Source organism: Sesamum indicum, linkage group LG3 (assembly GCF_000512975.1).
Source record: "Sesamum indicum cultivar Zhongzhi No. 13 linkage group LG3, S_indicum_v1.0, whole genome shotgun sequence".
Taxonomy (NCBI): Eukaryota; Viridiplantae; Streptophyta; class Magnoliopsida; order Lamiales; family Pedaliaceae; genus Sesamum; species Sesamum indicum.
Window position 1 is genome coordinate 5,610,231 of NC_026147.1, and position 72,089 is coordinate 5,682,319.

A 72,089-nucleotide genomic window follows, 5' to 3' on the forward strand; every position below is an offset into this window, starting at 1 on the left:
AAGGTGATCCTCTATCTCCATACCTCTTTGTCCTTGTTATGGAAGTAATGCACTTGGTTTTTCTCCAAATTATTGAGCAAGATGGACGCTTCCAATTTTATTGGAAATGTGAAACCTCCAATATCTTCCAATTGGGTTTCGTCGATGATGTTATCTTTTCAGTCGAGCAGCGGCGGACTCTATACGTGTATTCAAGGACGGATTGGATCGCTTTGGTGATTGGTCGGGGCTTGAGTTCCATACTGTCCCGAGCGGCTCAAGGAATGAAAGAGGAGCTGCTGATGATGCTTGAGTTCCAGGAGGGACAACTGTAGATGAGGTATTTAGGACTCCCCTTAATATCATCTAGACTTTTGATATCTGATTGCCTACCCTTGCTGAATAAAATTGAGTCTCGTATTGCTGGATGGGAGGGGTTGGCCTTATCATAGGCAGGATGAGTGCAAATTATTAAATCTGTGCTTTCGTCCCTTAGTATTTATTGGTCTTCGGCTTTCATTCTTTTTTGTTAAAATCCTTATTTGACTAAGCTTGAAAACATTAGCTTGATTGAACTGCTTTCGACGTACTTGCAGGATATAGTGAAACGCCTCTCCTGCAATGGAAGTAAACATGTTAGTAACAGAACCTTCTTCAAAAAGGTGAAATTGAAAAATGCTTACGGAAGTTCCTATGGAAAGGCACAGGGAATAGTGGGTATGCTAAAGTTGCTTGGAGGGAGGTGTGTAAATCGAAAGATGAGGGGGCTCAAGGATTGAAAGATATTGGGACAATGAATCGGGCCCTCATGTGTAAAAAATTGTGCGATGTTATTCGTTGTGACAGGACATCCATTTGGGTGGAATGGTTACACTAAAGACGACTTCAGGACTCCTCTATTTGGACTATATCTGAAAATAGAGGCACATGGTGTTGGAAGAAACTTATACGGTTAAGGGCATGGCTGCGATCGGAGGTTGTTTACCGCATCGGTAATGGGTGAGATTTTTATTTATGGAGGGACCCTTGGCACTATCTAGGCTCTCTTATTCAGAGAGTTCCCCATGGACCTATTGTTACGGGATTGCAGGAATCCAATAGGTTGTGGGCTATCATTCACGAGGGTCAGTGGCAATGGCCTTCTATCACTGACTTCAAATGTCTAAAGATCTTGCAGGTACTACCTGTCATTCACGGAGGTAATGACCGAATTTTGTGGCGATTCTCGGGCAATATTGTCACCACACAAGCCCTCTATCGCTTATTTGATCCCCCAGGTCCAAAAGTAGGCTGGTATTCACTACTTTCTGGACCTCTAAAAATTTCTCGGCACATGTTCATTCTCTGGCTCGCTATTCAGGAAAAGCTTGGTACAACGGACAAGCAATGGTTATCACATTTAGGAGGATGCGTCCTATGTACTGAGGACAACTTGGAGACATACACACATTTGTTCTTTCATTGTCAGTATAGTAGACGTTGTTTGACTATTATTAAATGAACTATTCGATTTCTCTGGCCTAACAGATAGTGGCGGATGGATATTGAATGGGATTCTAGGAAGTGGAGGGGCAAACACATTATTAACATGACATACCGTGCGCTACTTAGGGCATGCGTTTATCACATTTGGAGGGAACACAACATGAGACGGTTCGAGCACACTTCGAGATCGCCGGCTACGTTAGCTACCTTAATCATAGAGGATGTTAGACTACGGATTCTTAGCAAAAATCTTCCTAGCTCTGTTAGCTCTAGTGCACTTTATAGATTATGGCGTATCCCTTGGCCTATCGAGGGATAACATATCATACGAGCACTGTTGTATTATACCTCATTTTTCCATTTATAAAATTTACCTCTCCCAGAAAAAAAAAAAAAACTTGATTGTACTTGTTTGGCCTTGAAAATTAATTATGTACATGTGAAAACATTATTGGTGTCCCCAGCCTGGAATTAATGGTTTCTTTCACAATATTGACAGATAAAATTTTGTTACATGGTGTTTTGTGCAGCTTGTGACAATATTTCTTATTGCACGCTCATCAGATCCCTTCATTTGTTTTAGCATTCTGGGAATCCAAATTAATTATTTCACAAAGTGCTCATAACATGGGATACAATACATATTGATTGTGGTCACGAGGTCTAGTCCCTTGGGTGCATGGTTCAGATGTTTAGAAATAGCCTGTAACCATTGAGAAGAGGTGAGATTGCTGGGTATCCCTAGGGGGAAATTTCGACGGCCAAATTAGTATATTCTTATTTTAAAGGGATACAATATATTTTGTCAAATTTTCAAATATCCACCATGTGCAATCAAATAATTTATTAAAAAATCTTCTACGTATCTAAATTAAAAAGTTTCTTGTCCAAACTCTACTCGATCAAACCTGAACTAATGTATACAGTTTAGGAAAAGTGATCAATTACAAATAAATTAGTTCGAATAAACTAGGCCCGAACAAGAATTTATACATAGTTACGTGGTAATATTTCATTTGTTTCATTATGTCTAAGTTATATATATGGTTAGTTCAACTTGCTACCTACTCTTGTTACCTAGCTTGGAAAACATTGGCATTTTGTTGGCTTAAATAAGTTTTTACTAATTGACAGAACCAACATTGCTGGCAATTAGTATGCCAGCTTATATTATGTCAATTAACAAGCAACAACTTGCCATTGTCTATTAATTGTTTTTTCGATGACGTCCATTAATTATAATTTACTAATATTTTTATTTTTATTTGAATTATTATTTGGCCGTACGTGCTTCATGTGATCAGAGTTCATATAATATATATAGATATAGATATATATATATAGTCAAGGGACACTATAAAAAAATAATTTTATTGGAACTACTTTTGAAACGGTTTTTTTTTTAAAATTTGTAACATCTTTTCTTTTTATAACGGCTAGGCTTACCGCAGCTAAACGAGGCGTTACAAAATATATGTAACAGCTTGCACAAAAGTTGTTACAAATTATAACGGCTTTTTATGACAATCACAGTCTGGTGTAGCCGTTACAAAACTAGTAACATGAAAAAAAATTAAGTTGGAACAGCTTTTCTGACTGCTAGGTTGGATTTGGTATAAATATTATTGTAACGGTCTTTGTAACATATTTAGGTTTGGAACGTTTTTTGTAATACTCTATGTAACTGTTTGTATTATATTTGTATAAGTTTTTGTCACTGCATTTGTAACTTTTTTTTTTCATTTATTTTGTTATGGTTCTTGAAACGGCCTGGGTTTTAATTTTTAACTGTTTTTTGAACATTCTTTGTGACGGTCAGACAATTATACATTTTATCGGTGTATTACAAAATTTATTATATTTTTAATATATTTTAATATTTATTCTATTTAATTTTATTTAAAATTTGTTTTATATATTTTAAAATTTTATTTTATTTAATATATTTTAAATTTTATTTTATTTAATATACTTTAAAATTTATTTTATTTAATATATTTTAAAACTTATTTTTATAAAATTAAGTAAATATTTTTTTATAAAATACACATAATATAAAAATAATAATAATTCAATTATAAAAATTAAAATATTATTAAAAAATTATATTTTTACAAAATACCAAAAAAAATCCTAGTCTAAACTATTATCCCCAGCGGCCGCGTGTTCGTCGTCATCGTCATCGCCGTCGGGTGTCGGGGGATCAGCTGGAAGCTCGAGCGCTAGATAATCGGGCCAGGTGGGATCAATGCTTCTGATGTAGCGCTCGAGTGCCAACACTCGATCATCTATGTCGGGGCGTTGCGGCGGCTGTGGTGGCGAGGGCGAGGGAGCAGTCAATTGGGTCGCCTGGGATGGTCCAGCAATCGAGTGGTGGGCCTCAGAGCTGAGATCGGATACTCAGTCCCTCTTTCGACCACCCGCTGCTGACATCCAGACCTGTTGCTTGTCAGGGTCCACGGAGTGTTGAAAGGACAATGGCGGAGGCTCTTCATTGCTGTTCTGTTGTCAATGACGTTCTTTCATCATCCTCAAGAACGTCTCCCGTGAACATATTAAATAATTAGATTAAAAAATATAATAAAATTAAAAGAATAAATTACGAAAAAAATTTTAATTACTACTCCGACCTCCAGCCCTCGGGCCACTCCACTGGCCGTCCTCCTTCTTTTTGTAGACCTTCTCGAGCACCTCCATCTGAGTGACAGGGTGTCCGAGTTGTATCTCCCATTCAAAACTTAATTTAAACAATGATTAAAAATAAAAATAAATAAATAAAATTAAAAATATGATTTGAAATACTTACCACCTTCCGCTTATGCGCCCCAACAAATGACGACCCCTCGCGGTAGACGGTCGTAGCTGCTTTCCCTTGGTAATTATGGGACAACATTTTAGGTATATCTAGCCCGGCTATTATTACAATCAATAAACATATATCAACTTATTGGTTCCTATCCTTGATATTAATGGTTTGGGATAATTTTCCTTCTCATATCTTAATTATGTTTTTATTTCAATTTTAATATAATAAATTTTCAAATCATCAGATTTGATACTTAATATTTATAGTCTTTTTATCATTATTACTATCGTCCGTTATTTGACCGTCACATCTAACAGTCAATCCTATTTCGAAAGAGAAAATAAACAGAGTTTTGCAATGAAAAAACATGTTTGGTTGTTTTATCCCAAAAAGAAAAAAAATAATAATCTACCCTTCAAAGGCTTCAAGATTTGTAAATACCGATGAGTTTTTGTACATAATTGGAGAGCTTGTTGTTGTAAATTACCAATAAACATCTTGCTATTGTCTATTATTTTGGTGACATCCATTGACTTTTATGTATATACCTTTTTAATATAATAGCATATTAAGAAATATAAGGATGTAAGATTAAATTTTATGTCTAACAGGCACTTCATACAAATAATATTAGCTTACAGTAGACCAATATTTTAAAATTCAGTCTGGGCCGATCGTCAGGGACCATATGAATCATCACTCGATTCATAAAACGGTTTGGTTCAACTAATAAAAACGAATTAGTCTCAAAATCGTTCTATTTTTCAAAAACTGTTTGAATCGTGGGTTGAACCGCCGACACAATTGGCTCAATCCGAAATCAAGTGAACCGTTGCTTCACTAACTTTTCTAAAATTTTAAAAAATGATAAACTTTAAAATTGAACTCTGGACACATTTTATATGAACAATGACAAAAACACCAACAAATCAACTCCCATATCATAATAATTATTTGAATTATACATTAACAAATGAACAAACTGATTAAGCCCATAATCTAATTAAATTTTTATCTCCTATGATTAACTAAATCGCAATTTAAATCATAATCGATAAACTAAGATTAAATATTATCTTAAGAAGGGGATGTTGTAAAATTGTGCACAGCGGAACCATGAGTCTTTAATTGTGAATTATTGAATGAGAGATGAAGGCAGAAGAAATGAGAACTGCAGAACTTCTCTATATTTCAGAAGATGGTTTTCAAGTTACAACTGAGGAGAAGACTACTTCTCCTTTTATAGACAGAGGATAATAGCTACTAGCAAACTCGCGTTTCTCACTAATAGAAACGCTGTCACAAGATAATAAAGAAACTACACGACTAAAGAAGAAAAAATACAACTTAAAGAAACGCATTGCTAAGTAAAAACGCTAACTAAAAAAAACCGCGACCAGGCCTTCTTTCTTCTTCCTCCTTTTCTGTTCTTCTCTGTCAGCTGCTGCAACTGATCAAACTAAAGAGCTGTAAATGATGGATTTCAACACTCCCTCCTCAAGTTCAAGCTGTCAAGACATTGACAAGGTTTAACTTGGACACGAAATACATGAATGTTGGTCCTGTTAGAATCTTGGTAAAAAGATCTGCAGGCTGTTCTTTTGAAGCAATATGCTTTGGTGCAATGAAACCTTCCTTGTACTTATTTCGTACAAGATGACAGTCAATTTCAATATGTTTGGTCCTTTCATGGAAGACTGGATTAGCTGTAATGTACAGAGCTGCTTGGTTGTCACAATAGAAAGGAATAGGAGTTTGTATACTGATCTTGAAATCTTTAAGCAGACTGTGAATCCAAATAAGTTCACAGGTAGTTGAACTCATGCTCCTGTACTCTGCTTCTGCTGTAGATCGTGAAACAATAGTTTGTTTCTTGGTTTTCCAGGATATCAGGCTTCCTCCTAAAAATATGCAATAACCTGTGAGTGATTTTCTTGTCTCCTTGCAGGTAGCCCAGTCTGCATCACAATATGCTTCCACAGTGAAGTTGTTGTTTGAATTGAAATGTAAGCCTCGGCATATTGTCCTTTTCAGGTATCTTACTAAATGTAATGCTGCTTCCCAGTGGTCTTGACAAGGGAATTGCATAAATTGACTCAACTGTTGAGTGACATGGCAGATATCTGGCCTTGTAAAGCCAAGATACAGCAGCCTACCCAACAGCTTTCTGTAAGCTTCAGGATTGCTGAGTTGTTGTCCTGAAGCTGCTTTAAGCTGCAGACCAGCTGGTAGGGGGGTGTTGGCAGCTTTGCATTGTGTGAGACCAGCAGCAGCTACAATGTCCCTCACATACTTGCTTTGGGTAATAATCATTCCTTCATTGGACCTGCCAATTTCTAAACCAAGAAAGAATCTGGCTTTTTCTAGATTCTTTATAGTGAACAGTCTATGCAATTTTATTTTAAAATCAATTATATTATGCTCACAAGGCCCTGCAATTAACACATCATCCACATAAACAAGAAGACAAAAAAATCCAGTATTAGTGTGGATAGTAAACAAGCAATGATCAGCCTTAGATTGTGTAAAATCAATCTTTTCCAATTGTTTTGTAAATTCTATGTTCCATTGCCTAGAGGCTTGTTTAAGGCCATATGGGGATCTTTTTAGTTTACAAACATGTCCAATAGGGACATTATATCCTTCTAGAGGTTTCATATAAATCTCTTCATCAATAAAACCATGCAGGAAAGCATTGTTAATGTCTAGCTGATGTAAAAACCAATGTTGTTTGCAAACAATAGCAAGGAAGGTTCTAATTATCACTGCCTTTGCAACAGGAGAAAACTATCGTTGTAATCAATTCCTTCAATTTGGTTATAACCTTTAGCAACAAGCCTTGCTTTACATCTATCTACACTGCCATCAGGTTTTAATTTAAGTTTGTATATCCATTTGCTACCTATAGCCTTGTTACCTGCTGGAAGTTTGGTGATGTCCCAGGTGTCATTGTCCTCTAGTGCTTTTATTTCTGATTTCATAGCCTCTGACCATTCTTTAACCTTCACAGCTTCAGTGTATTTTTTAGGTTCAGTAGGCAAATTAAAAACTGCACTCATACAAGTCTTCATGTTATCATGGAATTTCACAGTGTAGATGTCTTTGCTCTCTTCATCACAAACACATACATAGTCTTGTAATTTAGCAGGTCTAATGATTTGTCTTCTAGATCTTCTCAAATGCATGTCATTAGATGTGTGTTCATGTTCTTGTTGATTTGCAGCAGGTGTATGTTCATCTATAATTTCAGGATTGGATTCTGTATGAATGTCTTGCTCATCTTGGTCATATATTATTCTAGTGATAGATTGGTTATAAGTCTGAATATCAGAATTAATGGGATCAGTGTATTCATTAGCTAAAGGAAAAATGTTTTCTTTAAAGACAACATCTCTAGAAGTGAAAATGATTTTATTATCAATATCATAAACTCTGTAGCCCTTCTGATTATTAGCATAGCCTAAGAAAATGCACTTAATAGCTCTACTGTCAAATTTAGATTTGTGAGGTAAACTGTTAGTAGCAAAACACAAGCAACCAAAAGTTCTAAAAGGGGAGTAATCAACAGCCTTTTTCATTAATATCTCATAAGGTGCCTTCCATTTTAGGACAGGTGTGGGAATCCTATTTATAATATAAGTAGAGGTTAATATAGCTTCAGACCAGAACATTCTAGGTAGATTAGCTTGAAATAAAAGAGATCTAGCAACTTCTAAAAGGTGTTTATGTTTTCTTTCAACAATGCCATTTTTTTTAGGTGTATATGTACATGTGGTTTGATGTATTATTCCTTCCTCTTTAAAAAATTTCTGGCATTGTTCATTTAAAAACTCTAGACCATTATCAGTTCTTCTCTTTTTAATTTTCTTGTCAAATTGAGTCCATACCAATTTGTGAAACTCCTTTATCAAATTAAAAGTTTGTGATTTTTGTTGCATCAAGTAAGTCCATGTGCATCTACTATGGTCATCAACTATAGTTAACATGTACATACAATTGGAAAGGGAGTACTCATTATAAGGACACCACAAATCAGCATGAATGAGATCAAAACAAGAGGTGGAATATGAATTACTGACAGAAAAAGTTAATCTATGGTGTTTAGCCTGAGGACATACTTCACAGGTAGAATTTTTGTTTGTAATTTTTTCAATTAAACCTGTGTTAATCAATACATCATGAGATAGGTGACCTAATCTCTTATGCCATAAATATGGTTCTATCTTAGCAACTATGAATCCTGTATATCTGAAATCAGCAAGTACATCTTCTATGAATCTTTTGTCAAAGGACTCAGTCTTGATGATATAGAGATTTTCTACTAAGCATGCTATCCCAATGACCTCTCTAGTCCTGTGGTCCTACATAACACAGTGACATTTAGAAAAGTTGAACCTCACAGATGTATAACTGCATAGTTTACTGACAGATAGGAGATTGAACTTCAGATTAGGAACATGCAGAGTGTTTTCTAGCAGCAGTTTATCAGTGAGCCTCACATTACCAGAGTGCATGATTAAGTGCTTGCTACCATCTGCTAGATGTATGTAAGTGTTCTCAGTATATGGTTTAGCAAGATCAAAAAGGGCATGATTATTACACATATCCACTATCAATAATCCAAGAATCACATTTTCTGATATTTAACAGATTATGTTCAAGATTTTTACCTGAATATTCATACCTGTCTGCATGTATATTTCCATATCCTTGTGATTTCAACTCCTCAAAAAATTTATGAAATTCTGACCTTATCAGATTGGACATGGTTCTTTCATCAACACTGTTGTTGGCTCTGTCATTTTTAGTGTTCATGGCCACTGCAGATCTGTTGGAAGTGACCTGGTTGTTCTTCTTCTGATCTTGGAGAGGTTTGTACCAATTTGGATACCCAATGATTTCAAAGCATCCTTCTCTTTGATGTCCAGTTTTTCCACAATGCTTGCAGACCAGGGATTTTTTGTCCACCAAATTCTTTCTTTTCTGAAAGTTTCTTGAGTTGTCTTGTTTCTTAAAGACCTGCATAGCTATGTTAGGGGTTGTCCGTGGTTGTCCATGGTTGTCCAAAATTCACCTCCCTCTGCTTCTCTACATTGAGCACCATTGAGTAGGCTTTGTTGATGTCCGGTCTTGGGTCCATTAGCAGAATCTGACTTCTTACATTATCATAAGCTTCATTCAATCCCATGAGGAATTAAATGAGCTGATCATTTTCTTTAATTCTTGCAGATTCTTTTGATGCTCCACAGGTGCAGTTGCCACAGGTACAGCTAGGTGTGGGAGTGATACAAGAAAGTTCATCCCATAATCTCATGATCTTGGAGAAGTATGCAAACAAGGGCATTGTCCCTTGAATGACAGCACTTAATTCCTTCTTGAGTTGATACTCCATTGGCCCATTACTTTGGCCATATCTGTTTTTCAGTTCTTTCCATAGTGCTCTTGATGTATTTGTGTACATGAAACAATCTGCTATCTCTCTCTTGATGGAATTCAATATCCATGAAGCCACCATAGAATCGGTTCTTATCCACTGCTCAAATTCTTTTGCATTCTTTTCTGGTTTTTTATTTTCTCCATTAATGAAGGAGAGTTTCATCTTTGCAGTGAGTGCCAACTTTATGGAACGGCTCCATGAGAGAAAGTTTGTTCCATCGAATAGTATGGTTACCAGGCTAATCCCTGGATTACCTCCCGGTTGCAGTTTCAAAACATCCAATTCTTTAGCCATTCTTGAAACAGACACAATTCTTGATTATCAAGAACTTACAGCAGTGAACTCCTTTGACAAAAGATATCAGAGACCATCAAATGATGGCTCTGATACCTTGTAAAATTGTGCACAGCGGAACCATGAGTCTTTAATTGTGAATTATTGAATGAGAGATGAAGGCAGAAGAAATGAGAACTGCAGAACTTCTCTATATTTCAGAAGATGGTTTTCAAGTTACAACTGAGGAGAAGACTACTTCTCCTTTTATAGACAGAGGATAATAGCTACTAGCAAAATAGCGATTCTCACTAATAGAAACGCTGACACAAGATAATAAAGAAACTACACGACTAAAGAAGAAAAAATACAACTTAAAGAAACGCATTGCTAAGTAAAAACGCTAACTAAAAAAAACCGCGACCAGGCCTTCTTTCTTCTTCCTCCTTTTCTGTTCTTCTCTGTCAGCTGCTGCAACTGATCAAACTAAAGAGCTGTAAATGATGGATTTCAACATATGTCAACTATTTATTGACAATAAAACTTAGTTATAACTTAATTATAATAGTAAATAATTCATTATTTTTTACTATGACGGCGTTAAGACATATGACTTTTAACCCACTTAATTTTTTTATTCGATCAACAATTCGAGTTTAAAATCACTGTAGTTGACACTCTCCATAGACTTTAATTCATTGTAAAGTTACAAAGAAATAAAAACTGGACGGGGACCCCTCTTTGCTTCTATAGATGTACCTCTAATGCAGTCTTGAGAGAGTTGTGATTTTGTGCAGAGATATGAAGGCAGTAAAGTACTTGCATCATTACCTTCTAACTGAATAGATTGCGACATACACGAACTTGTAGGACATTATTCTCCATATCCCGCTGCTCCTCTAGAATCTGCTCTACTGACGTGACAGCAGACGAGCTGCAGTCGTCGATGTCTATCATTTTTAGTGTTGCTATATCTCCAATACCAGAAGGGATCGCCTGTAGATTGTGGCACGACCTGATGATCAGGTGCTCAAGGCAGGGGAAGTGTGTGTTTTCAGCAATCCACCACACCAGCTCCATTCTGTCCATTAGCAGGAATTTGAGTCGAGAAAATTCCCCTTCAACTGGCTCCCACACGCCGCCCGTGAAGGCGTGCTCTTTAAGTTTGAGAACTTCAAGATGAGGCAACGAGCCAATAATCGACATATCTTCCCAAGATAACTTGCTAGCATTGAGAGTTAGCTCTTTGAGGCTCTGGGGGAAGCTGAGATTCGGCAACAAAACTTCATTAAGCGGCCAGTTGAACACGAGTTTCAGGTTTTCAAGTTTGGATAGGCGGACAAGATTTTTGAGGTCGTAAGAGGACCAGTCTTCTATTCCAGCACCATAATAATACACACCCAATTTCTTAAGGTTAGGGAATTTCCTCAGGACCTCCTCTGTACATCTGAAATTTGCGACCGTGCAAAGTGTTTCCAGGTCTTTTAGGACAACAGGATTTTCCTTATCAATAGGATTAGGCAAGAAAATTTCTGTCATCTGTACATGTCTTAATTGTGCCATCTGGAAGACTTCCGATGGTGTGTCTACTTCACAGTAGGACTGGAAATAAGGAAAATACTCTCTGTTTAACAAGTTCTGCTGATCCTTGATAATCAATATCTGGAGTTTCCAAAGTAGGGATATTTTAGAAGGGAGTACAGGAAAACTTTGGAAAGTGAAAGCAAGGTACCTTAAGTTCACTAGGAACAGAAACGCAAAAGGAAATTCCGAGAATTCTGTTTCAAGAAAATCCAATACCCTCAGAAACCTGAAACTTTGGTAGAATGGCACTGTAGAGAGAACACGTCCGGTGCACAAAACAGAACGAGTGAGTGTCATTGATTCCATACATTCAGTAATGTCATTACCTTCAGGAATATCTAGATGCATGATCAAACGACGTGGAATATTATCCATGTCCGGGGGAGAAAATTGAGCAGACCTGTTGATGATGTGAAGAAAATTCTCATTTTGAGCTTCTTTTAAGCACAAGTCCCTTAAAAGATCATGCATGGTGCATGTTCTTGTTTTCCCATTTGATCCTCTTTGGCGGACAATAACAAGGTTTCTGTCAATGAGATCGTTTAAGTATCCCTCAGCAGCCACTTCCAAGCTTTTTGATCTAGATGGTCTCAGAAATCCCTCAGCTATCCATAATCTGATGAGCTTGGTGACGGGAATTTCATAATCTTCAGGGAAAGCTCCCAAATAGAGGAAGCAAGGTTTGAGATGATGAGGCAAATGATTATAGCTCAAAGATAATATCTCGGAACACTGCTCATCGTTCTCTATGGTAATTGAGTTTACATTATCAGCAACGTACCCCCAAAATTCTCGTGTCATTGCTGAATTTGCAAGAAGCCCACCAACCACCCTAGCCGCAAGAGGGAGCCCTTTGCAGTTGTGTGCTATCATCTTGCCAATATCCTCCAATTCTTGAAATTCCGGAGGACAGCCTTCTTGTCCAAATACCTCTTGACAAAGTAGATGCCAACTCTTATCCTTGTCCAGCAAACGAATCCGGAGGGCAGGGCTAAAGGAGTCAGTTGCATAAACGGCCACACCCTGCAGCCTAGTCGTCAACATGATCCGACTCCCAATCATCCGGAACGGAAACATCCTTTTCATATCATCCCAAACTTGTGTACTCCACATATCATCCAATACGATTATATACCTCCTACCCTTCAAAAATTTCCACAAAGTCTGCGTCAAATCTTGAACACTCTTTTCCTTTGGTCTGTTAATGACAACTCCAAAATTTGCTAAAAGTCCTCGGATTACATCGTCCACGAGATATGTTTGGGATATTGTTACCCAAGCACAAAGATCAAAGTGATCTTTGACAAGTGAATCATCATAAAGGTTTCTAGCGAGAGTCGTCTTACCCACGCCCCCCATGCCAGTAATGGGAATGACTTGGAGCTTAGATTCCCATCCGGTAAGTCTATGCTTCAGTTCCATCACATCTTCGTCGAAGCCCACCATCACATTCTTGCCAACACGAGCATCTCTTGAAGAGCCAAGAACAGGCAAATGCTGCCTCGGCAGCAAATCCTTCAAGCCGCACCTATCATTCAACAGCTCTTCCACGAGGGAATCAATCTCCACCAGTACTTCATCTAACTCCTGATACTCCCAGTTTTCTAGATCAGTGGGAGAATCCAACCAGGCGATGAACCTGTCAGAATCTTTACAGACTTGTTCCGAAACGTAGAATTCAACAAGATCTTCGATCACAGATGCTGAATCTCTGATGCGGATTTCCAAGGAATCCATCTCTTCTTGGCTGCTCTTCTGGGGAGAATCTTCGAACAACGTTTGCAAGAACCGAACTTTTCTGTAAATAGAGATGATATGGTGTTTGGCACGGAAAAAGTCAAAGCGATCAGAGTGCAAAATCAGCTCAAGCGTATTCATGAGTGAAACAAGAGCAGAATGAGCCATTGCTAGCTTCTGTCTCTTTTCACACACACTGAAAAGAATTCGGAGGCTGCCGTTCTGCAGTGGCTAGATCATCAGGGATTATCAGAATTTCAGACGGAGAAGACATATACTTAGATAGATTTTACAATCTGGCAGTATATCTATTTCTAAAAAATTTATAAAAATATTATTAGTATAACAATAATGGAAATATAGTTTTAGAATGGAAAAAAGTATTATTTTAGTTCTTTAAGTATGCCTAATTTTAATTTTAATCCGATAATTATGTTCATTTTTGTTTAGATCCAGTAACTTACGAAATTGCTTACTTTTAGTCTTTTGGCATATTTTAGGATAATTTTACCCCTATGCAACTTTTGAAAGGCAGTTTTAATCCATATGCACTCATAGGGGTTAGGATAATAGTATTAAGATAAAAATTATTCAATGAATTTACGACCCTATAATTTTAATTTTATTCTTTTTAAAATTATTGTAATAGTATGAATGTGTATCTATGTATATATATTTCTCCAATATAAAGTCTTAGAAGCTTTTTATGTGTAGTTGTGTTTCTGAATTTGTTAGACACAAGTTGTCCCACTGTATATCAAATCCATGTAAATAAATTTGAATTTTGAAAATTATTTTACTATTTACATGATCATACTCTAAATTTAAAACTTTAGAATAATAACACCAAGATGTTATGTGTACGGAAAAAATATAATCTTATCAAAAGTATTTTGTTCTATAAAATCCGTTAAAACAAATTTCTAAATTTTGGGATAAATTATAAAATAATAATACCCATTGTTGTTAATAGTGTTGAAAAAATTTGGAACTGGTGAAATATATCCTTCTCAGATTTGCAAGAAATTAGAGATGTATATATCTGATTGTCACAAATGTAGTCCAATGAATGGATAATACTTTAATTAAATTTGCAATGGATTTGCAACGAACTTGGGGTGGATTTTGCTTACCAAAAAATAATAAATATTTGCAACGGCTATGTGATGGATATCTGTCCCAGACACCCAAAAGAATAGGACAAATTTAAAACAAATTTGCATCGAGCCCCCTCAAAAAGTCTAAGTGTTGATTAAATAGTTTTTTTTTTTCTTTTGGATGGACGTCCACCACAAAACCCATTCCATAATTCACTGCAAAAGAAGTTATACAATGTCGTTTATTTATTATTTAAAAATAACAACTTAGATATTTTCATTTCATATTGCCAGGAATTTAGCATCAAGTTTGCAACAACCTATTATTTTGGTCATGGAACCATAACAATTCAACCAAAACATCTCAAATTTGAGATGGATTACATCCCTCGCTAATTAACCGTCCCAAATGTAGGTTGAGATACTTTCTTGGAAGGTTTTTTGAGATAAAAAGTGATAAACCTCATTTTGCAACGGTTTTTATAAACAGTCTTATTGTCCAGGACTTGTTAAAGATCCGCTATAAAGCCTTTGCAAAACCGTCCGAAGCTGAAATGAATATTTTCCGTCTGAACAATTAATTTTCTTTGTAGTGATTGTAGAATCCAATTCTAAGAAAGAAGGGAAAAAGAATGTGAACATTCTATCTTTTCCATATTTTGAGAAAAGATATTAATGACTTATTTTTGGGCGATCTGTTGTAAATGTTTAACACTACATTTCAATCAAACCAATCACATAGTAACAACACATCCACTCCTTTAATTTGTTTTATATATGCTCAGAGAAAAACAAAATTAAGCAAAATTTTTATTAACAGCGCTACCATATAAAATAGTAATGATACTCATAAAAACATCGCAGCCGAACACATAAAAGCTGGTTTAAATTATTCAACATTTTTATTTTTCTTGCTCTCATTGCATTTGTGGCATATTATCTCATATTCGACTAAAATATAAGCCTATCAGATAAGGTCTCGTGCTAACGACAACAATAATCATAAACAAATTTAGCGCAAAATAAGCCGACTCTCTCTATATATAAAATTTGATTTATACTCGTCTTTTATCAAATATGAATCTCACCCAATAAATAGATAACTTGATTGTACTTGTTTGGTCTTGAAAATTAATTATGTACATGTGACAGCATTATTGGTGTCCCCAGCTTGGATATTAATGGTTTCTTTCACAATATTGACAGATAAAATTTTGTTACATTGTGTTTTATACAGCATGTGACAGTATTTCTTATTGCACGCTCATCAGATCCCTTCATTTGTTTTAATTATTTCACACAGTGCTTATAACATGGGATACAATACATATTGATCGTGGTCACGAGGTCTAGTTCCTTGAGAGCATGGTTCAGATGTTTGGAAATAACGTGTAAACATTGAGAAGAGGTGAGATAGCTAGGTATCCCGATAGGAATATTTCGACGATCAAATTAGTATATTCTTATTTTAAAGGGATATAATATATTTTGTCAAATTTAATACCCACCATGTGCAATCAAATAATTAATTGAAAAATAATTTCTTTAAAAGAGAAAAATTAAAAAAAATTACGTATCGACAAATTTTCAACGTATCTAAATTAAATATTATCTTGCCCAAACTCGATTTGGCCAAACCTGAACCAATGTATACAGCTTAAAAAAAGTGATCAATCACATATGGATTAGAACGTCAACGAATGATGAATGAATTCTTGTGTAATGTCAAATTTATCTTCAAATTAAAAAAAAATGTTCTCTTTTGTATACACCAAAATTTATATACGTGCATAGAGAATTTTCAGTTTTATATTTGAAAAATCAAATTGATATGTTCTGCAACATTTAGATTACAAGAATAATTTACATTAATAAATGCCACTTATATGTGCAGGATTAAGATACTTTACTACTATATTACAAGAATTCACTATAAGAATAAATTATTCTTTGGAACGATGCACAAAATATTGCAACGAGTTGTCGGCTTCTGGGACGGAATTATTTGTAGAACCCAATTCTACAAATACGTAAAAGAGAAAAAAATACTTGAATATTGTATTTGTTCCATACTGAAAATAATGATACTCATACTGCTATAAACACATAAAAGCCAGTTTAGAACTATTCAACATTCTTATTTTTCTAAAAGGTTAGCATTCCAATACTTAAGTTAGTCTCAAATTTAAAAATAGATAAGTATAAAAACAAATTATAACGAGAAATCGTGAAAGAAATGAAAATTTCGTATGGAAGAGCATGAATTAGAATAATAGAGTAGCAGCAAGAGAGGTTCTCGAGTGTGGAAGGGTCGTCTGTTGAGGGTACCCCCCTATTTATAGAGGAGGAATCCCTTTGTAACAAGAGTTTCGATGAGGGGGACCGTATGACCAGTGAAGAAGGCGGGATTCAGGAGGGGATTAGGTTCCACTTTATCCATTCCTTACACAGCAACTCATCGGATGAAGCGGGACACCTTCTTTGTACAAACTCCTATTTGGTTGGGAGTCCTCTTAGATTGAAGAATCCAACCCCTTGAAGGTACCTTCCTCCCTTCAGACTGGCCTTGAAAAGATGCATTAGGCCTTTGTACGGGGCCTCCTTCTTGGGCCAAGCTTGCAGGCTTCATCCTTGGACGATTCTGGGGTAGGGGGTTCCTCCTTGAGCCGAGCCTGGTAATTTTCAACGAGTCATCCTCATCATGGATTGATGGGCCTAGCTTGGGTTTTAGATCTCTTCATGGACCAAATGAGAGGGGGATGCTTTCAACCTCCTTACTTTGCCAATCTGTTTTTTGGGGAGCACCCACCAAGGCCGCCCGCCTATCTACTTTCTAGGGGGTACTTGCCAAGGCAGCCCGTCTCCTTTCTAGGGGACACCTGCCAAGGCCGCCTATCAAGTGCTTTTGGGCTTCTCATGATTTGGGCCTCTTAGGATGTTATGGGGCTCTCGTTTCTAATGATCGTTTAGGTCTATTTGAGTCAACCTATTTTTATGCACATCAATATTATTTGTATTTTTAGCTTAAAAATACTTTATATATCTAGGAATATTTTTATTTATACCCCATTTACTTTTTATTATTAAATTGGATAAATTATCTAATATATTCTTTTTATAATTAAGATATTTACTTTATATGATAAAGGCTCGATTTTTATCCTCAAATCAAGTATAGATTATTATTCCTCTTATATTAATACAATTTTTTTTTTTTTTATCTTATCACTCAAATAAAAAACATTTCTGGTGATAATGAGAAGGTGAATAGAGAAAAAACAACATTGGACTTTTCGATTCTTTCCATGTAGTGGTCCACATTCTCACTTTGTACCCCTCGGAGTTTTGTCAGTTTGTGTTAGACTGGTACAAGTGTTCAACCATTCACATCTTTATCACATGGCATGACAAGAAAACACGAGCAAAATAGACTTTACTTTTGTCTACATTTTAACCATTATGAACTAAAAGCTATAATAAGTAATTATTATTAATTATAATTGAATAAAACTTATACAAAAATTTAATTTATCTATCATGATAAAACTTTTTATATAACTTTATAGCCATGACAAATAATTTTTATTAACTATAGTTAAATAAAATCAACGCAAGAACTTAACTTATCCATCAGGATAAAATTATTTGTTATGGCTATGAGTCGCAGTGCAAATATTTTTTCTGGGCTTTGCCATGACAAATGTGTTAGTATTTTTGTGGCCCAGCCCGGAACCCCAACCCACCACACCTAAATGCCTGACCCGACCCATTGACCCCATCCATTCCTGACCCAACTTCTACTTAACCCTATTTCACTCTAACCATATTTCTCGCTTCTATTTTCAGTCGTTTCTCCCCTCTGCCTCTTCCTCTCCTTCTTCTCTCTCTTTCTTTGGTGTTTCAACTCCTACTTTCGATGCTTTTGCCCCTCACCGCTGCCCATCGTTCTCACTCCATCTTCAATATAATGGTCCCACATGGTTTCTGGTTGAAGAGAACTGAACCAATTCTGAAATCTATCTCTCTTCGCTCTTCTGTTCGCTCTTTGTGAACTGTGATTTTATGAAAAACCTAAGTGGTTGGATGTGAACCTTTGAGGATCGGTTTTTCTTTTGTGGTTGAGATTTTTGTGGTCTTAGTGATCCAGTAACAAACCTGTGTGGTTTGTTTGTGGTTGGTTATTTTGGGTCCTCTGTGAACGTGTCCCTTAGTGGGTTTGAACAACCGATGTGGTTGGGTTGCTGGCCTTTTGTGGCTGTGGGCTTTCCTCTCGGATCTGGCTCCTGAACCTTTTTTATTCCTTAATACTGTTTATTTTATATTGATATTATTAGATTTGTAATCCATTATTTATTGTTGTAAATCTGCTTGTAATATTGGTTTTTGTAACCCACTAATTTTTCTGTAATAGTTGATTAGGGTTTGTGATTCTGGGCTGATACTAGGTAGGATAAAAACCCAACAGATTGTTCTAATCATCCTAACAAAGCTACGGCCAACAACTGTAGTGTGACCGTGTTCATAACTATTTACTATGACTATTTATTCTTAAGGGATAATTTACATTACTTTTTCATAAGGTTTGGTTAATTACAAGTAGACCCCCTATGGTTTGAAAATTACATAAAATTTACTTATGTCTAATAAATAAGTCATTTCATTAGTCAAAATTCTCTAAATCTATTGATATTAACAAAAAATAAGAAATTGAATGAGAATTGATATTTACCCTCAATTGATTTATTACTGATTTATTGCATGTTAAATAAATTCTTGTGACTAAATCATCCTTACAACGAAAAAGTATATCTCCTCACATACATTAATTTATGATGATGTATAAGAGTAATTTGATCATAAAAAGATTTATTTGATCTGTAATAAATTAGTATTAAGTCAATCAGGGGTAAATATAATTTTTTTGTTAATATCATCAAATTCAATAAGTTTTGACTAATGGATGGACTTATTGTTAAATATAAGCAAACTTCAGGGGTACTAGATGTAATTTTTTAAATTCAGAGGGTCTACATGTAATCACATCAAACCTCAGAAAATAAGAGTGTAATTATTTCTATTTTTAACCATCACAACTAATAATTAATAGGATATTAATTATAGTTAATTGATATGGCTAAAACGAAATGATTATAGTAAATAGTCATTGATTACGATCACGCAAAGTAAATATAGATTGTCATTTAATTTTTTTATAATATCAACAAATTAGGTGATACTTGACTAATAGAAAAATCTATTTATTAGATATAATTTTTGAAACTACAAGAATTACATATAAATTACTTTAAAAGAACATTTAAGATTAATTATGTACATCAATCATTGGCAAAATTGCAAAATTAATCTCACACTTTAGGGTAATTTTGAACTTGACCCCACATGTTACAGAATTTTAAATTTAATCCCATAGACTCCATTAAAGTTGCAAATTAAGACCACAACATTGTAAAAAAGACCCTCCCCTGGTATGTGCCGTTTTCCTAATCAAAAGATAGGAGAGCACCCCTTCTCCTAAAACTATGGGGTCATTTTGCCGAGTTCCTTCGACATGGTTCTCTCAAGCGCCCTAATATACTCTACTTGTTCACTTGTGTCGGTTTGGGGTACAATCAGTTCACTGGGAGGATCGCCCTCCCAATTTTAAGTTTTTTCCTGAAAGTTTTCATTATCCCACCAACAGACATTAACAATAATGACCGACCATTTTTTTGACACATGTATGCACACAATTTTTACATGGGTTCTCCACTATTAGGGTTAGTGTTGGGGCTGTTTTGTAATCTTTTGATCTCCTTTTATAATTTTTAATAGAATATAGGGAAAAATTTAAAATCACTTAAAAAATATGAGATCAAATTTGAGATAACCCTAAACTTTGGGATTAATTTTGCAATTTGACTCAAATAATTTTTCACTTGGTCAGACCATCACTCTTGCACAGACAGAGCATCACTCTTTACAGACATATATATTACCAAATGACGTGATTGAACACTAGCTCCCATTGTAGAGAGAGAGAGAGAGAGAGAAAAAGAGGAAATCTAGAGAGAGAGAGAGAGAGAGAGAAAAAGAGGAAATCTAGAGAGAGAGAGGAGCTACAATGGCTGACGCGGCGGTGGAGTTCCTGCTGGACAACCTCCAGCAGCTACTGATTTACCACACCCATTTGATAAGTGACGCCAAAAACCAGGTGGAGAAGCTGGAGAGCGATCTCCGCCTCTTCAAAGCCTTCCTCAGGGACTCCACCAAGAAGCGGCGGAAGGACGAGAGCCTGCGGGAGCTCGTCCGCCAGATACGCGACGTCGTCTACGAGGCGGAGGACATCATCGACGCCTTCGTGACGCAGGCCGCCGAGAGCAAGTCCAAGAGTTACTTCCTGAGAGCTTTTCAGACGCCGGTCAAACTCCACGGCATCGCCGTCGACATCGAGAGGGTTGGGGTCAAGGTAAAAGATATCTACGGCGACAAAAACAGGATTGACTTCGCCAGCCTCAATGTCGGAGATGGAGGGCCTGAAGAATCAGAGGTGACCTTTGTTTTTCGCCTTCCTTCATCTTTCATATGATTACTTCTGAACTCTGATCTGTGCTAATTAGGCTGTTGAATTTGGGAGCATTGACTTAGATAAAGGAAAAAAACGAAAAACCTCTCTAAATAAAAAAAATAAAATAAAGGAAAAAACCCTTTCATCATTTTCAAAATATTGCAAAAAATCCCTTGACACCGATATATTAAAATACAAATATATAAAAAAATGTGTTGTCTTCTACCCCCACCCCCACCCCCACCCTCACCAATGGCTAGATCTATATGTATATTTTTCCATTGAACCATGTGAGGTAGAAAAAATAAAGAGAGTAAGAGAAAAATGTAAGTAGATAGATAAAATTAATATTTATTTTTTGTGAATTAAAGAGTATTAATTTATCATGAAATTATGCTTAATTTTGATAAACAATTAATCCTACTTAAAACTTAAAAGGTTTTTGAGTTAAAAGTTAGATATATAGTTTATGTTTTATTTTCCTATTTATTCATTGACTAACTATTAATACTGAAATAATTTATGACTAACTATATAAGATACAGATTACATTTTATTTTCCAATATTTAGCATTTATAGAATAATTGTCACTAGTTATGTATATATTGATTATTTGTAATTAAATTTAATGGAATACGTAGTCGTGTGATTAATATTCATGTATTGAATTACTTTTAAAATTGTTAATGTTTAATCACTCATTATGGTTTTTAAGTATTATGATAAATTATTACGTGGTTGTTAACAAGATGAAGTATGAAAGACGAGGATTTTTCTATAGATCCTCCGTTTTGCATTTTTCTTCAATTATATATTTCCGTCGGGAGGAGTAAAGGACAGAAATTTAAGAGTGTAAGAGCGGAAAAAAATTAAGTTTTTCCGTTTTTGGTATATGTAAATAGTAATTGTTAGTAGTATTATGATGTGCTTGGTTTTAATTATACAGAAATAATTCTATTTAAAATGTTTACGGTTAAATGTTATATTTTCTTTGTTATTTTCTTGTTTTTCTCTTAATTAAACTGGAAGAACAAATATTTTCAAGACATAGCTCTTCTACATTATAAACATCAATCCATTAAATTTCATAATTTTATTTATATAAAGATATGAAATTAATAAATGAATTCCTTTTGAGTTATGGAAATAAACTCAAATTTTTTAAGGCGATTTTTTTATTGTAGCACATTTTTGTTTCGAGAACTTAAGGATATACGAAATTCATTGAGTAGGCCTACTTATGTACTTTACTTTTATCTTTACTAGTCGTGACAAGTCGTCCCTATGTACATATAATAAATAAACTTTTACGCTTTAAATTATATTATGCATAAGAATAAAATATATAAACTAATATATCACATTTAATTAATAAATACATAAAAGAAAATTAACAGAACAAATGTATAGATTAGTATATATAGATATATAGATGAGAAGAAGACTTTGAGTAGGGGTTGTTAAAAAATACATAAGAGATATTTTTGGTAATTTAAAAAATTAGTGTAGTGATGTAAGTAACCGTTATTTGTTAGTAAAAAAAAGGGGCTATTCGGGGCTCGAAAGGAGGAGTAAGGCCAAGACTGGAACTAGGGACTTGCTCTAATCCTAAGGCTTCCATTCCTGTCCCGACGATACATAGAATATCATAAGATAACTAATGGCATTCTGATGTGAGAGCTGAAACGGGCAAATCTTCCAATTTCGATCCGAATAGCTCGTCCTGATGCAAGGAGGGAGCCGGCTTCTGTCAGTATTACGATTTTCTTTTTGTTAGTATAGAAGATAAAGATTTACCTGGGTTTCGTATAATTACACAGACCACTTGTGATTTGAGAAATTACATTTACTAATCCTGAGGTTTGTTTCTGTCTAATAAATAGACCCTTATGTTACTCAAAATTCATCGAATTTGTTGATATTAGCAAAAAAGTTGATTAAAAATTTGTATTTACCCCAATTGACTTATTATTAACCTATTGCAGGTAAAATAAATATTTTCTGACCAAACTATTGTTATACATCTTCACATGCTAATGCATGTAAGATTATTTTGGTCAAATAAGATTTGTTTGACCCACCATAAGTGAGTAATAAGTCAATTGAAGGTAAATATGGACTTCCATTCATTTTTTTTTTTTGACATATCAGCAAATTTGGTAAAATTTGTCTAGCGAAGGATCTATGTGTAAAACAAAAACAACTTTCAGGATACTAGATATAATTTTTCAGATCATAGAGGGTCTACATACAATTACATCAAATCTTAGGAGAGGGCAGTGTAATTGTCCATTTATATTTATATCAATTTTATAATCTGTACACTTGCTCTCTACTCTTTTATCTTTCAACTGTAATAGTTCTAATAATAGAGGTTTAGAATTACTGTCATTTCTATCTTTTATCGTTCCTGCAATTAAAATCATCCGTGCAGCCTCCCACGGTCAGACAGGAGAATGTGGTGGGTTTTGAAGATGAAGCAGAAAAATTAATAGGTTATCTCACTCAAGAAACTACACAGCTTGATGTCGTCTCCATCATTGGTATGCCTGGTCTTGGCAAGACAACATTGGCAGGAAAAATCTTTCGTGATCCAGCAATCCTATATGAATTTCCCACCCGCATATGGGTTTATGTCTCTCAAGATTTCACAAGAAAAAACATCTTTCTTGCCATTCTGAGAGAATTCACTAGGATTGATGAGGAGATGTATCATAAAAGTGATCAAGAGTTAGCCCGACTAGTTGCGTCTCATCTAGAGAGGGGCAAATTCTTGCTTGTCATGGATGATGTGTGGACAGCTGAGGATTGGGAAAAACTCCAAATTGCTTTGCCAAAGAGCAATAAGATGGGTAAAGTCTTGATTACTAGCCGTCATGTTGAAGTGGGTCAATATGCTAATAAAAATAGACTTCCCCACATGTTGCGTTTCTTGACTCAAGACGAGAGTTGGTTGTTGCTCCAATTGGAGGTTTTTGGAAAGCCCGAGTGCCCTCCTGAGTTGGAAGTTCTTGGAAAACTAATTGTAGATCAATGTGATCGACTGCCGCTTGCAATTGTGGTCATTGGAGGTATACTTGTCAAAAAGTTTTCAGCATCAGATGATATATCTGCAAAAAGAAATGCATGGACAAAAGTGTCGAACAGCGTGAGCACATATCTCAGTGAGGACCCTGGGAGACGCATGGAAAAAATTATAGCATTGAGTTATGATAAATTGCCTTACCACCTGAGGGCATGCTTTCTCTATTTGGGAATGTTCCCTGAAGACTTTGAGATCCCAGTTTGGAAATTGATCCGCATGTGGATTGCAGAAGGATTTATACAAGAAAAGTCAGGTATCAGCTTGGAGGAAACTGCAGAAAACTACTTGGAGGATCTTATTAATAGGAATTTACTAAGAGTTGAGAAGAGGCGATCTGATGGTAGAGTTAAAACGTGTCGCATTCATGACATGCTACGTGATTTTTGTATAAAAGAAGCCGGAAATGAGAGGGAAAACTTTCTCCAAGAAATGAAAAGGTCTAGTGATGGATTTGAACCTTCGGTTGCTGAAGTACAAAAGTTTCGTCGTCTTTGTATTCATTCCAGTATCCTTAGCTTTATCTCTGCAAGACCTTATGGTCCTCGTGTCCGATCTTTTGTTTGTTTCTCCAAAGAAGAAGTTGCCTTGCCGACAGAAAATGTTGCAGCGATTCCGGCAGCTTTCAAATTGCTAAGAGTTCTTGAAGTCAAGCCCATCAAATTTACAAAAATTCCTAGTGACTTGTACCAGTTGGTTCATTTAAGATATCTCACCCTGTCCATCAATTTAGCAATTCTTCCTGCAGCCTTCTCCAAGCTTTGGAACATACAAACTCTTGTAGTCGATACAACATCCCGTACACTTGAAATCAAAGCAGATATTTGGAAGATGATTCAGTTAAGACATTTAAAGACAAATGCATCCACTACTTTGCCGAAGACTGGGAAAAGTAGTAAAGAAGGTGAAAGACTTCGTACACTTGGTACAATTTCACCACAAAGTTGCACAGAGGAAGTATTTGAAAGAGCTCGCAATTTGAAGAAATTGGGCATTCGTGGGCGACTAGCCATGCTTATAGATGGCAAGAGTGGATCGTTTGATAGTCTGGGGAAATTGGAAAATCTTGAAAAGCTGAAGCTACTAAATGATGTCTTTCCCAGTCCACCTTCCGAAGGCCAATTGCGTAGCCTTCCTCCACCTTACAAATTCCCAAGGAAACTAAAGAGCCTAACTTTGTCTGATACTTTTCTTGATTGGAGTCATATTTCCACCCTAGGACTGTTGGAGAACCTGGAGGTGCTCAAGCTCAACGATAAATCTTTCATGGGGAAGTGCTGGCAGGCAGCGGATGGAGGTTTTCGCCGTCTTGAAGTGTTGCACATTGGACGAACAGATTTAGTTTTCTGGGTAGCTTCGGCTCATCATTTCCCTCGACTTAGACGCCTTGAGCTGCACAACTGTGAGGAACTTAAAGAAGTTCCAATTGGGCTGGCTGAAATAGAAAACTTCCAAGTCTTGGACTTGTACCGTACAAAATTTGCAGCTGCCTCTGCCAAAAAAATTGGAGATGCAAAAAAGAAGAAAGAGGAGCAAAACGGCAAGGTTGGTGCCTTCAAGCTCTCCATTTTCCCCCTCGAGGAATGATCACCCACGCATGATCCTTGACAAGTAAGTAAAACTTTCATCTAGTTGTTTCTTGAGACCTATTCCGTTTCGCAATTTTAATTGCATTACATAAAATATTCCCTCTTTAAGGCTTCTTATCACATAGTATTTTCCTATCAAAATTGTGATTGTTTTTAAGCTTTACAAGATATTTGTTCCAGGATCACTATTTTTCTGAGCCTTCCAGTGTGACGTGCAATACATTGCAAGAACTCGTATATCCTTACTTCCTGAAAGAGGATGAAAGCCTGTTCTCCAACTCCTCCTGGGACTTGAGCCTGAGATCTGATGAACTTCAGTTCAAAAGCTTCATGTCAGTAGCACACACCTACTCGATCCCACACACTTGCGACACTTTGTTCTGATAAGAAATGACGGCTATTAAATCTGTGTGCCAGAAAGCTTCCTATGAGATTAGAAAGGATGTCTGCTGCATGAACGGAGCTTGCTCGAATAAATGTTGCATTTGTCTCATTGGTTATGTTGAACTCCCTGAATATTGTTGCACTTTTATCTGAATGAACATTTACTGTGTTTCTCGCAACCTGTTTGTTACCCGATTCGATTTCTACTTATGTTTTGCGGCTATCAAATAAATTGTTATATCGTGACGATGAACTCGGCTAAACTTGAAATTTATGCATATGTTTGAAGATCTGAGTGAAGACTATATTTGATCTCTCTTCTGATAAAATTTGCTTGAGCACAGGTTATTATTCACTTGCTGAAATTGACATGAGCAGAAGAAAGTTTATTTGGACATCCTTAATTTCTGCAACAAATCACTTCACATTTTAAACATTTACATTTTTAAAAGAATTTTGCATCTTTTGTTCTCAAATTTGAACATAAAAGATTGATTTTAACAAAGATTTAAGAAATTCAGTCATTCAAAAATTAATTTGTTAATGCTATCAACTTGAAATACAAACATGCATGAGTGTTTCACAAGTGATTCTTAATTCCCTTTTTTGTATAGGAAAAACAAGACTAAAGTGAATTTATTAACCATACCCTCTTGTCAATAAATCATGAAACTCCCAAAGTCACATCTAAACACACCTACAAGCACAAAACCGGAAGTAATTCAAATTTGATCCCAATTAAGATAATTGATGATCTGACAACACATATTAGATGGGGCCCACTTAAGGTTCTCGATTTGAATGATGGGGTTGGCTTGAAATACAAGTCGTTAGTCTTGTTTAAGTGGTCCAAATAATTAATACATACCTTGCCAAATAAAACAATTTGTATTTATAAATGGTCAGTTTTTCGTCAAATTTAGTCATTTAATGATTTTGGATGGGTAAAAACTATCTCGTAGGAGATTTTTTTACTATTAACCCCCATCAAAATTATTGAACATTCTTACTTCTCAAGTATTTGTAGCACATACAATAAAATAAAGGGCAAAAGACAATTTTCGTCCCACAGCTATAGGCCATTTTTGTTTTAGTCCCGTAAGTTTCTAGGGTTTCAATTTGGTCCCGTAAAACTGAAAAATTTGCAATTTCAGTCCAAATTTGGCTGGAAAATTTTGTGGGTCGCCGGAAAAAGTCACATGCGATGCATGTGACTTTTAAAATTGGGGCTCGATCCTGATTGGCTGGAGAAGCTGATGTGGCGCATATGTGGCACATACGTGGAAATTTAAAAAAAAAAAAAACGATCTCAAAAGAATGGCAAAGGCGGAGGACGGCTTTTGTCGGATCTTTGCACAGAGGTGACCAAAATTGATGGGACTGGTCTCAAAAGATTCGCCAGAACAAGAGGCGTTCAACGATGGTCTTCCGAGCCGGTGGTTTGTTCAGACGAAAGAGAAAACGCCGGCGGAAGGTGCAGTCACGGCGGACGACGACTGAGATCTTCAAAACGATGGATCTTTGCACCTAGTTGATGAAAATGGATGAGACTAGTCCCATTAGAACCGCAGTGAGGAGACGAATCCAATGGTACCAATCCGCGATCGTGGGTCATCCTGTCGCCGGCGAATCGACGGGAATTATCCGCGGCGGTCAATTTCAAAGCCCAGTCGTTGTCGTGGTCGGATCGCAAAATTGGTTGAGGGGTTTTGTTCTCCTTATTATGGGTAATCGAATGGTATATGTGGTGGGTAGAAATTCCAAGTAACGGCGGCGGAATTGAAGAGAGAAGGTGGCGGCGAATGGTGGGGATTTCAAGACTTTGATTTCCCGTCGATTTTTTTTTTTAATTTCCACATATGCGCCACGTCAACTTCTCCAGCCAATCAGGATCGAACCCCCAATTTTAAAAGTCACATGCATCGCATGTGACTTTTTCCGGCGACCCACAAAATTTTCCGGCCAAATCTTCTCCAGCCAATCAGGATCGACCCCCCAATTTTAAAAGTCACATGCATCGCATGTGACTTTTTCCGGCGAGCCACAAAATTTTCCGACCAAATTTGGACTGAAATTGCAAATTTTTCAGTTTTACGGGACCAAATTGAAACCCTAGAAACTTACGGGACTAAAACGAAAATGACCTATAGCTGTGGGACGAAAATTGTCTTTTGCCCTAAAATAAAAATAAAAAAGCATAATATACAAGAAATTTTCATAATAACAATAATATAATCATAAAATAAAACTCAATAAAAACTTAGACTGAATTCTTTTTTTCTTATCTATGTATATGACTCTTGTAACTAGGGCTGTAAACGATTTGAGTTTGGCTATACACATCATTATTCAAGTTTGTTTAAATTATTATCGAGCAATTGTGTTTGAATTTTGTTGATTATTAATCTAATCGAGTTCAAATGAATTTTAATTAGATCTCATACAAATATAACTCAAATAATTAAGTATATAGCCGAGTTTGAAAATTTATGGAACAAATATTTTGTTTAAGTTTGATTTGTTAAGGTTAATAAATTAAGTAATTTATATATATATATATATATAGAGAGAGAGAGAGAGAGAGAAAGAGAGAGTTATAGACTTGTATATTAGTATCTTATATTATTCCAATGTTATTCATTATATATATTATATCTCCTAATACATTAATATTTTCAAAGTAACAAATTAATCATGTAGACATATTATTTTTTTTAATTGGATATATTTATCATTGTGCAAATAATATAAAAGTACTGAAATTCAAGTTCTCTTAAATAGTTATATTTTGATAGAATTTTATTCTTTTAGAACAATTTTAATTTAATTACTTAAATAAAGGTAGGAACATTTTTTCATAATTAGACCAAATACATGAGGGATTAATAGTTTTTGTAGGTAATATAGATATAGATGATTAGGGTTTATTCTCAAGATTTATATAGCATTATTTCTCAACAGCAACTAACATTTGGTCGAATTCAGCATATTTAGTTTGCTGTTCAACACATCAACGCGCGAGATTCCCACAAATCAACTGATTCCTTCTGCTTTGAAGAATTAATCCAATCCCCAGCAGCTTAGATCAGTGAGCTATGAAGCAGCAGCTGGTTTTCGCCTTCAAATTCTTGACCCTAACCAGCGTTTACCTGTTCACACGCTCGCGCACGCCCAGAAACAAATTCAGAGATCCGGAAAAATCAGTGGCAGTATTGTTCATCCTGGAAAATCTGAAGCGGGTTTTGCTCTATAATGCCCATCTGATTCGCGACGCCAAGAATCAGGTCCAGATCCTGGACAACGATGTCCGGCTGTTCAAAGCGTTTCTGAAAGACTGCGCGAAAATACGCGACAAAGACGAGAGTCTGGAAGAAGTGTTAAGGAAGATGCAGAATGTGGTTTGTGAAGCTGAAGATAAAATCGGCGTGTTTTTTAATCTGGAGGCGGAAAACAGGGCCCGGAATTTCTTCCAGCGAGCTTTTGTTGGCTGGATGGAACTCATCGGCGTCGCGAAAGAGGTTAGAGCTGTAAGGGCAAAGGTGAAAAGTATATATGAGAAGAGCAGGGGTGTGTATGCCAACGGGAAGATCGGCGCGGCGGCGAGTGGAGAGGCCACGGCCAAGAAGAAAAGGGAATATCGATATCTTGTATAGGTCCGAGTTTCTAATCAAGCTGTAGTAATTTGTAGTAATTGATTTCAACATCTTGATTTGTAGTAATTTGTAGGAATTGTGAAGAACTCAGTTGAGCATAGCAGAAATTGGATTTTAGTTCAAGAAATTCTTCTGATATATTAAATGGTTGAAGGCTGGGGAATAGTTTTTTGAGCAGTGCAATTTATGAAAATAAATCATTCACTTTAAAGGGCCAAATTGATTTTGGCAGGTGATTCGGGATACTTAATTAGGACAGATTAATTTGGTCAGAGAAGAGTATCCACACGAATCGATTTTCATAATTTAGTTCTATAGTTTTATAATTTGACAATTTTAGTCTTTTTTCTAGCAAATTAATTATTGAAAATTTGTATGTGACCTAATTAAATTATAATTTTTGTCTTATAAATCAATTCGTACAGGACTACATATGCCAACATTTCCTATGTTATAGGATTAAAACTACAATTTAATTAGATCATATGTAAATTACTTGCAATTTTTCTATCAAACTAGCCGAAAAAAATGATGAAAACTATCAAATTTTCAAAATTATAAAACCAAATTATAAAAATTAGATCAGAAAAGTCACCACTCATAGTTTACAAGACTTAAACTAATGATGGTCCAAGTTTGTAGTAGTCTTACCTACAAAACCTTTGGCATTATGTGCTAGATTAAATATACCACTCACATAGATTTGCATTGTAATGATACAAATGCTCTACTAAATTTGCATTGGCACAAGAATTGCTCTCAGAAGAACCAGATTTTGCTAAGGCAGTAGAGTTGCTTAAGCCCTAGATTTTAGCGGTGTTAAGCTTTGCAGAAGTACACTCCCAGTCAAATATCTAGGTGTCCGTTTGATCTCTTTGAAGCTTTCCCTCTCAGATTGTGGCCCACTGCTTAAGAAAATTGAGACTAGAATTGCGGGATGGGATCAACTTTATCTCTCGTTTGCAGGCCGAACGCAGTTGATGAAATCTGTGCTAAGTTCACTCCACCTGTATTGGGCATCTGTCTTTATCCTCCTGAGGGGTGTTGTTAAGCTGATTGAAGAAAAGTTTAGAGTTTTTTTTGGCATGGAGTTACAAGGAAAGGTTGTCATAAGGTATCATGGATTGAGTTCATATGCCCGTACCGCAAGGAGGATTGGGTATAAAGAAGGTGCAGGTTATTAATCAAGTTATGATGTTAAAACACCTGTGGCAGGTTACTAGAAAGGTGGATTCCATATGGGTGGCCTGGGTGCTTGTTTATAGACTGAAGAAACAATCCATTTGGTCTTTTTCGGGTATCAGAAACAATCTCTAGCATCTATCAATCTTGACATCAGGCACATCGGCTAAGACAAGGCAACATAGTCGGTTTTGAAGACGAGAAAGAAAAATTAATAGCTTACCTGTTGGAAGAAACTCAACAACTTGATGTCGTTACCATAGTTGGGATGCCTGGCCTTGGCAAAACAACATTGGCTTATCAAATTTTTAGTGATGAAAGAATCTGTTGAGAATGGTATGGAAAATGGCAGCTGGGACACATATTAGCAGCAACAGAGCAAAACATAGCAGCAGAACCAGAGCAGGAGAAGAAAGAAGAAACGTACTTTTGCTATTAACGATTTTGTATAACTGATTGTGAGGATGTGGCATATGAGTTGCTGGTCGTGTGGCACTGACGTGTACGAGTTAGTTTATTAGTTGGCTGAGTTAGTTTTTCTGTTAGTTTCTTCCTATTTAAACCCAGAAGCACTGCGTTTGGTGCTGTGTAACATTTTTCTGAGAACATTCATTCATTGATATGAATTTGATGGCTTCTCTTGCACAAAATATCTTGTTTGCCTGTTTCAACATGGTATCAGAGCCTTCGTAACGAAGGACTCTGTAGTATTCTCACCATCAAATTCGAATCAGTGTTTAATCATGGCGACCACAGACTATGGAAGCACAACAGCAACACACGTTGCAGCAGAGCAAGAGCTTATGCAGCTGCAATCTCCGGACCACCCTGGCATGGTTATGGTTTGAGCGCTGCTAACAGGTGCAAATTATTTCTCCTGGAGCAGGGCTGTAAGACGAGCTTTGACGGCGAAAATGAAATTAGACTTTGTGGATGGAACTGCCACTCAACCTCCTGGAAATACTGATGAATTTAGGAGATGGAATCGCATCGATTCCATGGTCACAACTTGGATATTGAATTCCATGTCAAAGGAGTTGGCTGAATCATTTATGTATGTTAGCTCATCGCGAGAGCTATGGTTGGAATTAGAGGCACGATTTGGGGAGAATAACAGCCCTATGATCTACCAATTACAACGAAAAATCGGACAAGTTACGCAGGGGAACATGTCTATTACGAAGTATTACACTAAACTAAAACGGCTGTGGGACGAACTTGCCTGTTTGTCACCCACACCAAGATGCATATGCACAGGCTGCAGCTGTGGAGTTAACGAAGCCATGACTGAGATGATGGCTTCGAATCAGTTAATACAATTTTTGGTTAGTTTGAACACTATCTATGATCAAGCACGGAACCAGATTTTACTGTTGGAGCCTCTTCTTTCAGTAACTAAAGCTTACTCCATGCTCATTTGTATGGAAAAACAAATGCAAATGAATGTAGGCAGTATGGAAATGAATAGTGGAGTCGCATTTCAGGTTAACACTCAGCATTTTAAGAAAAAGCCTCTAGTTGATAAGCGTCAACTTCTCTGTGAGCATTGCCATAAACTTGGACATTCTAAAGAAACTTGCTTTAAGATCCACGGAGTGCCGGATTGGTATAAGGAAATGGCGGATCAAAGGAAGAAGATAGGAGGCAGAGGGCGAGGATTTGCTGCAACACTCACAAGTGAACAAAACAATATGAAACCTGAAGGAATTAACAACATTGTTGAACTTGTAAGTAGTGAAATGAAGAAGCTAATGCAGGAGGAGATGCCCTTGGATCCTATCAAGTTGAACTTTGCACAACTGGACGATTTTGCAGGTAACACTATAAGCACTGTTTCTGCAGTTTCAAATTCATGGATTATTGATAGCGGGGCGACAAGCCACATTTGTGCAGATATTCGATTGTTTCACTCTTACACTAAACCCACACAACCTTTATCCATTCACCTACCTAATGGACACGCACAATCGGTTTCACATATAGGTTCAGTTCAAATTTCACTAGAAATCATGCTCACTGAAGTGCTTCACATTCCCACATTCTCTGTAAATTTGCTTTCGGTTCGAATGTTGTGTCTCTCTTCTCCCATTCAATTTCAGTTCCTTAACTCTCAATGCATCATGTAGGAGCTCAGGACTAAGAAAACTTTGGCAATAGCAAGTTTAATAGGAAACTTATATGTGCTTGAATCCTTCCCTTCATCACAGTAAAACAACTTTGCAGCTTCTGACACTTACTATAAACTCAATTCTTGTACTGACATTGGTATAAATAATGGGGATATTTGGCACCAAAGACTTGGGCATTTATCCAAGAATTCAATGAAACATATTACTTCACTACCTCAATTATAATTTCTCAAAGCACCATGTGAAATCTGTCCCATGGCAAAAATGCATCAAATTCCTTTTAATTCCAGTTCCATTATACTGATTCAATATTTGCTCTCATTCACATGGACATTTGGGGTCCTTACAAGGTGCCCACTACATCTGAGTGCCACTATTTTTTAACCATTGTTGATGATTTTAGTAGGTCTATTTGGACCTTTTTCATGCGGTTCAAAAACCAAACTTTGGAGATATTTCAGAATTTCTATAAGCTCATTTTCACTCAGTTTAACAAACGCATACAATGTATTTGTACAGACAATAGGTCTGAATTTTTAAGTATCCAATTCCAAGCTTTCCTTCGAGATTCTAGGATCTTACACTAACGTAGTTGCGCCTACACTCCGCTGCAAAATGGAGTTGTAGAGCGCAAGCATAGGTTCCTCCTTGATGTTGCTAGGTCCATTATGTTTCAGTCTGAATTACCTCATCGTTTTTGGGGCGATGCAATCCTTTCTGCCACCTTAGGACTATCGATTGTCTATGTTGGAAATTGCCTTATGAGATCTTAGATAACAAAGTCCCCTCTTACTCACACCTTAGGACTATCGGTTGTCTATGTTTTGCTATCAAACCTCACTCTGACCGATCCAAATTTGACAACAGAGTTTCCAAATGTGTATTACAGGGTTATCCACATGGACAAAAGGCCTATAAACTCTATGATCTTGATACTCATACCACATTTGTGTCTAGGAATGTTCAATTCCATGAAGATGTCTTCCCTTTCGCTCTCTGTTCTCCTCCCTCACCTCGCATTCCAATACCTATTATTCCACTGGATGCTTACACACATGGTGCTCCTGCTGTTACTACTTCCTCCTTTTCCTCTACTCCTTCTTCACCCCATCCTCCATCAAATGATGTCACCCATCCACCATCTGCTCCCTCAGTCTGCAGGTTCTTGCGTCCTCATAACAAGCCTTCGTGGCTCTCTGATTTTGTATGCCATCTAATCATTGATGCTTCTGTCCTCAATGTCACCTCCTACAGTTCTGCATACTTGTCATTTGTTGCTTCGCTATCTCTTTTGCAGGAACCTCGTGACTACAGGCAGGCTTCAACTGTTCCACAATGGGTTGATGCCATGTCTACGGAATTGCAAGCACTTGAAACTAATAAGACATGGGAGGTGGTACCTTTGCCTTCTGGCAAACGTCCTATTGGGTCTAAGTGGGTGTACAAAGTGAAGCTTTAAGATGATGGCTTTGTCGAACGCTACAAGGCCAGACTAGTGGCCAAGGGGTACACACAAGTGGAGGGGGTTGACTATTCTGAACGATTTTCCCCCGTTGTAAAAGTTGTGACTGTGCGTCTCTTTCTCGCACTTGCTGCTGCGTTTCAATGGCCCTTGCACCAAATTGACATTAATAATACCTTCCTTCATGGGCATCTTGACGAGGAGATATATATGAATGCGCCTGAGGGGTACAAAGTTGAGCCTAGACACGTGTGTCTTCTTAAGCGTTCATTGTTTATTTGGAATTTGGAATTCACTCGAGGCTTGTTTGCTTATGGTTTCATTCAATCCGAACATGATCATTACTTATTCTTTAAGCGTTTGGAATCTGGTTTTGTTTATGTCGATGATGTATTAATTATGGCACCCACTGATTGTTTGATCTCGCAGGTGAAGACATATCTTGATGGCTTGTTTACCATCAAGGACTTAGGCTATGCACGCTATTTTCTAGGACTGCAGATTGCATGGTCAGAGCCTGGTCTTGCTCTCATTCAATCAAAATACATCTTGGACATTGTGGCTGACTGTGAATTGCTTGATGCGAAATCTGTTGCTACGCCCTTTCTGCCTGGGCTTAAGCTGCGTTTGGATGATGACGGTGTGCTTGATGATCCAAAGGCTTATCGCCGTTTACTCTACCTCAGCTTCACTCGACCTGATATTTCCTTCGGTGTTAAACAATTAAATCAATATCTTCAGTGTCCTTGTTCTTCTCACTAGCGAGCCGCTATTCATCTGGTTCGTTATTTGAAAGGTACATCTGCTAAGGGACTGTTCTTTCCCTCCTCAACTAACCTCCAGCTACAGGCGTTCTGTGATGCCGACTGGACTGCGTGTCTTGACTCGCGAAAGTCCCTTTCTGGTTTCTGTGTTTTTCTTGGCCCTGCGCTTATCTCGTGGAAAACTAAAAAGCAGTGCACAGTGTCTCGTTCATCTGCCGAAGTCGAGTACCGAAGTATGGCTGACACTGTATGTGAGTTGAAGTGGATTTTGTTTCTCCTTCGTGATTTTGGCATCTCTGTTAATGCTCCTATTCCCTTTTATTGTGATAATCAAGCCGCTTTGCATATTATGGCCAATCCCGTGTTTCACGAGCACACTAAATATTTGGACATCGATTATCATATCTGTTATTATTTTCTGTGGCCCAAGTGATTTCTTAATGGCCCACTCTAATTACCTAAGAACCAGCCCACCTTGGCAGCCCAAGAACCCGACCCGATAAAACCCGACCCACTCCCCCACTACTTATATCTACAGCTGAACCCTAATCTCACTCTCAACTCTCTCTCTCATTCTTGCTCCGACAGACGTCTTCTCTCTTCTCCTCTTTTCCTCTGTGATTCTGTTTCCCTCTTCTCACCGGGATCCATGGCTCCCTTTCTAAACCAACTTGATGGTTTTTGGAAGGTAACCAAGACCTTCCTTCTTCACCATTTTGTTCGGCCCTTTAAATAAGAGACCTCGTCTCTTTTCTCAAACAGCGAATAAAAATCATCCAAAAGGCTTTGTGCATTCCCTTTGTGAAACAGTGAAGCTTGAGGGTCTTTGTGACTGAGAGATAAAGAAATCTGAGTGATTGGGGTTTTGTGGTCATTTTCGTGAGGTTCCTTGGTGTTACCGTGGGTCAGTTTCTTTTGGGTACGGAACTCTTGTGACCGGTTATCGCATACTGTCTGATCTGGTTGGATCTGAGCCTGTTATCTCTATCAATATTGTTTTGTTCTTTATTTCTCTATTTTTGTTTCACTGTCTATATTAATTCTGTAATATTCGGATTGTAACTATTAAGGAGTTTCATACTACAATCTTTGTAATAGTTGATTAGGATTGTCTGATATCCACTTAACAGTGGTATCAGAGCCACATTTCCGATCCGTCAAAGCTCTGGTGGTGGTAACTCGTTTAAACCCCTCCTTTTAATTTTCTGCACTTTCATTTTCAGTCATATTATCTCTTGTTCTATTTTTTAGGTGCTTATCCCCCTGATTACCCTCCTGGCCGGACCCGTGAGGTGGTCAAGTATCTGGATTGGGTGTTAGGCTGGAGAGGCCTCAGTTTCGTGGTTATTGACTTATTTTTAAAACTGTCGTTATACATATTATCTCGTGAAATCTTGGGTATTTCTTAAAACTGATTCATTTGTTTCGTGCCTGTTCTCGGTTCTTAGTGAATTGATAAACTGTGATACACTATTTTGGAACCGTACTCTAAATTACTGACTAAATATACCGTGGACTGTGATATAATTTCTCTCTCTTTAAATTCGTGACTTAATCTGCCTTGAAATCGATTGATACATAATGTCTGTGAATTTCATAAAATCTGTGATCTAAATCCTTTGTTTAGTATATCATATCTATTGTGAATATTATCGTGATCTGTGTGAATTCGTGTGTGAGATTGCCCCTGTGATCTGTGATATTCTCTCGCTTAAATCTGATGCAAAAATGTTCTATGAAAGTCTTTCTTAAAACCTGTTTTTCAAAACCTTTTCTAATAGAAAAACTTTTTCTCAAATGGCCCGATACAATTTGCAATCTTTTGATGGGAAGGGTGATTTTTCAATTTGGCAGCAAAAGATGAAAGGTATTTTAATTCAGCAAAAAGGTTTTTAAATCAATCGATGGTAGATATACTGATACTATTTCCGAAGAAAAACTTTTGGAAAACGATGAATCTGTCTATTCCTCCATTATTCTTAACTTATCTGATAATGTTTTAAGAAAGGTTGGTAAACAAAACTCTGCTAGAGATTTATGGGAAAAATTGGAGGAGCTTTATACTGATATTTCCCTTCCAAGTAAATTGTTTTTCCTTGAAAAATTCTTTAAATACAAACTTGATTTGTCTAAAAACATTAATGAAAATTTGGATGATTTCACTAAATTAGTTCAAGATATTAAATTGACTGGTGACAAGAATATTGATGAGTACTCTCCTATTGTGCTTCTGAATGCTATACCTGATACATATTCTGATGTGAAAGCTGCGATTAAATACGTTAGAGATAGCGTGAGTCTTGACACTGTTGTTAATGGATTAAAAAGCAAAGAGATTGACCTAAAAACAAATAAACCTAGTAATAACCAACATGAGGTAAACTCAGTGAGAAGAAGATCTAAATTTAGGAACTCTAGGTATAGACACAACAGCAGAAGCAAAAATCGTAATAGAAACAACAATAGGAGTAAGTCTAGGACTAGAGATAACTCACATAGAGATGATAAAATCAGAGAGAGAAGGTATTATAACTGTGGCATAAAAGATCATTATATCAAAGACTGTAGAAAACCGAGGAGGGATAATAGAGATAACAACAATGATGAAAAAGAAAGAGTGAATAATGTTGCTGATGAATCTGGTGAAGTTTTTGTGGTTTCTGATGTGAATTCTATGCATTCTTTGAGCATGTATGAGTGGCTTGTTGATTCTGGTTGCACTTTCCATATAAGTCCTTTTAAAAATATTTTTTCAAACCTCAAACTTGGTAATTATGGTTTTGTCTCCATGGCAAATGAAAAACAGTGTGAGATTAAAGGCATTGGTGATATTTCTTTGATTTTCAATTATGGTTATAGAATGACTCTTAAGAATGTTAGATATGTTCCTAAACTTAGTCATAATCTCATTTCATGTGCTGCATTCGAAGATGAGGGTTTAGAAGGTAGGTGGGGTTAAGGGCATCATGAAAATCATGAAAAGTTCTCTAGTTGTTTTTAAAGCAGAAAAGAAACGCAATTTGTATTTATGTTCTGTTACTTATGACTTTATGGTTGCATCTGTGTGAGTGTACATGACAAAACTTTTCTATGGCACAAACGTTTTGGGCATATCAGCCAAAAAGGACTTGAATTTTTAAACAAAGAAGGCATTATGTGTGATAAGGTTGACAAATTGCAATTCTGTGATGAATGTGTTATGGGAAAACAACATTGTGTGCATTTTCCTGCTATACCCTCCCAAAATCCCTCTATGTCATCTTGCATATTAGACTACGTTCATGCTGATGTATGGGGACCTTCTAAAGAACCCACCCATGGTGGAAATTATTATTTTCTTTCCATTGTTGATAATTTTTCCCAAAAGGTGTTTGTTATCTTACTAAAACATAAATATGAGGTTTTTGAAAAGTTTGAAAAGTGGAAAACTCTTGTTGAAAACCAAACGGGTAAGAGACTTAAATCTTTGCGTACTGATAACGGTCTTGAGTTTTGTAACAAAAAATTTAATGATCTTTGTGATAAATTTAGGATTAAAAGGCACCGGACCAATCCCTACACCCCACAACAAAATGGTGTTGCCGAACGCATGAACCGTACTTTACTTGAAAAAGAAAGATGCTTGCTGATGTTCAGGCTTACAAAAATCTTTCTGGGGTGAAGCTTTTTTAACTGCTACATACTTGATAAACTTGTCTCCTTCTGTGCCTTTGTTGGGAAAATCTCCTGAAACTGTTTGGAGTGGTAAAATACCTGATGTTTCCTTCTTACGTACTTTTGGTTGCTCTGTTTTTATTCACCAAAATTCTGATAAACTTGAACCTCGTTCTATGAAATGTGTTTTTATTGGTTATCTTGTTGGGGTTAAAGAGTATAGGTTGTGGGTTCGTAGCCAACTTGGCTATAAAGTGATCATTAGTAGAGATGTTACTTTTAACGCGAATGAGATGCCCTGTTTTTCAAAACCCGAAACAATAGAAAAGGACTGAACCTTTAACAAGGTGGAGGATAACCAAGAAGAGGGAGAGTATATAGAAGAGAGTAATGATGAACAAAATATAGAAGAACCTATAGAAAATCCCTTGGAAAATTACCAACTAGCATGAGATAGGGGTAGAAGAGAACGTAGAATCCCTTCTAGGCTTAACGATTTCCAAGTAGGACTTAATATCGAAAATTCTGAACCTTCGAACATAGATGAAACCCTCAAGTCTAAAGAATGGCTTAGTGCCATGAGTGAGGAAATGAAGTCTTTAAAAGACAACCACACTTGGGATCTAGTGCCTAAACCAAAAGAGTGTTTCTTAGTGGATTGCAAATGGATCTTTAAAACCAAGCAAAAAAACCCTTTAAAGTACAAGGCTAGATTAGTAGCCAAGGGGTTCACTCAAAAGGAATGGATAAATTACAATGAGATTTTCTCCCCCGTTGTTAAATATACCACTGTGCGTATAATTCTTGCTCTTACTGCTCATTTTGATTGGGAGTTAAAACAAATGGATGTCAAAACCGCTTTTATGCATGGTGATCTTGATGAAAATATTTATATGCAACAACTCGTCGATTTTATTGATAAAAACAATCCCAATCATGTTTGCTTGTTAAGAAAATCCTTATATGGTTTAAAACAATCTCCAAGGCAATGGAATAAGAAGTTTGATACTTTTATGCTTTCCCTCAACACTATTAACAACAACGGGTATTTACCCCTCACAGATTTAGTCCCAAAAGTCAACACCTCATCGTAATAGTTTGCGCATCAGTCCCAAAAAATATGTTTTTTCTTACAGTGAATTCTTGTAATATAGTAGCAAAGTGTCTTAATCTTGCACATATAGGTGGCAGTTATTAATATAAATAATTCATGTAATGTAATGTAGGAGGGTGCAGTGCGTACCGTAATTTAATTTTTAAAATATAAAAGTGGAAAATTCTTTATGTATGTACTCAAATTTTGTACATTTGTAATGTATTCAAAAGATAAACGAAAAAAAAAAATTGAAGAACACTCGAATCTATCATAGTATTTGGATTCATTTTTTAAGTACTTTATTGCGTTTTGTGGAGATAGAAAAAAAAAACAAAAATAAATAAATATATGTTGGAAATAATTAATCCAACATGTCCGACATCCATGTAGGGAGGGAGAATCCTTATTCATTTGAAACACTAATACAGATATATCATGAAATAGTAAAATCGTGTTTTATATATATAAAAAAAAAATAGGAATGCAACATAAAATATCAAGACACTTCAGAATTTCATTGAAACGTCTCTATAGACATGGATTTTCTAACTTGATTGTATTTTAATAAGTCAAATTGTTTATACAAAACTTAGTCGAATTAGCTAATATGAACATAATCTAGTACTGATCCTTGATGAATTTTCTTTTTTTATTATTATTTTGAATCGTTGCAGTTCATTACAACTTTGTCGGAGTTAAACCACATGACATGACGAGTTTTAAGAATCCTATATTAAAATATGAAACAAACACAAAGAGACAATCTCTTGATATGTTGACCAAGATGCATCTTGAACTTCGGATATTAAGGTAATTTTTCTTGTAGTTGTAGTAATAATAATAACAAGGGATAATTATATTTATATTTTTTATTTATAATTTAGTTATATAAATTATTCTTATTTTTTAGTATAATTATAGAAATTAGTCCTGATAATAAAAAAATAGGGGTAGTTTGTATAATAATGCTAATATTTTTAGGGTATTATTCTCTCATTTCTCTCTTGATTTTTAGTCTATTTTGAGCCCATATTTTGCATTTCACACGAATATATACACTATACCATTATTTTATGCTTTTATTCTTACTTTAATTCAAGTTTCCTTAATTCTTTTTCAATATAACCATTACTGATTTAAGCATTGGAGTTCACCTTTATTTTGTAGGATTAGTCTTCGTTGAATTATTTAGAAATATATTTATGCAATTTTTTAAAAATATGTATGTAGATACTTGCAAATTTTATGCAATTTTTCTAAAGAATTTATCAAATTTTTATTTTACACATTTTAGGCAAATTTTAGGAAAATTATGAACCTTAATGCGCTTTCCAGGGGGAAAAAATAGGTCCCTAATGCAATTTTTAGGAAAAAAATAGGATTTTAATGCAATTTTTAGGAAATTTAGGAGTTTGCGAGAATCATAAAATTTAATACAATTTTTTAAAAATTATGGACTACAATGCAATTTTTAGAAAAAAATAGACTTCAATGCAAATTTTAGGAACATTTAAAAATTTTAAAAAACATATAATTTTATCAATAATAAATTACAATTAACAGTTTTTAATATTAATTTTTTTTAAATTGTATATTCATGACTATCAGTGCTCCGCCTATTCCGGGACAAGATTGTGGCTGGGGTCGCGGTCGTGGCCCTCCCAAGCCTCCCCGAGCTGTTGGTGCGGATGCACCCCAACCACCATAGCCTGCGTCCTAGGCCCCGCCAATTCCTCCAGATTCTCCCACAGTGGTGTCAAATGCGACTGGACCTAGCAGTACACAGGCTCCCGTGCAATGCACCACTACCACCACCAGCGTCGCAGAGGCATTATATCAGCATGCGGGATGCAATGTATGTACGTAAATTTATTCACTTATTTTATAAAATTTTATTTTGATTTTATTATTGTTTTTAATATTTAATTATTCTTTTCAGGTCCAATCGAGATTTTCACAAGGCGATTCGTGCAACGGTCAAAAGGTATTATCCACATCCCTGGGGGAATATATCGCAAATCTCACAAGAGCACCAGTTATTATGATTTCAAAATTTAAAGGTAAGAATAATATTTAATTGTAATTAATACTTATATATTTTTTAGTATTTATATATTTTTTAATATGTGAAATTTGCAACTATCCTATCGGTGGGGTTGTGGCGACGAGTCAATGTTCAAGGTCGTCAAGTCGCAGGTGGGGAAGTTCCTGCAAAAGCGGTTCGCCGACGTCCGGAACTAGTCGTTCCCTGTGGCTAAGCTAGCTAAGGAGGTCTAGTGCCAGCTTTTGGAGTATCTAGAATTCCTAGAATTCCTGCAGAGTTAGAGAAGAATAAGGTCAATTGGGTAACTAACCCTGGATGCAGCTGCTATCGCCTATCACAGGGGGGGGGCGTCCTCTGTTGGGGCCCCACAAGCATAAGATGGTAAATATTTTAACGTATAGTATTAATTTAATTCATTTTTTTAAATTTCTAATCATTTCTGAAAAGGATTTTTGAATAGCAGGCACGACTTGAATGCCCGGTCAAACAGATGGAGGTGACGGCCATGAGCGGCCCGAGGGCATCAGAGATCGCGGTAAATATAAAAATAATTTAATTTTTTAATTTAAAATTAGTTTTTTTTAAAGTTTAATCATTTAATCTGTTCGCAGGAACTGTTCGTGAAGATGATGGGAGAACGTTAGATACGACAAAATAGTAATCAAGACCCTCCATTATTCTCTCAAGGCTCAGTGGCACCTAATGGGCAACAGGTGTCGCTGTCAACAGCGGGGAACCAGAAGAGTGGTCGAGTATTCAGTCTTGACTCACCTGTTGCTGGACCATCACAACCCAGCGGGTCCACTATTTCATCACCCTCTCCACCAAAACCGCTGCACCCCGACCTTGATGATCGGGTAACGAGGCTCGAGGAGTGGATGCAGCGGATGGATCCCATCTAACTTGATCCTCAAACGCCCTAGCCTCCAGCTAATCCTCCGGTACCCAACATCGACGGCGACGAACACATGGTCGAAGGGGATGCTGATTTAGATTAGAATTTTTTTTATTTGTAAAAATACAATGTAAAAATAATATTTTTATTTTTTAAAGAAATTTTTATTTTCTTAATATATTATATATATTTTTGTTTAATATTGCATATTTAAGAAATTAAAACTACCTACATATAACAAAAATTTTCAATAATTTTTTTAAACAACTAAATATTAAAATAAATTAAATACAAATGAATATTAAAAAAATATTTTTTTGTCATTGTATTTATAACAGCGTTGGAATTCTAATTACTGTCATATAATCCTGAAGCCATCAACGATCGTGCAAAAGATGGTTATCAATTTTGAAAAAAGCTGTCCCAAAAGTCGATACTAAAGTAGTGTAAAAAACAGTAACAAAGGTAGATACAAAACCAAAATCAACATACGCATAATGAGTTACAAAAGCCATTACAAAAACTGTAAAAAAGAAATACAAAACTTGATACAAAAACCGTTACAACATAATGCAAGACCATTACAAAGTGTAATCCAAAAATCGAGCCAAAGTTCAAATACAACCAAACCTATATGTGTTATAAAGGTCGTTCCAATAACAATTAAATCAAAATTAATTGAATCGTTCCAAAAACATATCCAAATTCATTTTTTTCAATTGAACTACAATTGTAATGGTCATGCGTGGCCGGTAAAAAAATCTTTACAAATTGTAACGACTTTCAAGCAAGTCATTACAAATATTTCGTAACGTCTGAAAAACCGCAGTAAAAATGTCCCGTTACAAATTAATAAAACAATTACAACATAATCATTACAAAAACCGTCATTATAAAATGATCTTTTTTTTTTTTATAGTGCTATCAGTATTGCGATTAAAATTTTAATATTCAATATTTTCACGTTGGATGCATATAAGAACAATACTTCAAGTAGTATGTAGACGCTTCCCGCTGATTTCTTCGAGAAATAGTAGATCAAGAGTTGGCTTATAATAAGCACTAATATTTAATAAGTAGAGAGACTTCTCGGTTGCATATAATAACACTAATTAATAAAATAAATGAATAAATAATCAAGGTGACACATTCATAGAAACTGCTTTTAATTTAAAATAATAATAATAAAAAAAGTTGACATATTCAGCGTAGATTTGCTGTCAAGTCTTCGGATTTTTAAATCGGTCAATTGATTTTTTTGTACTGTCATGTCTTCTCCGTCTGAAATTCTGATGATCTAGCCACTGCAAAACGGCAGCCTCCAAATTCTTTTCAGTGTGTGCGAAAAGAGACAGAAGCTAGCAATGGCTCATTCTGCTCTTGTTTCACTCATGAATACGCTTGAGCTGATTTTGCACTCTGATCGCTTTCACTTTTTCCGTGCCAAACACTATATCATCTCTATTTACAGAAAAGTTCGGTTCTTGCAAACGTTGTTCGAAGATTCTCCCCAGAAGAGCAGCCAAGAAGAGGTGGATTCCTTGGAAATCCGCATCAGAGATTCAGCATCTGTGATCGAAGATCTTGTTGAATTCTACGTTTCGGAACAAGTCTATGAAGATTCTGACAGGTTCATCGCCTGGTTGGATTCTCCCACTGATCTAGAAAACTGGGAGTATCAGGAGTTGGATGAAGTACTGGTGGAGATTGATTCCCTCGTGGAAGAGCTGTTGAATGATAGGTGCGGCTTGAAGGATTTGCTGCCGAGGCAGCATTTGCCTGTTCTTGGCTCTTCAAGAGATGCTCGTGTTGGCAAGAATGTGATGGTGGGCTTCGACGAAGATGTGATGGAACTGAAGCATAGACTTACCGGATGGGAATCTAAGCTCCAAGTCATTCCCATTACTGGCATGGGGGGCGTGGGTAAGACGACTCTCGCTAGAAACCTTTATGATGATTCACTTGTCAAAGATCACTTTGATCTTTGTGCTTGGGTAACAATATCCCAAACATATCTCGTGGACGATGTAATCCGAGGACTTTTAGCAAATTTTGGAGTTGTCATTAACAGACCAAAGGAAAAGAGTGTTCAAGATTTGACGCAGACTTTGTGGAAATTTTTGAAGGGTAGGAGGTATATAATCGTATTGGATGATATGTGGAGTACACAAGTTTGGGATGATATGAAAAGGATGTTTCCGGATGATGGTAATGGGAGTCGGATCATGTTGACGACTAGGCTGCAGGGTGTGGCCGTTTATGCAACTGACTCCTTTAGCCCTCCTCATCGGATTCGTTTGCTGGACAAGGATAAGAGTTGGCATCTACTTTGTCAAGAGGTATTTGGACAAGAAGGCTGTCCTCCGGAATTTCAAGAATTGGAGGATATTGGCAAGATGATAGCACACAACTGCAAAGGGCTCCCTCTTGCGGCTAGGGTGGTTGGTGGGCTTCTTGCAAATTCAGCAATGACACGAGAATTTTGGGGGTACGTTGCTGATAATGTAAACTCAATTACCATAGAGAACGATGAGCAGTGTTCCGAGATATTATCTTTGAGCTATAATCATTTGCCTCATCATCTCAAACCTTGCTTCCTCTATTTGGGAGCTTTCCCTGAAGATTATGAAATTCCCGTCACCAAGCTCATCAGATTATGGATAGCTGAGGGATTTCTGAGACCATCTAGATCAAAAAGCTTGGAAGTGGCTGCTGAGGGATACTTAAACGATCTCATTGACAGAAACCTTGTTATTGTCCGCCAAAGAGGATCAAATGGGAAAACAAGAACATGCACCATGCATGATCTTTTAAGGGACTTGTGCTTAAAAGAAGCTCAAAATGAGAATTTTCTTCACATCATCAACAGGTCTGCTCAATTTTCTCCCCCGGACATGGATAATATTCCACGTCGTTTGATCATGCATCTAGATATTCCTGAAGGTAATGACATTACTGAATGTATGGAATCAATGACACTCACTCGTTCTGTTTTGTGCACCGGACGTGTTCTCTCTACAGTGCCATTCTACCAAAGTTTCAGGTTTCTGAGGGTATTGGATTTTCTTGAAACAGAATTCTCGGAATTTCCTTTTGCGTTTCTGTTCCTAGTGAACTTAAGGTACCTTGCTTTCACTTTCCAAAGTTTTCCTGTACTCCCTTCTAAAATATCCCTACTTTGGAAACTCCAGATATTGATTATCAAGGATCAGCAGAACTTGTTAAACAGAGAGTATTTTCCTTATTTCCAGTCCTACTGTGAAGTAGACACACCATCGGAAGTCTTCCAGATGGCACAATTAAGACATGTACAGATGACAGAAATTTTCTTGCCTAATCCTATTGATAAGGAAAATCCTGTTGTCCTAAAAGACCTGGAAACACTTTGCACGGTCGCAAATTTCAGATGTACAGAGGAGGTCCTGAGGAAATTCCCTAACCTTAAGAAATTGGGTGTGTATTATTATGGTGCTGGCATAGAAGACTGGTCCGCTTACGACCTCAAAAATCTTGTCCGCCTATCCAAACTTGAAAACCTGAAATGCGTGTTCAACTGGCCGCCTAATGAAACTTTGTTGCCAAATCTCAGCTTCCCCCAGAGCCTCAAAAAGCTAACTCTCGATGGCAGCAATTTATCTTGGAAAGGTATGTCGATTATTGGCTCATTGCCTCATCTTGAAGTTCTCAAACTTAAACAGTACGCCTTCACGGGCGCAGTGTGGAAGCCAGTTGAACGGGAATTTTCTCGACTCAAATTCCTGCTAATCGAGAAAATGCGGCTGGTGCGGTGGATAGCTGAAAACACACACTTCCCCTGCCTTGAGCACCTGATCATCAGCGCATGCCATGATCTACAGGCGATCCCTTCTGGTATTGGAGATATACCAACACTAAAAATGATAGACATCGACGACTGTAGCTCGTCTGCTGTCACGTCAGTAGAGCAGATTCTAGAGGAGCAGCGAGACATGGAGAATAATGTCCTACAAGTTCGTGTACGTCGCATTTAGAAGGTAATGATACAAGTACTTTACTGCCTTCATATCTCTGCACAAAATCACAACTCTCTCAAGACTGCATTAGAAGTACATCTATAGCAGCAAAGAGGGGTCCCGGTCCAGTTTTTATTTGTTTCTAACTTTACAATGAATTAAAATCTATGAAGAGTGTCAACTGCAATGATATTAAACTCGGAGGCAAGAGTCATATGTCATAACCCCATCATAGTAAAAAAATAATGAATTATTTACCATTATAATTAAGTTATAACTAAATTTTATTGTCAATAAATAGTTAGCATCCGCTCTTAAGATAATATACAAATCTTAGTTTATCGATTATGATAAAACTAGCAATTTACATAATCATAGGAGAGAAAAATTTAATTAGATTATAGGCTTAATCAATTTGTTCATTTGTTAATGTCTAATTCAAATAATTATTATGATGTGGGTGTTGATTTTTTTTGGTGTTTTTCTCATTGTTCATATAAAATGTGTCCAGAGTTCAATTTTAAATTTTATCATTTTTTAAAATTTTAGAAAAGTTAGTGAAGCAATGGTTCACTTGATTTCGGATTGAGCCAATTGTGTTGACGGTTCAATCCACGATTCAAACAGTTTTTAAAAAACAGAATGATTTTGAGGCTAATTCGTTTTTATTAGTTGAACCAAACCGTTTTATGAATGGAGTGACGATTCATATGGTCCCTGACGATCGGCCCAAACTGAATTTTAAAATATTGGTCTACTGTAACCTAATATTATTTGCATGAAGTGATTGTTAGACATAAAATCTAATCTTACATCCTTTTATTTCTTAATATGCTATTATATTAAAAAGGTATATACATAAAAGCCAATGGATGTCACCAAAATAATAGACAATGGCAAGATGTTTATTGTTAATTTACAACAACAAGCTCTCCAATTATGTACAAAAACTCATCGGTATTTACAAATCTTAAAGCCTTTGAAGGGTAGATTATTATTATTATTATTATTTTGGGGATAAAACAACCAAACATGCTTTTTTTTTTTGACAAAACTCTGTTTATTTTCTCTTTCGAAATGGGATTGACTGTTAGATGTGACGGTCAAATAACGGAGGATAGTAATAATGATAAAAAAGACTATAAATATTAAGTATCAAATCTGATGATTTGAAAATTTTGTTATATTAAAATTGAAATAAAAATATAATTAAGATATGAGAAGGAACATTATCCCAAAACATTAATATCAAGGATAGGAACCAACAAGTTGACATATGTTTATTGATTGTAATAACAGCCCGGCTAAATATACCTAAAATGCTGTCCCATAATTACCAAGAGAAACAGCACATGAAATTATTTATTTATTCGATGAGACACGCACTTACATCATCGTAAATCCAATAAAATACATAGAGAATCCGTATAATAATATTGTATATTTTACGGATCCTATATATGTTAAGCAAACACAAGGTGACAATGACTTGATGTACTGTTGACCAATTGCATTTTAATTTACTTAAATATTTCAAGTTTAAAAAAAATTAATTTTATAAATTAAAATTAGATATATTATTGTAATAAGGAATATTAAATTAAACTATCAAAATTAAAATTAAGCAATTAAAAAGCAATTATTATTTCAAAAAAAATAATTTGTAACAGATGGTAATATATACCAACCTACAAATTTAGCCTTTCCAAAATACATTGCAATAATCGCTGGAAATTCAGTAAACTTACTATTAAATTCAACAAAAAATTGAGTTATAAAATGGGTAACGGGCAACGGGTGTTGCATTTTTTGTAGTGTGTTTCTTTCACTATTAATAATTAAGCAGATAACTGGAGCAAGAATCGTCCTGTTCGTGAAGGAACAGGGTCGAACTTTACAAGAATCCTAGCTAGCAATTCTAGTTAATAATTTAATATTGGTAGCATTGGAGAATCCTCGTTAGAATCCAGACATTTCTGTCTTTCATCCACAAGACGGAAGAGAATGTTAGAGTATCATTTTTGTGCAACAACTTAGAGATTATTCCAATGCTCATTCCTATTACAATCCAAAACCCGACAGCTTATTTATTTCACATACGACGTTACCTGTCAAAATTTTCCAAAAACAAAGGGCTCATTTTCTGATGGGTGAAACCTATGCTTCGCTCCCACCCGGGCTCGGGCACGACGATGCATCGCCAGTATGGCTGAACAAAGGCGACAATGGGTGGGAGCTAACCGCAGCAACCATGGTCGGGCTGCAAAGCGTTCCGGGCCTGGTTATACTCTACGGCAGCATGGTGAAGAAAAAATGGGCAGTGAATTCGGCATTCATGGCCCTCTACGCCTTCGCCTCCGTGCTCATATGTTGGGTGATGTGGGCATATCAGATGTCGTTCGGGGCAGATATGATCCCGGTATTAGGAAAGCCCGATCAGGTCATGATAGATGGAGATTTACTGGTCCAATATGGACACAAATACATCCCCACGGCTGATTACGTTTTCTATCAGTTTGCATTTGCAGCGATTACTGTGATACTGCTGGCGGGGTCACTGCTGGGGAGGATGAATTTCTACGCCTGGATGCTGTTTGTACCGCTGTGGATCACGCTGTCCTACACGGTTGGGGCGTACACGATTTGGGGCGCTGGGTTTTTGAGAGAGTACATAATCGACTATGCTGGGGGTTATGTCATCCATCTCTCTTCTGGAGTGGCTGGTTTCACTGCTGCTTATTGGGTAATTTGGTAATTTTTGTTTCCAAAATCATAGTTAATATACATCGTTGACAAATTCTATCCCAAATCGAGTGTGGTCGAATTTGATCTAATCACGTAATACACTTGTTATGTAATGATGTTACATTATAAAAATGGAATATTTGACCATGGCTGATTGACATGGTTAAATATAAAATAGTCATAGCAAATAATCTTCGACGACAGCCATGCAATGATTATTGGTTGTGGTATTTGTGATGGTGACTAAAATATTTGTCATGACTAAAAGCCATGACAAATATTTTTCTATAACTTTTAGCTATGACAAATAATTTTTTCTTGGAGGTAAATCTATTTTTGCATTGATTTTATTTAACTGTGGTAAAAAATTATTTACCATGATTTTTAGCACATAGCTATTAAAATTATAGTCAATAGTCATTTTTTTTTTCTAATGTTAGGGAGAATGACTAATCACATACAAGAATGAATCGGGGTGGGCCTCAAGGGGCTTTATTCCCTCATTACTTTCTAAATTTGTTATAATTGTAAATACCACTCATTATTTGAAAAATTATAAATACCTACTTAATCAAATACCCCTACAAATATCCACTGAAATTAATTTATGTTATATTCTTAGAGTGAAATAATTTAGCATGCACTAGGTACAATATATATATATATATATATATATACACACCACATTGAAAATTGTATGATTATACAACATGCTGAATTAATTGCTTGTGAAGAGATAAAAATTAATTGTGGTTGATTTTGTGGAGATGTTTGTTGACATGATGATAGGTGGGACCAAGACATTCACACGACAGGCAACATTTCCCCCCAAACAACATAATTAACATGCTGGGAGGCGCAGGTTTTCTGTGGATGGGTTGGACAGGTTTTAACGGCGGATCACCACTGGCAGCCAACACAATAACCTCGCTTGCTGTATTAAACACCCACATCTGCACGGCCACCAGCCTCCTCGTCTGGCTTTCCCTCGACATGGTTGTCTACCTCAAGAGCTCCGTCATTGGCGCCGTTCAGGGGATGATCACTGGCCTGGTCTGCATTACCCCTGGGGCTGGTAGTTATTTCTTACTGCTAACAGTTAATACTTGTTAATTTTGTATGTACTAAAAAACATTTTTTTTATGTACATGGATTGGTAGGAATTGTGGATACATGGGCAGCAGTGTTGATGGGAATCTTGTCGGGCTCAATCCCATGGTTCACAATGATGGTTTTGCACAAAAAGTCATCCTTCTTCCAAAGAGTTGACGACACTCTAGGAGTTTTCCACACCCATGCAGTAGCGGGGCTGCTCGGTGGGATTCTATCGGGCCTGTTTGCCAATCCTAGGCTCCTCGAGATGTTCTATCCAATGGGTAAACAGGGGCCAGGCTTCATCTACGGTATAGCTAACGGGAAATTCAGACACGGGCTACGCCAAATGGGCTTCCAATTTGCGGGGGCCCTTTTCATAACAGTGTGGAACGTGATAGTAACGAGCTTGATATGCATATTGATAAGTCGTATGATTCAACTTCGAATGGAGGAAGATGATCTGGAAATAGGCGACGATGCAGTACACGGGGAGGAAGCCTACGCCCTGTGGGGCGATGGAGAACGGCATCCTCCACCTCTTCGCTTCCGTATGACCCCTAGAATGCCTTCCTTTTGTCGACGCCCCGACAGCAAATTCTAATGTCTTTAATTTGTATTATTTCAGTCCATCCCTAAAAATACTTTGATTTCTATTGTAAATTAAACTAGGCAGTAGATGATTTTGACAACATTGTTGCCAAAGCGCCAATGTGGGATTATTAATAATAATTAAAATTTGTTTTCGATTTTGGATTTATAAGACATTTTTCATTTTTTTTATTTCCTTTTCTTTGACTATTTACTTATATATATATATATCATAAATTGATATTTCGTTTAGGGAAAATTACCTCATAAAACTGATATTAAATTTTCAATCTCAATATATATTAGAACAATGTAATAAATTGTATCCTATTACAAAATCAAATCAAATAAAAATAACGAATAATAATAACATAAAGTAATATGATTTTTCTCATAATTAAATATCATGATTAGAAATATAAAATTATAGTGACTACTATACTAATTAACAATAATTGTACAACGACTATTAACTATATATTATTTATGTGAACAAGGGCTTAAATATTAATTACAATTAAAATTTATGACGAATATTTTAATTATAGATATAATCATATTGCATTTTTTATTCATTACGGATAAAATTTCTGTTGTAGTATCAATTTTGATTTACCATATTTTTTAAGCCCTAGTAATTTATAGGGAAGTGAATAATCTATTATATGACACTAATATTTAGATTATCTTTTCAATTAAAAATCCAAACGGGGGATGGGGTTGGGAAAATGTCTTACTCAAATTAAATTGATTACAAAATAAGTATAACATATTTATTATATAATTAATTTTTTTCTGCATTAAAGCCAATTACATAATAAAAATATGGGTCAATTATAATGACCTCTCCTGAAATTTCGTATAATTATGAATACCCCTTCATTGTTGGAAAATTTACCAATACCCTCCCTAAGTTTAACAATCATATAACAATTAGCTCAATCCATCAGGTTATCATTCATTTTTTATGGTGAACTGACCAAAATGCCATTATAGATTAAAAATTATAATTTTATTTATTTTTAAAATATTTAAATTTTATTATGAACTAAGTGGACAATTTTTTATAGTTTTTAAATTTTTTTCATCCATCCTATTCGATTTTTTTATAATCTTTTTTTTTTAAAAAAAGTACAGTAAGGGTAAAGTTGATAATTTCATACATCTATCTAAGAATTCCATAATTTCATCAAACATTAGACGGTATTTATAATTTTTTAAATAATGAAGTGTATTTGTAATTATGATAACCAATTTGAATTGAAATTGTCCGTGAGTGAGTTATAATGATACTCCATAATTGCTAATTGGTCACGCAATAGTAGATTAAGAAGCAACTTTTCTTTTATAGCAAATCAGTAGAAAACGACGTCATTTGCGTCCTCACTATAAATTGCACTCTTTCTTCCTCGTGTGGTTCCAAATTGTTGGAGAATTTGGGCAGATTCAATCTCTTAATCAATTACTATATATTTTTTAAAAATATTAATTAATTTTTAAAATTTAAAATTAATTGTACACATACGTATATTTCAAAAATAAAAGGTGCAAAAAGTCCCAGTTACCCCCCAAAAGATACATCCTTTTTTCAATAAAGGTAAATTTTATTAAGTAAAAATACAGAGTGTACAATCAAAATGGCACTCTAAGTATACCATAGTATCCGTCATACTCTATACAAAGCAATAGTACTAATACTATGAGTAAGTTCAACACTAATTATACAAAATATATCCTTTATAAATCATACTAATACAATTTTAGTACATAACTGACAGTTACATGTAGTTCGTATCATCGTATGTTTACTGTTTTTGTAGGTGAATTCCAGATTATGATATTGTCCAAACCTATACCAAAACCTAATTAATAATGTGCTTATTTTCATGTTATTTAACATCCCATTTTCTTTATAAAACTTTTCGACAAAATAAATAATCGAATCTCTAACTAATATTTCCTTTAACTTCTGGTTTTTGGCTTTATCACGAAATGAATTTCTCACACGCAATAACTTTAAAAGGGTACCAGAATTTAAGGAATGATCCTAAACAAAATCCATAATTATTGTTTTAAGGGATTATTATAGTAAATTACATCTGCACCGACCACTTGAAATTAAGTCAAAATACATAAATAATAAATACATTTTTTTTTAGTGATAAAAGTTAATTTACACAAACAAACCCCCGTTGAGACACATTACTCTAACATCTCTCGTAAAGTATGTATTTATAATTTTGTAAAGGACAGTAAATGTCTGTGTCGTCAATATCATTTACTCAAGAAAAAAAAAAAGAGTAAAAAATGGGTTTCATACTGAAACCAGGATCAATAAGAAATTATAAATTTCAAAAAGCTTTTCTTTTTATTTAGAGTAAATTACAACAATCCCTCCTAAGGTTTGACATAATTATAACTGCCCCTTAATTTGTTGTTTGAAAAATTATAAATACCCCCTGATGTTTGATGAAATTATGTAATTCTTGGGTAGAATTATGAAATCATCAACTTTGCATTTTTTTTAAAAAAAATTAAAACTTTATAGAAAAATCGAATGGGTTGAATAGAAAATTATAAAAAAATTATCCACTTGTCCATAGAAAAAATCAATTCTTTTAAAAAAATAAATAAAACTATAATTTTTAATCTATAAGGGCATTTTGGTTAATTCATCATAAAAAAAATGATAAAAACCTAAAGTATCGGGCTAATTATTAGATGGCTATTAAAATCAGGGAAATTTTGCTAATTTTTCAAACAACAAAAAGATATTTATAATTAACCAAACCTCATAGGATGTTGTTATAATTTACCCTTTTTTATTTATTATTTTTTCCCTTTTGTTGAACTTTTCTTTCCTCATAAAGCAATTCAAACTACGTGGTTTTATTTTGGATTGAATTTTTTATTATAAATTTTATTCATTTTTTACTTCATTTAACATATACTCGTAATATGTATAAAAAAAATTTAAATAAAATATATCTCGTCATCTTCGTATATATAATATATATATATATATATATATATTCAAGAGAACTAAAGATATAATAGAATTTTTAATACAAAATTCAATTCCGATTTCAGTTACCAATAGCTTTTCCGGAAAGAGTTGGTGGCTACTTGCAAGAAATCGTGCCATACTCCCTAACGATTTAACGGATTGCTTGCATCACTGCACATAATTCATTTTTCACTTTCTGAAATATATCTAAGATCACACAGTAGCGTGTTTTGCATGGAAACCTCATACCCATAAATTTACATCAATACACGACTTTATCATAACTCTGCTCTTATCTATCCGCACATAATTACACCTTTTTCGCTATGTTCAGATGTTGTCATACCGTGTAATAGTTGGGGGGCTGACGGAGCAGATTGAATTTTCTATTTTAAATTGAACTGCATTTCTATATATTTCAATTAATATATATATATATATACACACGTTAAGTATAGAAAGATTATATTATTAACTTTATTTAAGGTCATGATTTCGAATCCTATCAGACGTCGTGTATAGAATTTGGAATAGAAAACCCAATCCGATGATGGAGGGGTTTGGCGGGTGGTGAAAGCAACCTTGCTTCTGTATGGAAGTTTGCCCATAAGGAACCTTGGAATTCCATCCTTTCTTCTATTTAAACCACTCTTCCATTCTCTAAATCTTCACATCTACTACACAAAACTCATAGATTCTTGAACATGAAGTCGTCTCTCGTATTAGTGATTCTGTCCCTTGCTCTGGTCGTTGGTCTAGTTAAGAGCTTTGATTTTCATGAGAAAGAGCTCGAGACTGAGGAGAGCTTGTGGGACATGTACGAGAGGTGGCGGAGCCACCACACGGTGTCGAGGAGCATCCAAGACAAGCACAGGCGCTTCAACGTCTTCAAAGCCAATGCTCACTATGTCCACAGTTTCAACAAGAAGGACAGGCCTTATAAGTTGAAACTCAACAAGTTTGCTGACATGACCAGCCATGAGTTCAGGAGCCTTTACGCCGGCTCTAGGGTCAAGCATCATCGCATGCTGCAAGGGAGTTTACGTGGAAATGGGACGTTTATGTACGCGGACGTGCAGAGCGTTCCACACTCCATTGATTGGAGGAAGAGTGGGGCGGTTACTGCTGTCAAAGATCAAGGCCAATGTGGTAATACATCATCGTTTACCTTTTTCGGATAAATTACCTTGAGACAGTCTAAAGTTAAATCTAATTACACAAACATTTGTATGTTCTCTCAAAATTACAAGTCCACCCCCAAAAGGGTGTTCATGTAATTTATCGTAAGTAACGTAGTGGTAATTATAACTATATAACCTCAAAAACTATAATTATAATTTTACTGTTGATGATCAAAATATATTGATACAGGTAGTTGTTGGGCATTTTCGACCGTGGTGGCAGTGGAGGGGATAAACTATATCAAGACAAACAAACTTGTTTCCCTGTCTGAGCAAGAACTTGTCGATTGTGACACTGATCAGAATGAGGGGTGTAATGGAGGACTGATGGATTTAGCCTTTGAGTTCATCAAGAAGAAGGGAGGTATCACAACAGAGGAGAACTATCCTTACATAGCTGAAGATGGAGAGTGCGATGCCCACAAGGTAGCAGACCATATTTGTGTTGTTATTACGTTAAACCCCTAAACTATTGTCAAATTACAAAACAATCTCTGTAGTTTGAATATTTACATGTATTCCCTATTACTGATGTTTTCATTACACTGATACATTACCTTGTTAGTAATTGTTTTTAGTTATTCCATCCAACAAACATTTAATCTGATCATAACATATATCTTGTCCAGGAGGATTCTCCAGCTGTCGCAATCGATGGACACGAGAACGTTCCAGCGAACGACGAAGATGCATTGTTGAAAGCAGTAGCACATCAGCCTGTATCAGTTGCCATAGATGCAGGAGGTTCTGATTTCCAGTTCTACTCAGAGGTAAAACACAAATCTGTATAATGCACTCATGTTCACTTTGTTTGATCTTACATTTTTGTAGTGAATCGGTTTAACACGAACAATCAATATCAAACACGTATAACTAACCAACAACTGCTAATATGAAACGTTCTTCCTATGATAGGGAGTGTTCACAGGAGACTGTGGAACGGAACTGGACCACGGGGTGGCAGCGGTGGGATACGGGACGACCCTGGACGGGACCAAGTACTGGATCGTGAAGAACTCGTGGGGGCCGGAATGGGGAGAGAAAGGTTACATCAGAATGCAGCGTGGTGTGCACGCGAAAGAGGGACTGTGTGGCATAGCAATGGAAGCATCTTATCCCATCAAGAACTCTTCCGACAATCCTGGAGCAGTACCTCATACTAAATCCTACCACAAAGATGAACTCTAAGTTGTCTGAACTGGAGATGGCCAGGGATTTGGCAACTCTTCCTTTTCATTTTCTTACCAGTTCAGTTCAAGATTATCTATACCTCACATTTGTTTGTCAACTTCACAGTTCACACAAGCTGGATACCTCATATATATCTGTTGTGTTCAACGTTACATTGATGAAATAAATATATACTTTTTTCTTATTGCATTAACTCTTCAGGCCTCCTTCACTTTGCTCGATTGAGTTATAGTGTAATAGATTAATGCATGATAATGTAAGAGATAGTTTGCGATAGGCTAATGTAATGTTCTGTTTCGTTGGACCGATTGCTGGATTATTGTGTTATTATTTTATTACAAACTTGTCACGTGACTGAGAATCATGATTGAACACATGACATTTGCAGTAACACTATATTTAAAGTTATTTTTTGGGAAAAGAATTAAATAAAATTCTATTTAGCTGCATTAAAACCTAGATATAACTGAAAATGATTAAATGTTTAGGTGGTCGTCGATCTGACACAGTAACCTGGGCCTTGCCATTGGCCTGGTAAGAAACTTACTACCACTAGTCCTATTTAGTAGTGGGCCTATGAGTCCACAGAGAGGCCCATTAATTATCTAAGAGAGCATATGGCCCAAAATTGCTAAGCTGAAAAAGAAAAGAAACATTCACTATGCCCTTATGCTCTAGCTTAAATCAAGTTTAATCAGACCTTAGGGAATTAAAACATCTCTGAAAGAGGAGGCGAGAGCTTTTTCAAAAAAGAAGTTGGAAGCTGACATTTTGAAGAGTCAAGGAGTTAGCGGCTAAAGACCCCACTGCAAGCTTGTCTGTAAGCTAAGAGAGCTAACATAGCCGACCATTCCAACCAGAGGAAAGAATGGAGTAAGGCTCTGCTGCTCTACAAATATACTAGCACACTCCCTACCTAAGGGATATTGATATTAATTATAATTAAATTTCGATGAATGTACTTTAATTTTGCAAAGGACGTAATGTGTTTATATAATTAATAAATAATTATATTTACACGCTCCAAATTATGATTTATTTACACAAACCACCACTTTTTTTTGCATAATTATAAAAACCACCCCTGAAAGTTAAAAAGTATAAATAGTTTGTGTAATGAGTTAGCCTTTTTGAAGGATGTGTGTGTAATTTTCTAAAAAATAAAGGTGATTTTTGTAAATGATGTCGACGTTCTGATGGGTACAGTTGTTATTATTCAAAACATAAACATAATTTATTTAAAAGAATCACAAATTAAAAAGTATAAAATGTAAGTATTCTCATAATTAAACCAAATCTAAAGAAATATGGATGTGATTTACCTAATAATTGAATTATTTTGGAGATCAAGTCCCCACTATAAGCCCAAAAGAGAAACAAGTGAAGAAGGAGAAGACTAAAGGAAAGAAGATGGAAGAAGAGAAGTCATGATGAAAAGTGCCAACTTTTGCAGTCTCAACTGATCAAAATCAATGGCAATGGTGAGAGTAACCAACATGGTGCACGAACGCCGAAAGTGTAGTGTGGTAGGGAAGACAAAAGGAGAAAAAGCTACTCAAGAATGTAATTGCACATTGAAAAACATCTACTCATGATCATAAAAACACATCATCATTGCTTACCAACTTGTCTTATGTATAGTATTTAGCAAGTACATACATATATTTATAAGGGGAAACATGATGATAATCTTACATCATAAAGTAAACTTCTTTTATCGTCGTATAAAATTTTATTATTCAGCAAATGTAGCATGTGGTTTGATCATTGTCTTGTTGCGCAAGGTATTATTCGACTCAATTTTGTCACGAAAAAGTATGAAAAAGTGCATCATTAGGATATGAGATCTTGGAGCTTATAAGCTACTAAAATTATTTGTTTGCAATCAATATGACGCTTGTCTACATCATCAACCTCCAAATAAGGAGCCTAAGACGGGTAAATAGTCTCGTTGTCGTAAACAACATCAAATGGCACAACTTGCAACTCGATTGACTCCCCCATTGCGCATGGTATTATCTAGATATATAGACAACACCCAGTTTGCAACTTCGTATGCGCCTAATAGTTTTATCCTGCAAAGGCAAACGGCTTGAGAGGAGGCTTTAAGGCTTTCAAATCGGTTAAGCTCCTTATTTGCAATCAATGTGAGACATTTACTTACATCGTTCAGATATCTATGTAAGTAACATGACGTGAACTAATAAAATAGAACAAATTTAAAATACTACTATCTATGTAACTCTATCAAAATTGTTGAAATAATGATAATATAATCATGAGTTACAAATATTATGTTTTCAAAAAAAAAAAAAAAAATCTGTAATATCAAGAACATCATATTATTGAATTCTTTCTCAAGGAAAAATAGTTTATTAAAATTTAAAAATTTAAATGATAATTGAAGTTTAATACTATATATAATGGAAAATTTAACCGAATTAAAGCTCAATTTAATACACAAAAATATTAGTAAAGATGGTCAGCTCTACAATGTTCGGACCATAATGTTATGAGTGGGTGACTTTTTTTTTTTTTTGGTAGGATCATGTTGTGTCCCTCTTGGTATGCCACCTTTGGTGTCCCTTTTGTGCCCTTAATTCACAAACAAACAATAGTCTTTGCCAACATTGTAGGACCATTACCTAGGAAGATTCCAATGTTGGTGGGATGCCCTTTTTAACTTTGGGTTTGGACAATACCAAGGTTTTGGCCCCCATACATCTTGTCCAAGAATTTATATCATGAATGGTGACAACCACTTTCATTTAGTGTTACCAAAACTGTTGGATGTTTTTAAGTGAAATGACAGAGATTCATGATGGTGTTTTTTCTTTTAAACTGCTTCTATATAAATTGAATGTCAAAATATCAAATAATATAAATTATATTACATTAATAATTTATTCAATAAATTACAAATACCCTTCGTTATTTAAAAAATTACAATTATCCCTTGAAATTAACGGTCGTCACAAATACTTTCTACAATGGGGTATTTGTTAGACGTTATTAATTATAGGGGATATTTGTAATTTTCAAACAATAAATACTATTTATCGTTATAACAAATTTTAAAAAAATTTGCTACTTTTACACTCAGTTCATACAAGAAAAATTGGTAAACGTTAATCAAAATTGTAATTATTTGAGGAGAGGAAGAGCCATTGGGGATCTTCAGTTGTATGTTTTTGGCATTTATTTTCAACTACTTTGTGTGGGCGTTTGTGATTCCTTGTACCTGAAGTTGATATGTTAGGACTTCGGTTCTTGTCCGAAAGGAAATTTCTTTCAATTTTTACAACGTTACATCAATATGTGTTTGATGAAATTGAGAACTTCCTCATTGCCACACCATTTTAGATATCAAGAGATGAAAGAGGGTCCCTTCTACACAAATCAAGGGGTAAAGATGGACAACTGTCACAAATTCAATCAAATTAATGATGATTAAAAGATATTTTATTACGGAAGATCAAGAACGATATCATGAGCGTCAAAAAATCTATTTTTTTTTTTTTGTTTGATTTGAAGTCTTATCAATGCTAAATTAATTAATTAAAATGTGAAATTATTATAACCGTCGAGCAAAACAATAAATATTATTATTTCTCTATGAAAGAATAAGTACGCGTACTATCATATATTATAAAATACGTTCATTAATCTCCACATGGGATGCTAAAAATAAATAATTAATTAAATATAATAATAAAATTTCATAAAAATATATATATATTGGTTTTTTTTTTGTGCACGAAAACTACCAGGTGGACAAGTCGTTGGATAGCTTTTCAAGTGTGTCTTTTTGCTCATCAATTCCCTCAAAGTAAGAAACAATGATGTCTTAAGTCCCAGAGTAACAGCACAATGATCAAGCACAAAACTTTTTTACGACATTTCTCGTGTTCGAATTTGGATGTATATGTATAATTATTTTTTATTGTAATAATATATGATGAATCTGATGTATTATCATTAGAATAAATATGATTTTTTACTATAGTTATTATGTACTCTTGAACTAATTTGAATACTCAAATTTATTTTTTAATTTATTTCTTCCCTTCATTTTTTTTTTAATAGTCTCATAATTATATATTTTTTTCCTCTCAACTCACGATTCCACGTTTCTCTCTTATCTTATTTCTCCATATTTGTAATAATTACAATTTATTTTTATTTTTTTTAGTATGTCACATTACGATTCTTACTTATATACGCACGGCGACAGTCAATCTTTGTAATAAGAACAATAATAATAATTAATAATTTTCCAGTTCTAACAAAAGCAGCCTTTCTAGGACTTAATAGAATTCATGCCTACCGACAATTGCCTTCCATTGACTTCCTACCCATATTTTCCAAGAAGCTTCTCCTCTTCATTTTACGACAATACTTGAATAATCGTTTGTAGTAATTCAAAAGCACGTTTTTAACGTAATTATGTGCTGATCTAAGTAATAGTTATGTGGGAAACGGGATCCACGTGTTTGGCCCAAATTATTCAAACAACAAATGTAATCACGATGTTTAGTTGTAATAATTAATTAGCCACGCCTATTTGAACATTCATTTGAAAATTATTTAAAAAAAAAAAGATTAAGCAAAGAAAAATTAAGAACTGAACAGCAATTCCACGAGAGTAGCACGAGTCAGTCTCAAAATTGCATTTTAATTATATATTTATATTTATTCAAATATTAAATCTTGCAAGAGATAAAAATTGAAAAAAGAATTTATGTTTGAATATTTGGATTAGTGTACAACATATCATATATTTTAAAACTGCTCAAAGTACCTAAGGTTGCATTTGGATTGAAGTATTTAATAACAAATTCTTTAGATATATTTGGATAATTCTAAATGTAAAGTGTTTTATATCTTTTTATTTTAATTTTGCACTAAATTTTAATGAATATGGGTGGATTTTAAATTTCTTTTCCCAAATCCTGCTTTCAAATTCAAATCCATCAATCTAAATAAACCCTAAAGCAATTTAAGTTAAATTATTTATTATATTTTATTGAACAAATCATAGCTCTAAAGTTAGAGTAAAATCGTACTACACTTATTAATTTCATATTAATTTAAGGGGTAAATTACAACGACCTCCTTTAAGGCTGGGTATAATTATAAATACCCCCTCATTGTTTGAAAAATTACAAATATCCCCTCCATATTTGATGAAATTATGTTATGTAATCCTTGGATGGAGTATGAAATTGTCAACTTTGCCCTTGTTGTATATTAAAATTAAAAAATTATAAAAAAATCTAACGGGATGGATAAAAAATTTTAAAAATATTATCCAATTAGTCCATAAAAAAATAAATTTATTTTAAAAAATAAATAAAATTATAATTTTTAATCCACAAGAGTATTTTGGTCAGTTCAACATAAAAAATGGATGAAAATACAATGGATTGGACTATTTGTTAGAAGGCTGCTAAAATTAGGGGAGTATTGATAATTTTTCAAATAACGAAAAGATATTCATAATTATGCCAAATCTTAGGGTAGATCGTTAAATTTACCATAATTTAAAACTAGAAAGATATTGAGAATAGAAAAGCCAAATATATTTATTGGGTGTTATCCATCAATAGTGAGTCAAAAAAGAATCCTATCAAACTATTATAGAGATGATGATGGGGTTCAGAAACCCTTATACAATATAATTACGGATTACCGAATAAATAAAGAATAAAGAACATATGTGAATATACAACATATAAAAGCAATAGATCTCAATATAAAATTGGTTCACGAGCCAGATTCGATAAGGAGGAGGCCCAAACATCACCACGGCCGGCAACCCCTCATGGTTGCTAAACCCAAAGCCACCAAGGCTTAGTCCACAAAGGACAAACTAGAACCACTCAATTTTTCATCAAAACCATTAAGATACTATCCACAAAGGACCATAAAGATTCAACAAAAGGAATGTTCACAAAGAACTGAGAAAAACCATTTAAAAAGTTCATAGAGAACTTTATGACTAGGAGAAAGGGGGAAGAGAAAGAACTATTGATTCTCTTTCTTCTTCTCTTTTCTTTTCCTTATTTCTTTCTTATCTTGTTTAGAAACCACCACAGATATTTAAAGGAGAAAGCCATTGAATACAGAGGACAAGAAAAACGGCAGAGGAAGAAATACAAGAAGAGAGAGAAGGAGAAAAGACGAGGAGTCGGGAGAAATGAAGGTTAGATGGGTTGGGTGTGTCAAGTGGGCTTAACCATCCAAGTGAGGAGTGTTAGGCTAGGTCTAGGGGACACAGGACATAAATTTTCAACATACTCCCCTTTGGACCATGGGCCCTAACAAAAAGGGTCAAGTCCATCAAGCAGAATCTGACATCATCATCGTAGTTCGCTTGGGGGAACAGAAAAGGACCTGCAAGAGAAACAGAGAAAGCTCCTTGTTTACAAGGGTTACTGTGGTACAGGAAAATAAAATTAAGTTAAAGATAATAACGCAAGTTATAAAAATTTTCAAAACACTTCTCCAATCTTTTTCAAAAATCTATCAGTTATTACATTTGCATCTTTTTTATTTTTGTTATCTCTTTTGGATTTTTTTTACATTTAATAAACTGCCTTTTGCTCCACAATTGTAACATCTTCTATCCCAAGATTTTTCACCCCTAGTTTTAGACCTACTTCTACCTTGACTATATTATCTATGTTTATAGTCAAAATCTCTGTTTTTATATCTCCCCAAAGAATAAATAACCTCATTCTGGTTCTAGCTAGGTTTACTAGTTTTAATATCTATTTCTTTACTTTTTAATCTATACTACAGTGTCTAGACTGGCCTTATCTCTGCCATATTTTATTGCAGCTTTAACATCACTATAGAATTTAGGAATGGCATTTAATAAAATAATGGAAGAATAATCATTGATATTTTTATCTCCCGCCAGTTACAAATATCCAGAATTAATTTTGTAAAGTCATCCAAATTTTCTTCAATATTTTTAGACAAATCTAATTTATAATGGAAAAAATTTTCAAGTAAAACTAGTTTACTAGGCAAAGAGGTTTCAGTATATAGTTCTTCTAATTTATTCCATAAATCTTTTGTTGAATTTTGTTTTCCAACTTTTCTTAAAACAGTGTCCGAAAGGTTTAGAATTATAGAAAAATAAGCATATTCATTATTTTCAATTTTCTTTTCTTCAAAATTTTCAAGATATTTTATGTCAATAGCTTTGAAAACTTTTTGCTAAATTAAAATACTTTTCATTTTCTGTTGCTAAATAGAATAGTCAGATTTACCATCAAAAGGTTGCAACTTATAACCAGCCATTATTTATGAAAAAACTTTTTGCAGAAAATGTAGAATACCAGTTTTCAGTAAAAATTACTATCAGTGCAGTAAAACCAAAATGTTGAACAGATCCAATAGTAGCAACAGATGCAAAAAATAATATTAACAGATAAATAGGAGAATCTGCAACAAATATAGAAACAATATTAATCAAAGCAGAAGGTAACACATAATACAGAATATTTCCATTAGATTTAACAGGGGATCCTTAAGTAAATCTCAATCAGATACCCGATAGCCTCAAGGGCCCAGCCAAGTGAGGGATTAGCAAGGAGTTTGGCCTCTGTTAGGAGGAATAATCAGTAAACAGTGATTAATCGCATAAAATAGAAAGAACGATAAACAGAAATCGCACAAAAAAGAAGAATATTCCACAAATCAATATTTATGCACTAAGCAATCTCAGCGAAAATGAACTCGCACACAACAGTTCCAAAAAAAAAATTTCGGACACAGCGCTTCAATAAATGCACAAAGTAGAAAAATTATAGCACCAAGCAATTTTAACCTAAATAATATGACGCATCCAGAGAAAATCAGAACACAACGCTTCAATAAACGCACAAACCAGAATCACTCAGTTTTTCACCGAAACCACTAAAATACCATCCACAAAGGGATACAAGTATTCCACAAAAGGAATGTTCACAGAGAATCCAGAAAAACCACTGAGAAAGTTTACTGAGAACTTTATGATCGGGAGAAAAGGGGAAGGAGAAAGTATTACTGATTCTTTTTCTTCTTCTTTTCTTTTTTCTTATTTCTCTCTTATCTTGTTTAGAAAACACCAGATATATTTAAAGGAGGAAGCCATTAAATACAAAGAGAGAAGAAAAACAGCAGAGGAAGAAATCAAAGAAGAGAGGGAAGGGGAAGAGACGAGGAGTCAGGATAAATTAGGGTTAGGGTTAGAGAAATGATCTATCCGAGTAAATTATATATAAATAGATGCAATCGGGTCGGGTAGATAGGCAAGGTGTGTCAGGTGGGCTTAGCCATCCAAGTGAGGGGTGTTAGGCTGGGCCTAGGAGACATAAGCCATAAATTTCCAATAATATTAACTTTTTTGAGATGCCTTTTGAAGACGTTTTGCTATATATATGTTCCTGAATTAATATATCTTTGTTCTTCAATTATTTAAAAAACATGTCATTTTTTGCCACTTAAAATTTTTTATAATTCTTAAATTATTGTGTATTTAACTTTAATTATTCTAATGTTTTTTTCATTTAAATTTGATGTGAAAAATAGATTAGAAAAACCGAAACTGCACCATCATCACCCTATTATTATTTCCAAGTTTTCATAATTATTAGGTTTGTTCATTTACAAGCCCCCATCTTTTGAATGATGAATGGGTTCTGATTCGCCTCGATTACGTTTGATCACGATCAACGACCACGATCTTTCCACATCACCGATCCGAATCTGTTATCTGGAAATAAAATAAAAAGCCAGTCGGGTTCGTCCCGACGGTGATACTCTGATGCTTAAGTCAGACACTTGGGTCGAAGGAAAAATATTGCGATCTAAGTAAGTGAAATGTGTGTAATTAATACCTTCCCTCTTTGAAGACTGGAGTATTTATAGACAATGGAGGTTGGGGCCCATCTTTGGAACATGTGTCACCTTCATGTTCACCCATGCAATGACTAAACTGTTTCTCCAATGGACACCTGTCCGAGGAGCATTATGGGTGGGATCCGGGTCCGCTTGGTCCGATAGAGACGTCATCAAGCACAACGTGCCACATATGATCCAACGACCTCAGCATGCGACCTCGTAAATGTTCTTTTGTTCTTCGATCAACGATCTATCATGCGATCAACTAGTAACACTTTGTATAATCTTCTTTTTCTCATGATATCTCCATCATAATTCCCCCACTTCTTCCAAATGTAATTCATTACATTTGGAAGAAGTTGTAGATCTGCCTTAAACTGGGTCAAATGAAATTTTGCGAGGTCACGTGCTTGATCCTGTTTCAAGGTTCGGGGCTGAAATTTCTTGGTAAATGTATCATCATTCGAAGTTTGGAGTTGGGAGACTTGACAGTCGCGCCTCTATCCAAGGTTTGGAGCTGAAGAGTCACCTCGCATCATTTCGTGATCCCAATCGTCGCATTAATTAGGGTGCCACGTGTTAGGAATCCAATGGGTGGCTCAATCGTCGAGGCGTCACGTGCCCTTCATCCGCGTGCTTTGTCAGAGCGCGTCTCTCCATACAGTGGCCTATATAAACCCCCCATTTTTAAAACCCGTCTACGCCGCTTGCCTGCTTTCGAGATCGCTACCAGAATCCCAGCGACCTGCTCTCTCGACCTCAACAAGGTACCATGTCTTCCATTAATTCAAGTTTTTCCTTTTCTATTTCTGCGACATCCCCTTTGCATGAGGAACAGCCAGAGGGATCTTCTGGGGTTATGTCTGGGTCTAGGTCTAGATCTAGGTCGAATCCCTCCAATAATTCATCCGATGATGAGACCCCCAGGCATGTTAGGTTCAACAAGCTTTAGATAATAGTCCTTGGATAGGTATCAGTAGCAAAGTGAAACAAACCATTTCTCAAATAAAAGAAAAATACTTTATCCCTCATGATTTTGAAGTTCTGATTCCTCGCTCCTTTGATCGCATGCACATACCTCCTAGAGGCTTCTATACACTATCTACTAGCCTTTTCGAGGCTGGTCTGAGATTACCCCTGGCTCCCCCTGTAGCTCATATACTTAAAGGATTGAGATTGAATCCTATGCAACTATCCCCTAACTCCATTAGTCACATTATTCTTTTTTTCATAATAATGCGAGCCCTCCATCTCGATCCCAGCTTCGACAATTTCTGGTCGCTTTATTCTTTCACTACCTCTACTAGGTCGACCAATAGAGGTTTTTTCTATCTTACCTCCCGTAAACAATGTAGATACTTAGAGCCCCTCAAGTCTAATGTCAGCCCTTGGAAAGATAGGTTCGTCTTTGTGCGACCTCCACCTGGTAAAAAATGGCCTTTTACCCTTAAATGGTCCATAAAAAAGCCCGAGCCCGTCCGATTGAGACGTCACCAAGCCGCAATGTGCCACATATGATCCAACGACCTCAGCATGCGACCTCGTAAATGTTCTTTTGTTCTTCGATCAACGACCTATCATGCGATCAACTGGTAAAACTTTGTATAATCTTCTTTTTCTCATAATATCCCCATCAGGTTCATACGGTACAAAAGGCTTGTGTTCATCGATATAGATATTAATAAAAACATCTCTTTTATTATTGTAAATTTTTATTGTATTTCAAATTATATTTACATATTTTTGTTATTCTATATATTAGGTATAAACTCGAATATGATATCAAATGTCAATTTGTAATTAAAAAAGATCTGGTTAGTACCACAAGTTTCAAGTTAATTATGGAAAATTTAGATTAGATCAAGGAAGAAATCAAAAACGATCTTCCTCAACTACCCAAAATAAAATAATGTCTCCAAGCGAAGTCATGGGTAAGAGACAGATATTCTTTGATTAGTTACATCATGTTTTGGTATTTCTTCAAACAAGATTTTATTTTTATGTTTTTATATTTCATGGGTGCGTTTTTTTCATTTTTCAACATTTTATATAATATATATATATATACAATATAAAAGAGATATAATTTGATAATAAACAGTATTTTTTATTTCTAAAAAATATACCATTAAACATACAATATTTATATATAAATATATATATATAAGAGATATGATTTGACAATGAACAGTGATTTTTGTCTTACAACTCTCAACATCAAACTTACACCACTTATTTTAAAATATTTTAAATTACCTCAGAACACAAATTCAAACATACCATCTATCTCTAACACACATTTATTTATCTTTATTTTTTTCTCCTTTTCCCCAAAATATCAAAACAAAATACTCAAAATACAAATTTAAACACTATGTTAACATTTGGCCAATTGTACGGCACCTTGTCCTAAGTTACTGAAAACCATTTTCAAGAGCTAAGCAAATTATACTGTCATAGTTAAAGTTAGACTAAAATACACACATATTTTCTATTTTTTGTAAAATAACAGGTACACTCTTAATACTATAGTTATAATTACAGTTACATCTTCTATTTAAAGACAAAATTTGACAAATACACCATTTGAAAAATATTATACTAACACCCCTTAAATGGTATAACGTATTTTTTTTAAAAAAAATATAAATTATTTGTGTATTTTGATCTAATAATAAGAGTGTCGATATAATTTTAACCGGAAAAGAAAAAGTAAGAAAGAAACTTGTATTAACAAAATAAAGTAAAGTAGATTGACAAAGCCGTTCATCAATATCCACAACACTATTACTATGATTTTGGTCCCCATCGCATAGTTGGCTTCCTATCTCATTGCTTGCTACCAACCCATAAACAAAAAGGAGGGGAGAAAATGCGACTATGGTACAAGCACAATAATAACAACTAGCACTTTTTACATATTTTAATTTACTCATTTCACCACAAGTCTAGTTTAGCACACGAAAAAGATGCATTCATGTTCATCGAGCTAAAGGGAAGCTTCTGACTCCTTGACGATACGTTCCCATTCTTGCTTCCTCTCCTCTCTTCCTCTTGAGGATAGACAATGAAGAGAAGGTTTTGGCTCGCACCACCTTTCTCACTAGCAATCTCCACCGGGAGTCATTAACTCGTCGGTCTTGTTGTGCCTTCAACTTGAATTGTCTGCGATCAAACACCAACCATATAGAGTTTTAGACAATATACTCAAGTCAATGGAAGAATTCATAAACAACTGTACATCGTGATCCTCGTTTTTAGTTTATGATCCTTGTATAAAAACCCGAAATTTAACGTTTTCGATTGCCTATTTCGACTTATGTTTACATGCTCCAGAGGTAGAACTAAACGGTGAATTATGGAAGTAGCTTTTAAGCTTTTAATCTTTTCCCCAAAACAACAAAAACACACCCCACTCTGCTTTTTCGGTCTATTGTGGAAGTATCTAGAAGGGACATCATAAATGACCATAACTCGACCAAATGAAGAAGACATGAGCCCACGATGACAGCTTGTTTCATGTCTCTTGCAATAGATCAGAAGTTAATCTAATGAATCGCATCGGACAAAAAAACACAACTTGAATAATCAATTTTAAACTGTTTTTTGAAAAAAACAAAACAATGGAATCTACCTGCACAGGGGAACTCTGCATTCATCAGGTTGGTCACAGATGGACGAGTGCAGCCTGAAAAGCTGCCACATCCGCTTACAACGCGAGCATCCACCGTTAACCCTCTTCTCACAAGTTCCGAAATGCTTAATCAGAAGCTGAATTCCATGGCACGTCGAATACTTGCTACAAGGGCCCTTATGCTTGCTCAGATCCATATCATACGGCCCGACAGTCGTGCACCCTTCCGAGCATATATGCTCAAGACAATCCATTGCTTCACTTAGTTGTGCATACAACCTCTGCTCTTCCCTATGCCTCCTCGCCCTCTTTTTCCTCTATAACATCAGAAAGAATTAAATTATTAACACGTTGACGATCATAATATTCGATTGTCAATACAGTTCATAAACACCATGAGACCATATTAAATACAATACCGATTCAGCTTCATCGATGAATTGCAAAATCTCGAGCTCCAAATGGGGGTCGTGGTTTTGTAAGAACTTCCATCCCTCGGTAGCCTCAACAGCCTTGTAGTTGTTGGACAACAACTTTATGCACTTGAGGTAGAGATCGGGCGCGTCGCACAGTCTCGCCAGCTGAATTACATCCACCACATTCTCAACGGTCACTCTTTTCGCTAATCCTTTTGTACATCTCTGCTTCAGCTGTGGTATCAAGTAGACGTGCGATAACGCCAGCAGGTGAATACCGTATTTCTCCAGTTGCTCCTCGCTGCACCTGCGAGGGACAAAAGGGCATTTTTGTCATTGCCAGCAGAAGGATTCAAATGAGGGTAGTGTAGTCATTTGGCTATACAAGAATTTCTGTTCCTATGATCTTGGAATCCAGGTAATTCGCCGCGCCTACCAAAACAGTCCCTAATAGAAAAATCCTCAATGATTGAGCGGCGGTGGAAGAGATGCCACGTGTGTGGGGAATTCGGAACAGACGGCTGGAATTCAAATAAAAAAACCGAGATCTATTTTGCTTTTTCTTAATTGGTCAAATTCAAGAAGTTCAACTTTTGTTGCGTGGGATTTGGAATTCGGATTCGCCGAAGAAGCGCAAATGTTTTTTTTCTTAAACTAATGAGAATAAAAAATGAAACAAAAATACGGTTGGCGTTGCCGTGTTTGGCTTCGAAGAAACTCACCTGGAGGAATAAAGAAACTGGATGAAAACGGCGACGGCGTCGTATGGAACGCCGAGCATTGGAACTTTCCGTTCGGTGCTCCGGTGCTTTTGCGCCCTCTCTATTATGTTCTCCATCACCGACGATGCCGAAGCCTGCATATATTTTCCCAAAACATCAGGAAAAAATGCAAAAGAATCATTCTTTCTAAAAACCAGAACAGAGCTTTTGAATCAACAGACATAGTTGAGACAATCAAAATGAAGGGATTTAAATGAAATTTTATGAAATATTTTTGAGGAATCTGCGAAAAAATCCGAAGAACTTGGAGAGGTTTTACAAACATAAACGTCAAATAAAAAAAAGCAAAACCTATATGAATTTGAATCAGTCTCGAAACAGAGGCAATACCAATATCTTAGAATGCGCCGGGATGCGCACTCCGCCGGAGGCGATAACGTAGACGTCGGGTTCCGGCAGGTCCCCTGATCCGGCGAACGGAGGAATCGATTTCACTCTCATTTGGCCGGAAAGCTTCTTCTTCAACTGAACCATAATTGATAAATCTCTTCGGCAATGCTTATTCAGTATATTGATGTCCGGCGATTGTGTAGAAGCGTGGGAGTTGGGAAACGATGAACGATCAGAGTTGATTGTGGTGGAGAAATTTGCAGTCAGGCCCTGTATTTATAGACCCCACGAAAATGTGATTACCGTAGTAGACGGGTAGTCCGACCCGAAAGCCCGAACTCGGACCAAAAGCAAGGACCTATCACGCGCTCTTCAGTGCGTGTGCTGCAGTCTCTGGTTGGCAATTTGGTCAAAGACTAAATGTACTTTGGAAATTTTATTTTACAATTATTGTAATTCATATTTGTTGGAGATACATTTTAATTTATATAAAATATAAGGCTGTGAAGGATTCAGCTCCATCCGAATACTTTATTATTTAAATTTATTTGAATCAATATCGAGTTTAATATTTTAAATTTGATTTTTATTTAATTATCGATTTAATCGAGCTCAAACGACTTTTAATTATATTACATACGAGTCGAGCTCGAATAACTTGATATTTTTAAGTATATTTTATTAATTTTACACTGATCAAATAAAGTTCGAACTGAGCTTGAAAACTTATCGAGCAAAGAATTTTGTTCAAATTTAATTCATAAGTTTAACAAATCAAATTCAAACAAGACTTTATCGACTTATTTCAAATGAATATCGATTAGTTTGAGTTATGTTCCAGCTCTAGTCATGTGCATCAAAACTATAGGCCTACTTAACTTATCAATTGTTATTGAATTATGCATTCTGTGATTTCTTTATATGAATCGAACGTAAAAATATCAAGCAATGTTGATCATATCACATAAGTAGCAAAAGTTCTTATTGTACTGACTGGACATGATGCTGATATTTTTCACATATGATGTATTATAAAAAATATTGAGTAACTTATAATATAAATAATGAAATAAGAAAAGGGTTTTTTATTTGTCACAAAAAAATGTCCAAAACACAAGAAATTATTAAATTAGCAACCACAATATATTAGATGGTAAAAGGTCTAAAATGGGCTTGTGGGATTTCCCACTTGGACAAGTAAGTCCTAGGAAAGATTTTTTAAGGTGGAGAACAGTGACAGGGAGAATGGATAAGGAGGGGGAGGAGGAAAGGGAAGGGGGCAAGGGGTCATTTTTGCAAAAACGGCCTTTTGAGGTCAGAAGCGACTCATAAAAC

General features: G+C 35.4%; 6 protein-coding genes and 1 pseudogene across 7 annotated transcripts; 4 read left to right on the forward strand and 3 right to left on the reverse strand.

Moving 5' to 3' along the window:
• On the reverse strand, window positions 5,448-17,027 carry LOC105157485 (annotated as a pseudogene).
• On the reverse strand, window positions 9,465-10,001 carry LOC105157483. Its single transcript, XM_011073888.1, has one exon. The coding sequence runs from the start codon at window positions 9,999-10,001 to the stop codon at window positions 9,465-9,467; it is 537 nt and encodes a 178-aa protein (XP_011072190.1).
• Window positions 20,409-26,198, forward strand: LOC105157312 (putative late blight resistance protein homolog R1A-10). The gene is made up of 3 exons (XM_011073703.2): window positions 20,409-20,945; window positions 23,399-25,657; window positions 25,816-26,198. Exons 1-2 carry the CDS (start codon window positions 20,520-20,522, stop codon window positions 25,631-25,633), a joined length of 2,661 nt encoding a protein of 886 aa, XP_011072005.1. The 5' UTR covers window positions 20,409-20,519; the 3' UTR covers window positions 25,634-25,657; window positions 25,816-26,198.
• Window positions 44,058-49,538, forward strand: LOC105157486 (putative late blight resistance protein homolog R1B-16). 2 transcript variants are annotated; one of them, XM_020692254.1, is made up of 2 exons: window positions 44,058-46,543; window positions 46,616-47,233. In XM_020692254.1, exons 1-2 carry the CDS (start codon window positions 44,263-44,265, stop codon window positions 46,906-46,908), a joined length of 2,574 nt encoding a protein of 857 aa, XP_020547913.1. In that variant the 5' UTR covers window positions 44,058-44,262; the 3' UTR covers window positions 46,909-47,233. The 2 variants fall into 2 exon arrangements, with proteins under 2 accessions (XP_020547913.1, XP_011072192.1); XM_011073890.2 differs by adding an exon at window positions 49,406-49,538 and having other exon boundaries at window positions 44,059-46,911.
• On the forward strand, window positions 48,750-51,439 carry LOC105157487 (ammonium transporter 3 member 2-like). The gene is made up of 3 exons (XM_011073891.2): window positions 48,750-49,633; window positions 50,425-50,710; window positions 50,796-51,439. Exons 1-3 carry the CDS (start codon window positions 49,037-49,039, stop codon window positions 51,329-51,331), a joined length of 1,419 nt encoding a protein of 472 aa, XP_011072193.2. The 5' UTR covers window positions 48,750-49,036; the 3' UTR covers window positions 51,332-51,439.
• On the forward strand, window positions 54,973-56,890 carry LOC105157313 (vignain-like). The gene is made up of 4 exons (XM_011073704.2): window positions 54,973-55,474; window positions 55,697-55,932; window positions 56,136-56,276; window positions 56,422-56,890. The coding sequence occupies exons 1-4, from the start codon at window positions 55,030-55,032 to the stop codon at window positions 56,692-56,694; spliced, it is 1,095 nt and encodes a 364-aa protein (XP_011072006.1). The 5' UTR covers window positions 54,973-55,029; the 3' UTR covers window positions 56,695-56,890.
• LOC105157314 (BTB/POZ and TAZ domain-containing protein 1) lies at window positions 68,321-71,002 on the reverse strand. Its single transcript, XM_011073705.2, has 5 exons — window positions 70,755-71,002; window positions 70,365-70,498; window positions 69,646-69,949; window positions 69,227-69,543; window positions 68,321-68,757 (listed from the first exon to the last, which is right to left on the reverse strand). The coding sequence occupies exons 1-5, from the start codon at window positions 70,896-70,898 to the stop codon at window positions 68,574-68,576; spliced, it is 1,083 nt and encodes a 360-aa protein (XP_011072007.1). The 5' UTR covers window positions 70,899-71,002; the 3' UTR covers window positions 68,321-68,573.

Excerpts from the sequence above, each read along its gene's own strand:
- LOC105157483 (XM_011073888.1), bottom strand. The coding sequence starts at position 10,001 with ATGGCTAAAGAATTGGATGTTTTGAAACTGCAACCGGGAGGTAATCCA.
- LOC105157312 (XM_011073703.2), top strand. The coding sequence starts at position 20,520 with ATGGCTGACGCGGCGGTGGAGTTCCTGCTGGACAACCTCCAGCAGCTA. Across the intron at positions 20,946-23,398 it reads GAGGGCCTGAAGAATCAGAG|CCTCCCACGGTCAGACAGGA; the intron begins GTGACCTTTGTT and ends TCATCCGTGCAG.
- LOC105157486 (XM_011073890.2), top strand. The coding sequence starts at position 44,263 with ATGGCTCATTCTGCTCTTGTTTCACTCATGAATACGCTTGAGCTGATT.
- LOC105157487 (XM_011073891.2), top strand. The coding sequence starts at position 49,037 with ATGGGTGAAACCTATGCTTCGCTCCCACCCGGGCTCGGGCACGACGAT. Across the intron at positions 49,634-50,424 it reads GTTTCACTGCTGCTTATTGG|GTGGGACCAAGACATTCACA; the intron begins GTAATTTGGTAA and ends ACATGATGATAG. Across the intron at positions 50,711-50,795 it reads CTGCATTACCCCTGGGGCTG|GAATTGTGGATACATGGGCA; the intron begins GTAGTTATTTCT and ends ATGGATTGGTAG.
- LOC105157313 (XM_011073704.2), top strand. The coding sequence starts at position 55,030 with ATGAAGTCGTCTCTCGTATTAGTGATTCTGTCCCTTGCTCTGGTCGTT. Across the intron at positions 55,475-55,696 it reads CAAAGATCAAGGCCAATGTG|GTAGTTGTTGGGCATTTTCG; the intron begins GTAATACATCAT and ends ATATTGATACAG. Across the intron at positions 56,277-56,421 it reads ATTTCCAGTTCTACTCAGAG|GGAGTGTTCACAGGAGACTG; the intron begins GTAAAACACAAA and ends TTCCTATGATAG.
- LOC105157314 (XM_011073705.2), bottom strand. The coding sequence starts at position 70,898 with ATGGTTCAGTTGAAGAAGAAGCTTTCCGGCCAAATGAGAGTGAAATCG. Across the intron at positions 70,499-70,754 it reads CGGCGCATTCTAAGATATTG|GCTTCGGCATCGTCGGTGAT; the intron begins GTATTGCCTCTG and ends AAATATATGCAG. Across the intron at positions 69,544-69,645 it reads TCATCGATGAAGCTGAATCG|AGGAAAAAGAGGGCGAGGAG; the intron begins GTATTGTATTTA and ends CTGATGTTATAG.